The sequence below is a fragment of the Hibiscus syriacus genome, unplaced genomic scaffold (assembly GCF_006381635.1).
Source record: "Hibiscus syriacus cultivar Baekdansim isolate YM2019G1 unplaced genomic scaffold, ASM638163v2 tig00116975_pilon, whole genome shotgun sequence".
Taxonomy (NCBI): domain Eukaryota; kingdom Viridiplantae; phylum Streptophyta; class Magnoliopsida; order Malvales; family Malvaceae; genus Hibiscus; species Hibiscus syriacus.
In genome coordinates, this window is record NW_024063499.1 from 382,217 (window position 1) to 454,268 (window position 72,052).

The following is a 72,052-nucleotide window of genomic DNA, read 5'->3' on the forward strand; positions in this document are numbered from 1 at the left end:
TGCTGGGTTAATATTAGAGATGATGTTATTGTTGTTTAGCAATTTAGCTTCATTGATGTAGCTGTTTTTTTTTTATTATTATGATGTTGTGTTGAACTATTGGGAAAATTTATATGATAGTCATTAAGTTTTAGGTTTTATAGCGATTTCAACACTAAACTTTAAAACATTTTAATCTAAGCATCAAATATTATTTTTGGATTCAATTAAGACATGTGACTGTTAAATCATTAGTGATGTGATGATGTAATCAGTTCTTTTTATTTTTTTTAATAAAAAAATTATCAACTCTTATTTGTGTTGTTGTAGGTATGTCGTTGCAACAATATTGATACAAAATATTCGAATTTCACACTTATTTATTCTTCTCGAACAAATTGGTTTCTCAAGAAAGAAGTTTAAAATCAATGAAAATTTATCTAAATGTTTGATTTTTCAATGTTCTATTATCCTTCGATGATCGTTCGATGAAATTAATTTTGAAGTGTGTTTTTTATCTTTTAAAAAAATACTTCATATCGTTTGAATTTTTTAACAAACATCCCAAAATTGTCAAATTCGGGAAAGTTCTCAAACCTCAAAAATGATAGATTTTATGCGTAGTATTATGATTTGAGAAAATTTAAATCGATACACAATATGATGACTTTATCAATATCTAGGATGATTATAAAAGATATAAAAGATGACGCTTTTCTATGTGATTGAAAATTATAATAAAAACAACATTTAATTTTGACGAAGATGTCGTATAATACAAAATGTTTTTCAATTTCTACATCAACACTAAAACTATCATGTTATCGTCTCATTTTGAATTTAAACGTTTACATTCGAGTGTTTTAAAATTCAATGCTAAAATCATACAAAATTTAAAGTTTAGTTACTAACATTGTAAAAAGAAATGGGGAAGTAAATTAATTAGTTGACAAAACAAATTTCGTGTGAACAAATAAAACCACAACTTTGGTGACCGCCACATCCACATGTCATAAGTACCCTTTTTTCTATACGACAATCATTGCTTCCCCTTTATATTGTTTTAGGATGTTTCTAAACTTTTCCTGAAATTCTTTTTAGGAAAAATAAAATAAAATCTTTTATTTACAAAATAATACATCACTGATCACATAAAAATTAAAAACATTACTTACAAATTATTTACTAATTAAAAGAATTGATCATATTCGAATTCAATTATTATTCATGTTGTAAATTTAATTTAATTTAATTTTTAAACTAAATTAAAATTATAATAATTAATATTTATATAAATATATGAACAGACATATTGATAATTAAAATAAATAAAATATATACAATAAAGTTTAAGTCAAAATAAATATGAAATGATTTCAACTCAAACATTCAAAATTTCAAGATTTTACCGATACAACGATGATGGTTCACTGATATTTTTATTAATTAAAAATTTGTTTATTTATTTACATTGTATTAAAAAAAATGACATCACTTTCCCTTTATTTATTAATTTTGTGTTATAAGATAATGGAATGAATGCGTAGTGTGGATTTGATTTAAATTAATTAAGAAAAAGGGTGGTTAAGGCTTTTAGCAAAGCTTGCTTGCTTTCCTTTGGACTTGGAAGATTGGTCTGCAGTTGGTAATTTAATTTGGTAACAACAAAATAAATTAAGAGAAAATAACCTCAGTGACCAAAAATACCTTATAATATATGATTTTAACAAACTTTTTTTAGATTTGTCAAAATGACCAACTAAATCGCAATGCGATCGATAATTCGCAACGCGATTCTGACTATCGCATTGCGATTTTCCAAATTTGCGTTGCGATTTTCCGACTATCGCAATGCGAATATGTAAATCGCAATACGATTATGACTATCGCAACGCGATTCTGACTATCGCAACGCGATTCTGACTATCGCAATGTGATTTTCAAAGCGCCATTATTATCGCAATTTTTTTAAAATTCCAAACACGAATATTAATATATCGGAATACTGAACCGTCCACAGTATATCCCGTAATCACAACTCATAACCTAAAACCCTAAATCACAACTCAATCTCATCTCCATCTCTCACTCTCTAAGGCGACATCCGTCCCCATCTCCGACGAAATCAGTCTCCATCTCCGGCGAAATCCGTCTATCTCCATCTCTCAGAGACATCCTCACAATCATTCACGGTCAGAAATGGAAAATCAACCAAATAAACCACCGATGATTAATTTTTTTAATTATTTTTATTTTGAAATTTTTGCATTATTATTAGGTTTTTCATATTGAAATTGATGATAAGTTTACTGGTAATTTCAATAATAGATTAACCATTTCATTTAGGTTGCTTATTAAATTCATTCGATTGCTGTCAATACTGCTAAATTGTTTAGTCTTTAAACCCTGTGAATTTAATATTTGTATTTGTTTTGTCTTTTGGTTGAAGTAATGCAATTCATTCAAGTTTTAATTTTAGTATTTGAAATCGAGAATCGCAACGCGAAATGAAAATCGCAACGACAGAATCGCAATGCGATTTTAGTTTCGTGTTACGATAGTCAAATTCGCGTTGCGATAGTCATTTTCGTGTTGCGATTTTCATTTTTGTGTTGTGATTTTAAGTTTCAGAAACTATTCTTCTTCTGCAAATTGAAACTTGAATGAATTTCATTACTTCAACAAAAAAACAAAGACAAATACTAAATTCACAGTGTTGCAAATTTAAGTTTGAAGAATAAACTACTACTCTTTATGTTTATTGTTCTTGGTATATTTTCACAGTGTAGTTTTTGGTATATCTAACTTGGTATGTTTATTGTTTTTGTAGAACTTTTATTCGGCTCAATTGACCTTAAGAAATAAATTAAGTCTGGCCAAAACAATTGCGTCGAAGCTTTCACCTGCACAAAGAAAAATATTTGAGGATACTTGCTTCGGGCCATGGCTGAAAGTACAACATCCGGGTGGAGATGCTATGTTGACCCATCTGTTTCTTCAAACCATGACTAGCGATCTACCAGAGACTATACAACGTCGTGATGAAGAGATATGGTTTGATTTTCCACCGGCGTATACGTGTTTTGGGCAGGAGGAGTTTTGCTTAATCACTAATCTACGCTTCGGACACGATGATGTAGGTCGGTACACTATACATATTACCCGCCTATCATGGTTATCCCGGGTTTTTCCTGAGCTGTCAATGGAGAAGCCGAATTTACACGTGGAAGACTTGACGAGATTATTGAATAAGAAAGATGGTTTTACTCGGATTGATGACGTCGATGTTGTCCGAGTATGCCTTCTAATACTTTTGTATACCGACTTTTTAGGCAGAGAGGTCAGACAACCTATTCCTAATGATCTAATTAAATTGGTAGAGGACCTAAATGCATGGAACCTATTTCCGTGGGGTTCGTATCTATGGAAAGCTACATGGAATAAGTTGTCGTCTGCCTTTGATGATCGAAAAAGTTTGTGTGGCGATGGTTCCAAATACACTTTGTCAGGCTTTATTTGGGTCTTTAAGGTAATAATTTTTATATAATGTTTCCAAAATTATAATTAATTATTATTTAACAATTACTAATATTTGTTATTATATTGTTTGTAGATTTGGATATTTGAGGCCTTTCCCGCCATGCAGACATATGCATTAAAAACTTCTAATGATATTCCTAGGGATATTTCCTGGAAGAGGAAACAGACCTTGCAGCAATGGAAAGATTTACTACCGTATACGACAATAAATAATGTAAGTTAACACAAATACTACCATATGTTTATAAACAAGTTATTACTAGTATACGTTTAACTTTCTTTGAGCTTTTATATTGTTAGGAGTCCAACACTCCATTACAGAAGCTGACACCCACGGAAGCTGAGCTTGCCACTGATTTGTGGCAAGCTAGTAAGCGTTTTTTTGATGGCACGGATGATGAGAAGCCTCCACTTCGAGAGCCATCACCTATTTTGTCACATCATCGAGCCTCTTCTCCACCATCACCTCATGATAGGCGACCGCCAAAGATGCCACGACGTTTATCTCTCTGTTCTCCACCTCCACGGGATGAGTTAGGGGAGTTATGTGATGAGGTCAATGCCTTGCGTGAGGAGGTCGGTACTTTACGCGATGACAATGGTGCATGGCGTGTTGAGGTGTCTACTTTACGTGGTGAGGTAGCCGCTCTACGTAAGATGGTAGCATCATTGCAGAATGAGGTTCATACTCTACGCAACGAAGTAAGTTTAATATTTTTCATAATTAACTTGATGATAAATTTACTCGTAATTTCACTTAGATTAACATTTCACTTAGATTAACCATTTCACTTAGATTGCTTAGTAAATTCATTAGGTTGCTGCCAATACTGTTAAATTGATTATTCTTTAACCCTGTGAAGTTAGTATTTGTTTTGGTTGTTTTTTGGTTGAAGTAATGCAATCCATTCAAGTTTCAATTTGCAGAAGAAGAATAGTTTACTTTCGCAACGCGAAAATGACTATCGCAACGTGAAAATGACTATCGCAACGTGAAAATGACTATCGCAATGCGAATTTGACTATCACAACGAAAGAATCGCAATGCGAAATGAAAATCGCATTGTGATTCTCTCGTTGCGATAGTCATTTTCGCGTTGCGATTTTAAGTTTCAGATTCTATTCTTCTTCTGCAAATTGAAACTTGAATGAATTGTTTACTTTAACCAAAAGACAAAGACAAATAATAAATTCACAGTGTTGAAAATTTAAGTTTCAAGAATAAACTACTACTCTTTATGTTGTCATTGAACCTGCACTAAACCTATATGTTGTCCTTTTAAATGTTTATATAAGTGATTACTTCTGGAATGTTATCTGATGCATTTTGTGAACAATGATATAATAATGACTTGGGTGAATACCGTGCAAGTTTGAAATATATTTGTCTTTGTTTTCACTGTTTAATATCATGTCTGTTTATTTACTGATTTATGTATTAATTTATTTTTAGCGGCCCGCTAAGGTGGATGCTCTACGTTGGGTTTTTCTTGCAAGACGAAGTTCACGTGCACGTACAATTAAGTCTCCGTTCACCCCAATAGTGCGAATAATCCGTAAGAAAAAGCCCGACTCACCTGTCATCATTCAAGAGGCCTCCCCTATCGTTCAAGAGGCCCCTATCATCCCTCAAGAGTCCCCTCCCACCGTTCAAGAGGCCACTGTCATCGTTGAAGAGGTCCCTCCCAACATTCTAGAGCCCGATTCACACGGCGTAATATATCGAATTATTGAGAAACCCCCTCACGAACCGGACATGATGGATGACTGTTGGCTTTCGTATAAGTTACCGACCAGTACCATTCCAGTAGATGAAGTGGAGAGGAAACAACTACCGGAAACAATTCTGGATAATACCCTTTGGGCTAAGATCGCAGTTGATTTTTATCTACATGAGCGGAGCCAAGGGTGTTACGCTGACATATACAAACTCAATGATGATATGCATTTGTTGATTGAACGGTCTTGGTGGGGTGTGTTATTAGGGGTTGAAGACAATGGCTATTTCGATGGGGGGTAAGTCTTATATTTCTTCTTATATTTCATTTTGATTAATTTTTTTTAAATTTATGTAATTCACTAATATATGTCTTTTTTGTAAAACAGCATATTGATGCATGGGTGTCACGTCTTCTAATAGTAAGGAAATTGAAGAGAAAAAAATACGCGATATACAATTATGCCGACGTCTTTTCACGTAGTTCACTTGAATAATCAACGACAGGAATCATATGTGTTGGCTAATGGACAAGCTAAACTTTATCCTGCATGGTGGGAGGTCGATAAGATTAGTATTTATTTTTTTAAATATTTTAAAGGTGTTCATAAATAAGTGCGCAATTTGAATTATTACTTATGATTGCAGGTGTTTATCCCTGTTTTGGAACGTACTCATTGGCTTCTCGTCGAGCTTCAGCTCCCATCCTTGAAGACAATAGTATATGACAGCATGATAAATTACATATCATGTCTGATTGAGAGATATTAAGGGATGGAGCTGTCATTTGGCTAAATTCTTGGATGCGATTAATTATTGGACTTATTCTGGAAACAAGAAGCCAAAGAAGTTCAATGTTACAGTTATCAGAGACGAGACCGCGCCACAACAAACGCTGGAAGCCAGAGGGGATTGTGGTCCTCTTGTATGCATGTGCTTGGAGCGTTTGACAACAGGAAGTACACAGTTTCTACCTCCCACTGATAGAGATAGAGGTGCAGTAGGCTTGTGGTTTCAGTATTTTATGGCTAGAGCGATATATTCGAGACGCTTCCTACCTGCATCCGCGTTATGAAAGTGTCCATAAACAATTTGTAAGTCAAATGCAAGTGTTGTTAAGTACCTAGAATTCAATAATAATTTGTTGGTTGTTGGTTTTAGATGTGTAGAAAGTGTTATTTGAGCAAATGTTTGGTTTCTGCAGGTTAATCCTGAAGTGAGCTGCGTGAAATTGATGTATGGGTGCATAAACAACTGTCTGGGGTATACTTTTTTTGATTATTTAATTGATTCTTAAAAGTCTAATTTGTTTAATTGATGAGGAAAATGAGAATTATTACCATTTTTGCTTGTTTAATTGATTTATTATAAAAATTGATTTGTAAAAGTTGATTTGTTTAATATTGATGTGTAAATAATTCTTATTTGTTCTTGTTTAATTGATTGAAATGTAAAAGTTGATTTGTTTATTTCAATCTGCATCATATTGAAGGCAAAAGACCTGTTGGAGGTACACTTTCGCAACGCTAAACTCAAAATCGCAATGCGAAAGACAAAATCGCAACGCGAAAGTCAATTCGCGTTGCGATAGTCTAATACGCTTTGCGATTTTCTCGTTGCGATTGTCAAATACCCGTTGCAATAATCAAATTCGCGTTGCGATACTCAAATTCGCATTGCGATAGTCAAATTCGCGTTGCGATTTTCTCATTGCGATAGTCAAATAGCCGTTGAGATAATCAAATTCGTATTGCGATAGACAAATTCGCGTTGCGGTTTTTGCGTTGCGATAGTCAAATTCGCATTGCGATTTTTGAGTTGCGATAATCAAATTCGCGTTGCGATAGTCAAATTCACATTGCGATATTCAAATGCATGTGTAATAAGTGATATCAACTGAACATATCATAGCAATATTCAAACTCAAGTTACTAATACATGCCTAACTGAAAATGTTAAAAGTTTACACATAAAACACACATAATAGTCAAATTCGCGTTGCGATATTCAAATGAATGTATAATAAGTGATAACAACTGAACAGATCATAGCAATGTTCAAACTCAAGTTACTAATACATGCCTAACTGAAAATGTTAAAAGTTTACACATAATACAACGTTTGCATTTAAAAATCACCTAAGTTAATAGTCCCAAAAGGTGAAGCCGGTTGTGATTGGGATTTTGATTTTGATTGCGATTTTGATTGCCTTTTTCTTGACACCATATGAGCTTTGGATTTTGATGAGGATCCATATTTTGGTAGAGAAAAAGATGATTGTGATGGCACTGGTGATCCACATGTCAACCTTGTATGACCACTTTCCTTCCAACGACTACATGTCGATCTCTTCTTCTCTTCACCCTTAGACGGTATACGATCATGACTTTTTGGTCGGCCAGGTAGCCTTATGTCCATGGCTGGGGGCAAAACTGTTTGTAAGTCATCTAGTATGTCCCACTCAGAAGGATGTGGAATAGGGTAGATAATCTTGGCATAAGTCTGTTGATATACTTCTATAGTGTACCAATCTATATCGTATGCGCTTGAATCATCTTGGTTTAGATGAAGAGCAACTTTTATAACATGCCCACATGGATAACCAGATGTTTGCCATTTCATACAACTACACGTCTTTGCATTTAGATCGACAAGCCCATTTAAGTTATTATCCAGTACTTCAAACAAAGTGTTTAAACACGGTTCAACTCTCCATGACGTTGACTTCACAACACGTTTCGTTAAATTTTTTTCAGTCCATGGTGTAACACGATGTTCCAATGTTCCTGTAAATTTAAATAAATAATACTTAGTAAAATATATGATAAGTTACGAATTTAAAGAAATAATATCTGCATGGTTTCTTTTCTTGTAGTACCATTGTTGAATAGAGGCTCGAAAAAACTCCATTAACATAGTAATGGGTAATTTCCGGGAATGACGACTTAGAGCGTTGATTGATTCTGCACTATTAGACGTCATGAAACCATATCTTGCTCCAAGTTGATGTACTCTTGACCATCTTTCAAACCCGACATCTTCTAGTATTTGAGCACACTGAGGCAAAACATGTCTTAAACAATTTATATGCTTATTAAAATCCACTTCCCGATAAGCTTTTACAGCATTCCAGAATGTCCATTTGTGATTTTTTATACCAGCAGACCTTGATTTTATATTTCTATATAAATGAACACCACAAAGTCCATGAAAAGCATCTGAGAAACACCTTCTAACAGCGTTGTTAATTGAGTTTGCCCTATCGAATATGATTGTCAGATTGCTAATAGAACCTATGCAATCCCTAAGATGCCCTATAAACCATGTCCATGAATCAGAGGTTTCAGATTTGCCAACCCCGTAAGCTATTAGCAGTATCCCATTGTTAGCATTCATGGCTACTGCTAATAAGTTTACTCCAAGGTATCGACCTTTTAAATGTGCTCCGTCAACTATAATAACTGGGCGCATACAAGTAATAAATGAACGAATCTACAAAATCATATACACAAGAAATATAATCATTTAAATGTGAAATGCATGTAACTAACAAAAATGAGTCAACAAAATTATATTGATTTACTAACCACAACACCAATGGCGATAAACAGCAACTCAAAGCGTCCATCTCTATCTGTTTTGAAATGAGTTACCGACCCAGGATTTTTCAGCTTTAAATTGTGACAATAAGCCGGCAGTTGGGCAAACGATGCTTCTGGCGACCCCCTCAACAATTCCAAGGCATAACATTTGGCTCTCCAAGCTTGAGAATATGAGATACTAATCTTGAACCGAGCATTCATGTCAGTCATAATTTCATGTCCCCGATATACCCTGCCATTCAAAAACATTAACTCAGCCAGAAAACCACCCAACACCTTTTTGTTTGCCTGTCTATGGTGAGGAAAAACTTGGGTTCTTGAACATGTATGTTTATCAATAAAAGTCCTAACTTGAAACATTTCGTAATCTTTTATCCTCTTTGCAATCATACGCCACGTACATTTTTTGTCAATCATACACCTTGTTTCGAAACGATCTTTGCTTGATTTGTTAACTTTTAGTTGGTAGCCATCTTCCATACATTTCGTATACAAAGTTATCTTCAAGTCTTCCTTTGTATCAAAACTATCATCTTTCTTGATACGAATAATTTTTGTGTAACAATCAACTGTTATTTTTACCAACTCTTCTTCCGGCATCTGAAGTAATTCTGGCATATTCTAGTTATACTCCCGTGGTATTTTCTTCGGGGATTACTTCTTCTTCTTTTTCTTCTTCAGGGTTATATGAATTACAGAATGGATGTTCAACGTGTTCATTCACATTCGTAACTTCCTCCTCATTATCATCAACAACATCTTTCTCGGCAGCGGCCGTTTCATCATCAAAATTCGGGTATTGATCAATATCAAAATCATTACACGCAGGGTCTGCTTCTTCTTCTGAAACATCATCAAAATCCGAGTATTGACCAAGATCAAAGTCCGGGTATTGACCAAGATCAAATTTCGAATACCGACTAGTACTCACAATTTTTTCTGTTGGCTCATCATCGTTTAACTGGTTAATACGAAAATCAGAAGTTGGTGCTGAAAGTTGATTGGGATTTGGATTAGGGAAAGGTTGTGGGTTTTGAGATTGTGTTTGGTATTGGAAATGTGGTGAAACAAAATTTGCTTGATGATGAAATTGTGGTGGAACCATTAAATTTTGAGCACCATAAACTGGGGTTGAAAAACTTAGTTGATTACTACCCGCTACTGACCCAACTTCACTACTTCTAGGTTCAACAACATACAATGTAACATCATCTTGCGAAACACTAATGTAAGCAATGAATCGTTCACCATCTTCATTGTCGATTAACAAATAAACTTTACATTTTCTCTGATAAGATAACCTAAATCCACTTAAGGGCTCTAAATTCAATTTATTTGCAATACGTAACATTAGAGTTTCATAAATTAAATTTTTTAATGACATTTTTAGTTAAAGATTCATGGGTAAAGACATATATTATAAAACACAATGAACATTCTCCCATGACCTTCCAAAACACAAATCTATCCAAACATGATCAAAATTAGATGATTTCATTATTGTAAATTAATTTACTAAACAAACAAGCTAAAATCTGTTGCCGGATGGGGAAGGATGTCGTTGGATATAGGAACGGATGTCGCCGGAGAGAGTGATAGATGGAGATGAAATGAGTTGCGATTTAGGGATTTAGGTTATGAGTTGTTTCTGCTGCGTAGTTATATACCCAAAACATTTGTGTTGCGAAACTAAAACCGGTTGCGAATTTGAAATTCAGTGTTGCGACAGTCAGAATCGCGTTGCGATAGTCATAATCGCATTGCGATTTACATATTCGCATTGCGATAGTCGAAAAATCGTAACGCGAATTTAGAAAATCGCAACGCGAATTTGGAAAATCGCAACGCGAATTTGGAAAATCGCAATGCGATAGTCAGAATCGCGTTGCGAATCTAGAAACTTATTTGCGATACCGGAGATCGCGTTGCGAATTATCGATCGCATTGCGATTTAGTTGGTCATTTTGGCAAATCCAAAAAAAAATGGTTAAAATCGTATATTATAAAGAATTTTTGATCACTAATATTATTTTCTCATAAGTTAAATAAGAAGTGTGACGTGGCTGAATTAGGAATTTCTTTTTTTTTTTAAGTGAGCTTTATGCGTGATGTAATGTAACCACCCAAAGCATGTGACCCGGACTCCTCACTCAGTTCACCTGGACTCAAAAAGCGCCCTTTCGATTTGACTTTCCTGGCTGTGTCAGTGTGTTGTTTTCTTCCTTTTCACGAATAAATTCTTACCAAATACATAGGTTAATTTATTGTTGACTGAATTGGACCCAAGTGTTCGGTTGAATCACGAAATGTTATTATAATGCATGTTGTTATGAGTTCATTAAGTGATTTAAATGATAAAAAAAGTTAATTTATTTAAAATTTTAAATTTAAATAATAATATTTATTGAATATAAAGAAATTAAAAAAATTAAATAAATATTATCTTATAATTATTTTAAATTATTTAAAGAAATTTTCATTATCTTGATTCTATTATTATATATTTATTCATGTTGTAATATAAAGAGTTAACTATATATATCATCATTTAATTTTTTTCTGTCTTCTATTTTACTTACTAAATTTTAAAAATTTTAAATTTACTCACTAAACTTTCATATTACTTCTATTTTGGTCATCCCACCGTTTAAATTATAAACTCCATGATGGTATCAATTATTTTAATATTTTTAATTACGACATGGATTTTTTTAATATTTAATGTCAAACAAAATAAAATTAATCAAACCCTAATTCCAATCTTAAAGTTTAACCCAAAAACCACATCCCCAATTACAGTCGACCACCACCAAACCCCAAACTCTCATTAACCATACCCCCAATGTTTCTTCACCAGCAATTGTTTCTTCACCATAGTTATGCCTGCTATACATAGAACCAATTTGAATGTTACATGCAAAATTGCTCCAAATAAAGTGACGAAAAGGGATGAGAAAGGATGCAACTCTGGGCATGGTCGTCGATGGAGAATGGAAGCTAATGGGTGGGAGTGAAAGAATGAAGAAGAGACACAGTCATTATGAAAACAGAATAACATCAACAATTTCACCTGGATGATGATTTAACCACTCTGATGAAGGGTGTAAGCTCGCACATGACAGATCTTCTCTTCCATCGTCTCACGACTAACAACAAAAAATCAAAGGTTTCTCCGACTAGTTAAGAGCTGCACAACACTGCCATCTCACTACCCAGGCCCTTGCATGCGAACTATTGCCTTGAGCATTACAGCTGGAGAACCATTCTGCCAAAATATATCTTACCCAAAAACTAAAAATCGCGTGGCGTTTTGGCACAGACAAGCGTGATGATCGAAGTCTCGATCTATTCAAATTTATGAGAGAAAAGGGGATGAAAAGAAAATAAGAAAGGAGGAAAGAGGGGGGGGGGGGAATAGGCTTCACAGTGAGGAGATAAACGGGGGAGTTCAAACTGAGAGAGCGGGGTGGGGGGGGGAGGAAATGAAGAAACGGGGAATAAGCAGGAAATGAGAAAAATAAGAAAATAGATCTTTATCAGAAAACAAAAATGACGCCGTTTTGAGTTTAAATTAATTTTTGTCAGGAATTTAAAATGATATATTTTGGTGTAAATTATCATGTAATAACACTGTTAATTATTTAAAGGTAAAGTGACAAAAAATTTTAATCTTCAAAGTTCAGCTAAAAATTTAACTTCCTTGAGAAGTTTTTGGCCTCTTCACAAACTTCGCCAGAAAAATATTTTGTGAATTTAATTTAATTTTAGATAATAGATAAAATTCTATCAAATATCATATAATAATAATATTAATTTCAACATTCATTTTTTGGGTACATTGAGTAATATGATTACAACATAGCCTACAGTCTTAGAGTGGCTAATCCTCTAGCATCAGCTCGTAATAACTGAACAATTTCCTTCAGAGGGTTGGTAAGGACATGAGTTCCCTCTTCTCTTTCAAGAGCCATTTTAGCCAGACGATCGACTAATCTATTCCCTTCGCGCCAAGTATGACAGATCTTGATGACACGTCCTTCATTGCATATTTCCACGCAGTCTTTAACAAGAGCTTCTTCATGCAGGGCTTCGTTTCACCATTGATTAAAGCTTCCACGACCCATTTAACGTCAGCTTCAATTATCAATCTTTCCGCTCCCAAGGACTTTGCCAGGAATAGACCTTGCCTGGTTCCCAAAATTTCTGCAGCAGAGCAGCTAGTTTTCCCCATTTTTAGTAAGAAGTCACATTTCTAGTCTCCATTATTATCGCGGATTAAACCTCCTGCCGCTGCTAGAGGGGTGGTTGTGTTGCGTGATCCGTCCGAGTTGAGAATCCGTGCCCTTTCATGTGGTTTCATCCATCTCACCCAACGTGGTTCTCTGGTAACTTTGTTGTGAGTTGTGTCCATGGCTGTCATAATTTCTTCTGCTAGTTTTCGGCTGTGTTGAGTAATTTGGCTCGGAGTCCTGTTTCTGTTGTTGAAGGTTGCATCATTTATATTTTTCCATAAACCCCAATTAGTTATAGAGAATAGGGTACCTCAACTTATCCCATTTTCACAAACTTTGTTTGATCGACAGTTTCTTCTTAGCCAATCTTTGCAATCTCTAGTGTTAAATTGGTCGTCCTTATATCAAGCTTTCTCTCAAGATATGCTCAAGCGATTCAGTCGTGTTATGACATTCTTTGCAATTTGCGTCCTGCGTCATTTTCTTTTTGAATCTAATTTCATTGGTGTTCAATTTATTCAAGGAGCAAAGCCAGATGAAGAATCTGATCCGTTCAGTAGTCTCCAATTTCCAAATCCAATCGATTTTCTGTTACAGATGGTCCACCATTTCCCTCTTGAGAATGGCATGGAACGCTGATTTTACCATGAATTCACCATCCTTCGAGTGTCCCCAATACGCTTTGTCGATGATGTCCTGGCTGTTTCTTGTCGGAATTGGTTTACCATTTATTTGCTTCTCGGTTTCATCTGTTATTTGATCTTGGATTTCATGTAAGTCCCAAGTTTTCTCTTCCGTGATATAGTGAGCCACTTGCTCATTCCTATCACTAATACCAATTGCTGTATATTGATCCTTTAAAGGATAATCTCCCACCCACCAGTCATCAAAAACGAGTTTGCTCACCCGAACAAATTTGACGCTTTATGCTTTTTTTTAATGATGTTTCGTGTGTTCATGATACTCTTCCACGTACTCGAGCTGTTAACCTAAATTCTTGCCTCCATAAAATCTGCTTGTTTTAGGTACTTCTCTATAAACACTTTGCACCAGATCGAATCTTGTTTATTGTACATTCTCCAACTGTTATTTGCCATAAGCGCAAGGTTCGTCATTCTCACTTTTCATAGTCCTAAACCTCCTGTTGTTTTCGGATTGCACACTAAGTCCCAGCTCACCAAATGATTATGAGTATATTCGGTTCCTCCTCCCCATAGGAAATTTCGACTAAGACTATCCAATTTGTTGCAAGTTGCTGCCGGAATGAGTGTTGTTTGCATTTTATGAACCGAAATTGCTGCCGAAACTGCTTGGATTAAGGTTTTGCGACCAGCCATCAATAATACTCTCCTTTCCATCCCGACAGCCTCTTAATGATTTTATCAATAAGAGAGTAAGTATCAGAATTGACCCTTTTGTGTATGATCAGAACCCCAAGGTACACTCCTAGATATTCTGTTAGGGGAATACTGCTGAGATCACTAAGGTAGATTGCGGTGTCTCTGTTGATATTAGGGGATATGAACATTCTGGATTTTTGGAGATTGACTTCGAGGCCTGAAGCTTGATTAAACATGGTTAGGCATTCTCTCACACCAATCACCTGATCTGCATTTGCTTCGAAAAATAGGAGGAGGTCGTTTGCAAGAAATTAGTGACTGGTTTTTGATCCACCTATAGGCAGTTTTACCGCCTCCCATTGCCTGTTATCCTGTTTTTCCAAAATAACATGCGAGAGTTTTTCCATAACTAGAATGAATAGATAAGGTGAAAGAGGGTCTCCCTGTCTAAGTCCCTGGCTCGGTTGGAAGCTGTCGTTTGTCTCTTCGTTCCATAGAGGTTCAATGAAGCTATTTCTCACGCTTAACATGATAAGATTTATCGTCTCCTCCAGGAAATCAAAGTCCTGAAGAGTGTTATGAAGGAAGCGCCAATCCACTTTATCGTATGCTTTCTGCAAATCTATTTCCAAGATTATCGCTCCCTTCCTACCTTGACTGTTTGACAACGAATGAACGGCCTCCTGCACCAGAAGTATATTATTCGTAGTACTCCTACCAGCAAGAAAACTGTTTTGATACGGTCCCGCTATTCTTTGAAGTTCAGGTCTTAGACGCTGCACCAAAATTTGACATAATTTTGTATGATGTATTGAACAGGCTGATAGGTCTGAAAAGAGTTATCCTGTCGGCCGTATTAGTTTTAGGGATAAGAATTAGATAAACTTTGATAATTTCAATGTTGGTATTGCCATTGACGAACGCTAAACTCGCAAAACTTTGCAGGGTCTCTCTAACAATGTCCCAGTTTCTTTTGTAAAAGATTGGTTGGATACCGTCCGGCCCGGGGCTTTCAGGCCTTTCATGGAGAAGAGAGCCGATCGAACCTCCTCGATTGTCACTGGTTTCGTAAGCACTCTCTCTTTTCTTCTTCATTTATCATAGGTTTAAAGGTGTCGTAGGGACCATCAAGCTCGGTAATCTCCCTGCTTTCAAATAAGTTCCTATAATAATTTACTACATGATTGCATAGTCTGCTTGTTTGTACACCATTCATCATCAACCCAAAAGACCGATACTTCTGTTATTCTTGCGTCTAATGATCGTAGTGAGATGAAAAAACTGTGTTTCGCTCACCTTTCAAAACCCAATCAAGTATTGACTTTTGAAGATTAAATTTAATCTTATATTTAAATTAATTATTTAAACATCGTTTAAGTATTTAAACTCTAATTTAATTTATATTTGTTTATAATTAATTTAAATAGTTTATTTTTTTTTATTTTAACCGATTTATTTTTTTCAGATAAAACTTAAATCTAATTATAAATAAAACCTCTCTACTCTAACAATTTATTTATTAATATATTAATTATAACTATAATTTTTTTATCTAAAATTATAATAAAATACTCTATTACTTAACCCTCAAACAAATATTTTTTTAAAAATGTCACACAAAATTAATTATAATTAAAAGAGATCACAATTACAAAGCTTGGGCACAAAGGACCCAACATCAGGCTTGACATTAAACAAAAGCAGAAGGCTAAAATTTGACTAAATAAGCCTTTAACTATTTTACTGTATCTGTATCGTGTTCTTTAAACTGCTAAAACGAAACAATCAAAATCTCTCATTCTCTCTAAATTTTGTTTTTCGTAAAAGCAGGAGAAATAGAAAATGTCAAACTCGCAGTCGGATTCGAGCGTTTTCAGCGTTCGAATTGTGTCCATCGATCATTACATGGCACCGCCAATTCCCGACTTCGATATTTGCTACAGTAGCTTTCAAGGTACCGTTTCCTTTTCAATTTTTCTTTTTATTGCCGAATAATTCTAAAACTTTGTTCAGCTATTATTGTTTTTGAAAAGCTACAATTGCTGAATTTTTTGAAGGTGGAAAAGTTAATGAAGTTCCAGTTCTAAGAATTTATGGTTCGACACCGGCTGGTCAGAAGACTTGTTTGCATATTCATAGAGTAAGATTCTTGTTCTATTTTCTTTCTTGATTATTGGTTTGGGTTTGTAATTAATTAATAAAATTGCTGTCTTTTATGAATGGTCGTGGTGTTATTTGTTTTGTATTTGCATATATTATTAACTAAGCCTTTTAAGTACGAATGGGAACGAACCATTTGTAGTGCTTATTTGAGTTTGTTTAACTATAATTACTTCCTTTTTTTTTTTGAGGTCTTGATTGTTGCATTTTCCTTCTCCTAGGCTTTGCCTTATTTATATGTTCCATTGGCGGATTTGTTACCTCAGAGCACTCCTACACACCAGGAAGGTACTGAGCATGTTTGATACTCTTTTCATTTTGTCTATTGTATGGGTAATATTTGATTTAAATTGCACTCCTTATGTATTTTATAACAGATGATGCATGCACACATGCCTTAGCTATTGCCTTAGAAAAAGCCTTGAAGGTATGTTCAGTTAAATTCATGGAGTTGTGATTGTTGATTGTTGATTTTTACTTTTTTCCTTTTTTTCGATTGCTATGTTGCTGATTCAGTAGATATGGTGTGAATTTGTTTTGAATTGAATTTGCAGCTGAAAGGTGGTTCTGGTTCAAAACAGCAGCATGTCCATGGTTGCAGCCTTGTACGAGCAAAGAAATTTTATGGTTATCATTCATCCGAAGAGCTATTTGTGAAAATTCACCTGTATCCAAAGACTATATTATATTATTATCATTATTATTTTTGAAACAAAGAACATTTTGTATTCACAAGTTAGACTAGATATTGAGGACCTTGACATGATCAAAGCTACCATCCTCATGACGTCTCGTGCTGCCAATCTTCTTTTGGTAGGGAATTGTTAATGTTTTTCAGTGTGTTGTTAGCACAATCATTCATGGACTTCATATTTGCTTTGATTTAATGTTTTGGACTTTTTTTTCCGTTCTAAGACCTGGGCTGACCTGTAAGATTATTTTAGTCATAAGTGGTCTATCATGTTTAGCATACATCTTTTTGATCTAGGAATTTACTTAACAAACTCATAGGTCATTGGTTATGCTTTTTCAGGCAGGTGCTGTGTTGGATAAAATCTTACAGCCTCATGAATCACACATTCCATTTATTCTCCAGTTTCTTGTAAGTACTTTTATGTGGATGTTAGTACTGCAGTTAATCACTAATTACTTTTTCTCTATCATGTGCATGTGCGTCCATGCATGTACATATGTGTTGTGAACTTCCCTTTTGTTTGTCATACTCTACCATTCCACAAATCTGAGTCACAGATTGTGCTTTGTAATAGTTTGTTAAAATACCACTACAGGTAAATGTTTTTGTACCATTGCTTAACAAATTTAGGCATGCCATGTTATAGCAGAAGTTTGTGTTAAAAATGTTGTTATGGGGATGCTGGAAATCTATTTACCATACTTCATTACCTGCTTAGTTGAGGGCCTCTGTTGTATTTTCTATTGTCAAATTGGTTTATGCATTTTTTTAAATAGCCAGTAACTTAAATACAGTTTTCTAGTTCTCATTGATTGGGTACTCAGAAATGCAGTCATTGGGCTGAATGATTGTGAAAATTTTATGGTGGCATTTTTATCTTGAAAATAATCGCATTTTTTTCATTAAATGTTTCATACAAACCATTCTCCTTGGAATACTCAATCACACTACTTCCTCAATCCTGCATTTTTTAATGGTGTTTTCAAGATCTCATCTCAGCGCTTCCTTTCAGGTGGATTACAACTTATATGGAATGGGTTATCTTCATTTATTGAGAATGAAGTTCCGTAATCCCGTACCTGATCTTTTCCATCCAAGAAAATTTAATTGCCATGGTCAACATGGGCAGAAGAGGGAAGACTTCACATTGGATTCTAGTGGTTTTCAGGTTACTTCTGTGATCTGTCTTCCCACCCCATTTTGTTGTCTGATGCTTCATAAAGCCATGAATTTCGTTTCTTGCGTATAATCGTGTTCTCTTTTATGATATGTAATTGTAATTAGGTAGGTTCAAGTTATGATGTGTGCGTAAGTTCTCCTATTTGGATATCTTCCACAATTCCAGGTGAATGGATGTGGCACACTTCAAATGAACTTTATGCGCCGTCATACCAAGACATTGCATTGTTAAACGTCAGAGTATATGTGAACTTGAGGGAGATACTACTATAGATGGTTTGTATGACTTTCCTTTGCAGTGCTTGCAATATATACTCGTCATTTTGTATCTAAAATTGTTTGCTACCTTTACTTTTCAGACATTCTTAACCACCAATTCAAAATATATACATCTCTATCACAGACCTCATCCGATGTGAAAATGGTTCAGTCACTTATTCCAATTTGGGAGGTTTGAACTTTCCTATCTGTTAGCTGTTCTGTATTTGGATATTCTGTTCCTTTGTTAAACTTTACAATTGGAATTATAGGAGGAGTATAAAAGAACAGGGATGCATGAGACAGCTCTACTATCAGACCTTGACAAACCACTTCCTGAAGATGTTTTAAAAGCTCTCTCACTTGGTCTTGGATTTGACGACAAACTAATGGACCTGTGCTGCAAAGTTGAAGAACATTTGCCTCACAATGACTTGGGATTTGAGCACCCAGTCCTGCCTGCAGCCAATGAGCAAAATTTAGTCGGATATACACATATCAGTTCGAAGCAAGCTCTAAGTTGTTTGAAAGAACCCAACTTGCTAGGATCTCTGTCTCAACACTGTAAGCCACGGGAAAAGGAGATGGCTGCTGCATTATCTGAAGGCAAAGATGTCTGTCCTGTACTATTGTCTGTTGGTGGAGTACAATCATCAGAAACAGTGCTACCCTCTGACCCCAAGGTAGTTTTCATATATTGTGTTCTTCCTGAATGCTAGTGTCTCTTTACTCTTAATTGGCTTTCATTTCTTGACCATTTATATTTGTATGCTTTTGTAAGTATTGGCGATCTGTATTTGGGTCATCATCTGCTATATTTCTTTTGGGTAATAGAAGCAGCCAGTTGACTGCATTGATGGCTCTCCTACTTTCTCCCCATAGAGGCATTATGTTTTCGGTTTTTGGTGATGTAACTTTTACTATTTGAATGTGCAAATTTCAGTGGATGGAAAATTTTAGTTGCTGGTACAATGTTATAAATCAGGCTACATGCCTGATCTAAAGGAATTTGCTGGTAAAATTTTTGAAGTTATTGAAGCTGCTTACTTAGACTCCAGTTTCTTCTGCTTGTGCTATTAATTACAGGCTACAGATACAGAAGTTTTGGGACTTTTGAGGTGGCTTGCCGCTTCTCATGCTGCTGAAGATATAAACTCAGATGATGAGCTTGTTCGTGAGTCAATTCTGACTCCTCTGCTACCTGCAACAACCATTGATAAGGTGTTAGAGAAAGCCAGTATCGATTATGAGAGTGAATCACAGAAAGAATGTCAGGATATTCTTGATTCGGTTGAGGATTTAATCAGTTTTGAGGATCTGAAGGAAAGAACTTATCATTCTTTTGATCCTACCCAAGTCTCATCTGGCAAAAATATCCCCCAAACAGATGGGTCCAGCGATGATCTATCTCTATCTCCTTCTGCAGGATCAGTTTCAAATGCCTCAAAAAGAGACATAAAAGCTGAACATAAGAAGTCTTCCCAGGATGGTGGTAAAACATTTAGTAATAAGCAAAAAAGGAAAAATTCTTTATGGGGCTCTTTACCTCTTTCCGTGACAGAGAAGGAGCAGGGCAGCTTGGATAGTGTTGATCTCAACATTACTGAAACATGTGCAGATGAAATTAAAGAATATTTAGGCACAAGTTTCTCAGCTGAAAATAATTTTGGGAAAACTTCCAATCCTTTAAATATAAATTTACAGGCTAATGACTGCAATAAACAAGAAGCAAGCACGTTGGTTGAATGCTCTGTGCGGGACTTGATGAGGAAAAGAGAAGTCGCCGAACTGATCCCGCTGATTGTGGATCTGTTAGGAGCAAGAATGTTTATCCGACTAGGAAAAAGGAAGCACCTATTTTCATTTGCCCAAAACAATTAGATTTTCATGAGGTACATGATGACCTTGACAAGAAGGCCCCTAGTTCTCTCAACCATAGACCATCATTTACCAATAAACAAGAAGAACTTGCCCATTCTAATTCGACATATTGTATTCTACCCCAATTTTCTGACGTTTATAATCCATCAGAGGCTAGCACAGACCATCTTGAACATAAGGGAAAGATGTCAGCAGTGAAGCTTTACCTGAGAAGTGTGACTCGGCAATTTCTATTGGCCCTTGTGAAACCTATAATGATAAAAAGTTCGACTTTCAAGCAACTGCTGCAGAACCCATAATTTCTAATGCTTATGCTTCAGAATCCCATACAGAAATAGTTTCTCCTGATGAGAGAATGCAGCAAACAGGGGTTAGTGGATCTTGGTGTTTCTCTGCTTCATGTAAGTATGAAGTGCTAGGAATGGATAGTTACATTCTCAAAGATTACAACGCAAGTGGAACTTCCTTATCTGCTGACAAACTTGTGCTCGTGGATGCAGTGATTGACAAAAGCGATCTGCACAATGAAGATTGTGGTGGTGGACAACATGGTCGCAATACTGGCTTGGTTGTTGGCAGTGAGGAAAAAACTGTGGAGTTAATTGGCATGACCTTCTGCAAGAGACTCCTGCCAGCAGATTGGAATGAAGGAGCAACTGGAAATGTTCCACCTTTTAGAGAGGGAAATTATCATGTAACATCAGGTGCATTTTGTATTCTCTGAAATCTTGTACCTTAAAATTTCATAATGTTTTACCTTTGGTTAAAACCACTTCTCCTTAATATAAGCAATTATGCATCTTGTTTCTGTGCATCAAGAACCATTCCTGCCTCAAAAGGGGAAAAAAGAAACAGAAGAAGAAGGGACGGGGGAGTTTTTTTGTCTGTAAAGAAATCAGAAAAGCAGTTGTCTTGTATCATGTGGTTGTGGTTTATTGTTAAAACTTGTCAATAGGTCACTAGATGTGCAGCTTGTATTGGTCAGAATAGAGCTTATGATATTCTTGCCAATTTGCCGTCATCTGTGTATTTGTTTAAAAGAATTATATCTAAGGCCCTTAGGAAAAGCTATTGTTACAATGACTCCTTACGTTTATTGTTGACCAATTTGTGCGTGTATATTGTTGAAAAGGGAGAACTATGGATGAGATTCTCCCTTTTTTTTCACAGGACAGAGAAGAAGATAAGGAAAATCAGAACAATTTCGTTGGAAATAACAGCTGTAAATCTCAGGAAGCTGCCTTGGGTGTCCCTACTCACTATCAAAATGATGGGTCTTTATTGTACCAGTTAACGCCTGTATTCTCACCCCCTTCTGTGGATTCTGTGTATGGATGGATGTCATGTGTTGACAAAGGTATAGGCTAGATTTGTTCAAAGTGCTGCTTTATTTTCTACTTTTTTTCATTTTATTTTTCATGAATTTTGTTTCTGTATTTCTAGGAACTTCTAAACAGAGTAATGAACTATCAGCAGAGTCTCCAACTTTAACAGGTAGAGTTTATGACTTTTCTTCTGTAGAAAGATAAATTGGAGAAATGATATCAAGAGGTTATAACATTTGCAGGCAGTTCTAAGTGTCTGGTTGCCTCAGAAAACTCATCACCTGTTAACCATAAGGAGTCTTTGACTGAAACTACTTCTAAATATCACATGGAATCAGTGTCGGATCAAGGTCTTCCAGAGAAGAATTTGGTCCTTGGTTCAGATGTGAACTCTTGCTGCGATGAATCAAAATGTCAAAGTGAAGGGAAAATTACAAACATAAATACATGCACCGCTGGCTCACAAGATATGTCTCAGATTTCAGGTCCAGATGGAAAATCCATGCCTACTCCGCTAAGCCAAATTGGATTCCGAGATCCTGCAAGTGTCGGTGCTGGGCAGCAGCTTACATTGTTAAGCTTGGAGGTATCAGTCCCGACATCTTTTTTGTTGCAGTATTTCTTATTGATGCTTGAAAGTTGCATATCTTTACTTACTGAAATAAAATAATTGATTATGATTTCTTGGTTAGCAATTTTTTTGAGGTTGATCTCTGTAGGACTGCAATGCTTTCTGACAGGTTCACACAGAATCTAGAGGAGATCTCCGGCCTGATCCCGATTTGATGCTGTCAATGTCATAGCTCTTGCAATTCAGAATGACTATGATTATGTGACTGAAGTTTATGTGCTTTTGTATAGCAACGCTGGATTATGTCAGAGGTTTGCTAGTTTGTGATTTAATTGCACGTTGATTGGTTAATTCTGTATCCTTTGATGTTATATAGTTTGTTTCTGCATGTCATTTTTCTGACTGCCAGAGGTCTTCCACGGAATCTGCTCTCAACCTGGCGTTGGGGTCAGCCTACTACCCTACCTCCCCCTTACCCCAATGCATATGGGAATAGGGTTTTGTTGTTGTTGTTGTTGTTTCTGCATGTCATTTTCTTTTTTGATAAGAATGCACGTCATTTTCTTGTTTTATTGAAAAGGTTTATTGAGCTACTAACGATGCCAACATATGTTTCGCCAAAAACTTTTTGTTCTATTTTATTCACATAACAGTTTTCTGTCCTTTTAACTTTTCACTCATCTTGATTTTATTGCAGTCGTGATGGGATATCTGGGTTTAAAGTGTTTATTTTCGATGAGGAGAAACACTTATTTGGTCAGTTTATGGACATTTTATGTTCTCTTGATCCTGATATTTTAATGGGTTGGGATATACAAGGTTGTTCTCTTGGTTTTCTAGCTGAAAGAGCTTCATATCTAGGCATAAGATTGCTGAATAAAATATCAAGGACACCATCTGAAACCAAGATAAAAGCTGAAGAAATTAACACTTCTGAAAAGGGTTTAGAAGATGAATTGCTTCTTCACCCATTGGTTGCTGATATTGTTGTGACTGAAGATGCAATAATAGAGGATGAATGGGGCCGAACTCATGCAAGTGGTGTCCATGTTGGTGGTAGAATTGTCCTTAATGTCTGGCGGTTAATGCGTAGTGAAGTTACTCTTAATATGTATACAGCTGAAGCTGTAGCTGAATCTGTTTTGAGGCGAAAAATTCCAGCAATCCCTTGTAAAGTATTGAAAAATGGTATTCAAGTGGTCGTGCACAAGCAAGGTACAGATGTGTCCAATATGTGGTTGAAAGGGCAAAGTTGAATTTGGAGATAATGAATCAACTTGATATGGTATGATAATGCACACTTCTCTTGAATTCTTCATGCGGAATGGTAGTTGGGACAATGTATTGTCTCCAATAACTATTAGCATTTTCTTTGTCAAGAAATGATTATTATTCTTTTGATTGTTCTTATTTATCCATATCAGCGTTGTCTTTGATCTATTGTGCCTGTTATCTATGGTGAATCTATGGAGATAAGTCAAATCTCCTTCCATGGTTTTCCAGTTCATCCTGGTTACATTGTGATCGTATTGACTTTTACAGATAAATCGAACATCAGAACTTGCTCGTGTTTTTGGTATCGATTTCTTTTCTGTTCTTTCTAGAGGTTCACAGTTTCGTGTTGAATCCATGTTTCTGAGGTTGGCACATACGCAGAATTATCTTGCTATTTCTCCTGGAAACCAACAGGTTAGTGCTTCTCATTTTTCCCTTCTCTTGCGTGAATTTTAGACCACAATATAACATTGCCCGTGCTTCTTCATATTTCTCTTTGTAACCACTTATACTCCCATTTTGTAACATTAAATGTTGAGATTGATTATTGTTATGGTCCCTAGTTGTGGATCGAGTCACCAGATGATTGATTGGTAAATGGCTCGACTTGAAGGGGTTTCCCCCCCTTGATTCTTGTTTCTTCCTCGTGTACCTATGATGAAAAAGGAGATGAAACTTGTCAAATGGAGTTTTGAACCTTAGACTCGTTTAGAGACATAAACCTCTTTAAGAATTTAATAATCTGACTTGAATTTTATTGATGCATATCATCCCCTTTAAATAGAGGTTACATACCATGTTGAAATAAAAGTCTACCAAACAAGCAATCCAACTAAGGAAAATCTCCTAAGAATATAAGATATTAATAAATAAAATCTCCTAAACTTACAAATAATAAGTTTCACAATAAAGTGATAATAATAAAATATAATATTCTCTTTTTCCTAAAACATTTGTTCCCTAATAATAAAATACCCTTCCCTACTAAGCAACATAACAAATATTGATTTAGTTTTTCTCTTATACAGGTTGCTCATCAACCAGCAATGGAGTGTTTGCCTCTTGTGATGGAACCTGAATCCGGCTTCTATGCTGATCCAGTTGTTGTGTTGGACTTTCAGTCTCTTTATCCATCCATGATAATTGCTTACAACCTTTGCTTTTGCACATGCCTTGGAAAAATTGCAAATTCTGAAGTAAATACTCTTGGGGTTAATTCATATGCACCAGATCCAAATGTTTTGCGGGATTTGAAAGACCAATTGCTGCTTACTCCAAATGGTGTTATGTATGTCCCTTCAAAGGTAATTATCATTTCTTCTATATGAAATTTATTATATTTTGGATTTTTTCCTCATCTTTTGTTTAGGAAAATAAAGGGGGGAATAAAGAGATAAAAGAGAAAAGGATTCTGCAATCCTGTAATTCCCACTTTTGTTTTTCTGTAGGTACGCAAAGGAGTTCTGCCTCGCTTATTGGAGGAAATATTATCAACCAGAATAATGGTGAAACAAGCAATGAAGAATTTGACTCCTACACAGCAAGTTCTTCAGAGGGTATCTTTGTTACTGATAATATGTCTTCATATTTTACTCTTAAAGTAGGATCAGAATAATTACATTACTCATATTCTTGGGATTCAAGCTGCCAATTATCTGATTCATTGTCTTTCTTAGCCCATTAATAAATGTGATAGGTTACTGTCTTTTATGTATTTTCAGATATTCAATGCGAGACAGCTTGCTTTGAAGCTGATAGCAAATGTGACATACGGTTATACTGCTGCTGGTTTTAGTGGTCGCATGCCTTGTGCTGAGCTTGCAGACAGTATTGTTCAATGTGGTCGTAGCACGCTTGAAAAAGCTATTTCCTATGTAAATGCACATGAAAAGTGGAAGGCTAATGTTATATATGGTGATACTGACAGGTATGTAGTCAGACCTGTTACTGCAGTAGGATTGAAATGTAAGTCAAAAAGGTTTGTGATGCATGTCGTGTTACAATGGTTTATGAAGAATAATTCCAGAGCCGGTTCATAATCTTTGATTTCTTTTATCGTGCATAGGGAAGATGATACTAGATGTTGTAATACCTCATGCATTTAGGGAAAGGTGAGATTAAGGGACTTAAATTTTTTGCAGCATGTTTGTCCTCCTTGAGGGACGCAACGTTGAGGAATCATTCAAAATAGGGCGTGAGATTGCAACTGCAATAACAGCAATGAACCCATATCCAGTTACACTGAAAATGGAGAAAGTCTATCACCCATGTTTTCTTCTTACTAAGAAGCGTTATGTTGGCTATAGTTATGTGAGCTCTGACCAAGCAAAACCTATTTTTGATGCTAAAGGCACTGAGACAGTTCGCAGAGATTCTTGTGGTGCTGTTGCCAAGACACTGGAACAGTCATTGAGACTGTTTTTCGAACATCAAGATATATCAAAGGTATTTAAATTTTCTTATTTTTATCTTTACTTGTCTAAGATGACAATCCACTTGGAAACGCTTGGCCTTAAATAAATTATTTGATAAGTAGCTTTAGTGAGGAACTATCAAGCAAGCAACTAGGCTTTAAGTGCCAGTCTGTTTATTGTGGAGCCAGAACCTCTATATGCACCCCACAATATCAAAATTGCTATGAAGCTATGCCTCGTCACTGTGAATGCCATGATAGGTTTTCTTAAGACGTTGGCAATTCTTTTATCATAGATGATGAAATTTACGTTTGTTGTTTTGTATAGGTTAGAGCATACTTGCATCGTCAATGGACAAGGATTTTGTCCGGTAGGGTTTCTCTTCAAGATTTTGTTTTTGCAAAAGAAGTTCGCTTAGGAACCTACAGTACAAAAGTAGGTTCTGTACCACCAGCAGCAATTGTGGCAACTAAAGCAATGAGAACAGATCCCAGGGCAGAACCACGCTATGCAGAGCGAGTACCCTATGTTGTTATCCATGGGGAGCCTGGGGCTCGCCTGGTTGACATGGTGGTGGATCCATTGGAACTTCTAGCAATTAACTCCCCTTACAGATTAAATGATTTGTATTACATCAACAAACAGATAATCCCAGCATTGCAGAGAGTTTTGGGCTCGTTGGTGCTGACTTGAATAGGTGGTTTTTAGAAATGCCACGCCCAGCTAGGGAAGCTTTCGGTAAATGTGGTGTACATGCTCTAAACCCCCAGCGTATGAGAATTGATCACTATTATCTTTCAAAACACTGTATGCTGTGTGGTGAGTTGGTCCAATTATCAGCCCATCTGTGCAGTAAATGTTCACAAAACGAAACAGCAGCTGCAGCTGCTATAACTGGGAGGACATCAAAACTAGAGGGAGAAATGCAACACCTTGCTGCGGTAAGTAATGTGTCCTCTTTTTAGTCTCATATCATTTGCCTAATTTCCGATATTGAATTAGTCACAATGTCGATGCTTGCATTGCTTTATTGATCTTGTGGCAGATATGTCGACACTGTGGAGGAGGGGACTGGGTTGTGGAGAGTGGGTGAAGTGCAATTCACTCGTGTGCTCGGTTTTCTACGAGAGGCGTAAAGTTCAGAAGGAACTTCAAGGTCTGTCTGCCGTTGCCGCTGATAAAGGTTTCTATCCCAAGTGTATTGTCGAGTGGTTTTAAACGTGGTTCTTCATACTTGAACTCAACAAGGTCAGGCTTCTCTAACATGTTTTAAGGTCTCAAATAGTCGACTCTTTTGCATGTACACAGTAATTGTGTTTTTAAGTTAACGTTATATTTGTAATTATTGTATTTTTTAATCCTCCAATAAAAGTACATCTTTTTTCTTTTTCTGATAATGATACAAGTTCTAGGGTTATCTTATGTTACATTTTAAATTTCATAAACAACTTTGGTAAGTTGTTATGGTACAACACGAATGATATGGTTTGGTTTGTTTGTTTTATTGAAAATGTACTTCGGAAAATAAATTACATACATAAATTATATGTTTTAAAAATAATTTTCAAAATTAATTTACAGGGTTTAGGAGATATATGTAATATGTCTAAACTTGATCATCATTCTCTTCGCTATCTTATCTTAATTATTTTCCTTTTTATTTGGTGTTTTTCTTTGACGCATCTGAAATTATTCAAATCTATCATAAAGATGTTTAAAATAACTCAAACTTTCGTATCCCTATCACATAGTGAGTGATGTCTGAAATACCACAATGTATATATTTCTTTTGAAGATTTTGTTGTTGGAGGTCAACCTTGTAGCTTATATGGCCCTGTAAAAGCTTCAATTTTGGTTCTCTGTGTCAGTGCATTGAAAAACTAATAATCGCACTAATACAACACCTTCAAATTCTTCAAAAACAATTCTTTGCTTTTTGCTGTCATAATATCAACTACGCTTATAATCAGTAAGATTAGTCACCGTAATATAGATTTTTAAATTTCAATATTAAAAAGAGAAACTTATTCAAACCTTAGTACCCTTTATTTTTCTTCCTCTTTCCAGCAGTGCTTTATTCATTTGAACCCTTCAAATATGGTTATCTATTTCGCGTTAATTAACGATTCAGCTTTGATTTTTCCCTGTTTTATGTTGTTAGTAATTATCTTTAGCTGATCAAGACTAATACATCTTAGTTAAACACAATGATTCTTTATTCTCATTTTTTAGGCTTCGTGAGGTGCGAGTTTTGTGTATTGATGTTTAAAATTTGCTGGGAATCGTTATTTGATAGACAAAAGCTTGGGGCAATATTTTCCTTTAGACTATAACAAGGCATAAAAAAAAATGACTCTCTCTTGTTCTAATAGGATAAGGAAAAATAAGATAATAGGTTGCCCCCAACACTAGGTTAAGAGCAACTTTCGTAGGAGACCTCTAAATTATGAAATGCCTTCCATGGGACTCGAGATCCCATGACCTCAAAGTTAAGAACCTTGTACTCTATCAACTGAGCTGAATGGTCACTTATAACCAGGCATAAAACATGCACCTAAATCCCCTTTGAGCATAAACATCAAACTACGTGTTAACTCCATAACAAATTATTGTCAAGTATGTTTCTCAAGAGTTAGTTTTCACCATGGAATGAAGCACAATCTGTATTCGAGCTTCCTATAACTGTACTATAAGCCCGGGCATCAGCCAGCGAGAAGGACCGCCAATTAGAGGGATTCCGGCCATTCAAAGACGATGGTGGTGACGATGGGGTATTGTTTTTATTGAAAGATGTTTGGGTTTGTGGGTGCAAGGGAGGAAGTCGAGGGCTCGATGCTGAAGTGGAGTCGTCACTTGTACCGGAGATGCTTTCGGAGCTACTTATTGCAACGGCTAGAGCCAATGTGCTTGTGCTCGATCTGATCGGTTTTATTGTTCCTGCTTTTGTCCCATAAGTGGTTGATTGCTAAAAGATTTCTCCTCCTCCTTGTATAAGCGTTTTCAGGCTTTGCCATTTCTTTAATGGACGTTGCTGAGGAAGCATCGGCTAAACTTGTGAATGACTTGGATTTGCCACTGTAGAAACTCGAGATGCCTCTTCTGTAATACCCAGATTGACCATTACAATTAATATCTATTATGTGAACCTTGTTCTCAGTCTATTTTTTTCTATTTAAAAACGTAAGGATTCCAATTTTCAATCTTAATTAAAGGATTGAACTCATCATCCTTTTTATGAACCGATAGTTAATAATTTTTCATTGTTTTATAATTAAGAACTGTAATTTATAACTTCAAAGTATTTAAAAGGTTTAAATTAAAATTTTCATTCGAAACTCTAATCCATCTTACTTATAATCTCACTCATTTTCTTTTTCGTGAAATTCAATAATTATGACAAATTATTACTATCCGATCCAGTTCCAATTTTTTTCACTAATTGATATGACACAGATCTACACCATTACTCAAAAAAAAACAATTGCTTTTTTTGATTAAAAAATGGAGAGGAGATGCGAACGAACCTCATCGGCAAAACCTGTTGGAGCGAATCCATCATGTTCAAACTACATTTGTAATGGCTTTGAACCTCATTTTCGTCGCAATCTCCACCGTCCGATGATCTTCCGGACACCTCATCACTGTTCCTCCCGATCGAAGACGAGGTCGTCGTAGACGAAGAACTCCTCCAATCATCTTCCGCCTCCTCTTTCCTTTCTTTCAGCGGCGTGGATTCATCATATCTGAAAGTAACACTGGCGCACTCCATCACCGTTGCCGAATGCAACCGGCATAAAATCCCTTCTTGTGCAGAGTACCTTTGGCTACTCAAAAAATCAGTGAAAACAAAGAGAAAACGAATGATCCCAGAAATATTTCTTCCTTAAAACACAACAAAACTACCGAAGCCACCGAAAAAGAAACAAAATATAATAAATGAAAGAGAGAATGGAAACAAGAGCAGATATGAAGGCTTTATATGTCATTTTCTTTGGATATTTCTTTGTTATTTATTATTTAAATAAAAATATATTTGATTATTGAATTGTCTTTATAAAACAGTCACAAAAATAAATTTGTAAGATATATTTATAAATTATTACAATTTTATGTATTTATAAATAATTAAATTGAGTTGCTCTATTTAATAATAATTTATGAATTAAAATATAAAAAATACTTAACAAAACTTTATTTTTAAAGAAAAAAAAAGTACAATTGGATAAGGTATTTGGTGAGGAAAGTAATTAAGAGAAGAAACCCCAGGCCCACCAAAATAATAATAAGAAATGGGTGGATTATTGGTGAAGTGAAAGGCCACGTGGAGGAGGATGACGACACCTTGAAGAGGTGTCCCCGTACTATGGTCGGAGAAGGATGTCTATCGAAGACCTGCTTCTTCCCATGTGTACCACGCTCTCTGTCTCACCCTTATCCACAATTCCTGGGTGGGACCTATTACTTTTTTACTAATATAGATTTAATTATACGATAATTGTGAAATTTTGAAGGATAATAATTACCTTAATCATCGACGTTACTTGATTTGTTTCACTTATTGTAGACACACTTTTTTGACCGGAACATACATATATACATATTATATATATTATATATGTAATATTATTATTTATTACTGAATATATATATTTTGACATTTACAGGCTCAATACATCAACATCCCAGCAGTCCGTTTGGCAGACCCAAATTCACGTGGGCGGCCCAGCAACAGCTTCCAAGCTTAACCCGTGCAGACTCAGGGTTGCCAGAAACCCTAACCCCACCTCGTCCAAGCCAGCGCCGCAAGCTTCCTTCGCCTAAGATAACGCCTCCCTCATTTCACGGAGCCAACATCAACAACACCAATGAACGTGTTTTAGTAGGATTCCATCACCAACAAACAAAAGGAGTAGAGTTTGATTAGGACACAAAGATGTCATTTTTTTGTGTATAAATATCAGACGATGTAGGCATTACAGGGAGAGGGAAAAAAAGCAAAAAAGGAATCACACGAAAATCTCAGAGAAAATAGCAAGAAACATTTGTATTTTTTGAGAAGGATTTTTTTTTTCCAGAAGATAATACCAGAGAGCCTTAGACAAAAAAAACTCAAAAATCCACGAAGCAAACCAGAGTTCTTGTAATCGTTCGAAAGGAAATAAAAAGGTAGCAGTGTTTTTACCTTTGTCCATCCGTTTTTGTTGCCTTTGCATGTTGATTTCTAGACCTTGTACTGTGTTTTGATTCGAAAGACGACCAAGAAAAAAGAAAAACGTTTTCAGCCGATGAACGAGGAGAGAGTTTCAAAACTTTGAAGCTAGATCTACTCCCTGAGGCTCGTCATTTGTTGGATTTTTTTTTATTTTTGAGAAGTGTGGATAAGGGGCTTTCGAACTGTAAAAAATAAGTTTTTTTGCCGCCGATGAACGGCGGCCGTCGCCGTCCAACGGCGGCGGCGAGGCGGCGCTCGGAGGCCAAAGGCCGGATTCTGGAAAACTTGGCCCATGTTCTTCATGGCTGAAGAACAATGGCGATATAGAAAGGAGAGAAGGAGACAAGGGTTTTTTTTTTTTTGATTTCTGAAGGAAGGAATGAAACTGAAATTGGTTTTTTTTTTGAGTCATATATTAAGCCCATTCGACCCACGTGGACCATGACCGGATCCACGTGCTTTCACGCAAAATGGGAGCAATCTCAGTTTTAGTCCTTTTATTTTAAATCCTTCCATTTTCATCCCCAAACTGAATTTAAACCATCCGCGTGTTTCTATCTAAAATAGGGTAAACTACCCTTTTGATCCCTGTTACCTCGAAAAGAGCCGTTTTCCCCCCCTCAAATCGAAATTAACCCTTCATATTGCTTTGGAATTTTGACCTCTAGCCTGCAGTTCTTTCATTTTAATCCTTTCTCTGGATTTTAATTTTAATTATCTTTCTATATTACATTATAATATTTGTATATATTTTATATCCTTATTAGTTTTTTTTTATACACTCGTATATATGTATTATTAGAATAGTATTATTTCACTTATATGTTATATTATATATATATGTATATATGTACACATTTTGTATTTTACCCTATTTGTTTACTTCTTTATTATTATATTTATTTACATTAGTTTTAATTATCTTTTTATATTACATTATAATATTTATATATATTTTATACTATTATTAGTTTTTTATACATTCGTATACATTTATTATTAGTATAGTATTATTTCATTTATGTGTTATATTATATATATATATATATATATGTATATATGTACACATTTTGTATTTTACCCTATTTTTTTACTTCTTTATTATTATATTATTTACATTATTTATTTTTTTCTATTATTATTATATTTTTTCCTCCCTCTTATATTTAGCTATTATATAAATGGTATTAATGTTATTATATGTTTGTATTAACTTTATGTGTTTTACTTTATACGCTATTATGTTACAATTTTTTTTTCTATTATTGTTATATATATATATTTTCTTATTTTATTTTCATTATTTTTTTATTATTATTTTACATGTACATATTTGATTATGGTGATTTATTTTAGTTTGTAGTTTTATTTATTTATTACTATTATATATATCTTTTTATTTTTCCCATTGTTTATATCTTTATCATTATTACCACCATATACATTATTTTTATACTCTGTATTTTCCTCATCTTATTTGTTTTCCATTTTACCTTAGGTGTTTTTATTTGCATTCTTTATCTAATATGTGTCTTGATTTTCTAAGGGTACAATTTAAGCAATCTAAGGTAAGTAATTTGGATCGTCATTTTACATTTTAATTTAAATTTAAAACTTTCTTAATTAAAGACAACTGGAAATTATATAGTACCGAAAGGGCAGTTCAAGGGTGCTAATCCTTCCTTAGCTGTAACCGACTCCCGAATCCGACATATCTTTGGTAAGACGCAGATCAGGTAAGGTATAAGGTATCCGATTAACCTATTTATTTTAAATAAATAATCGGTGGCGACTCCAATCCATATTTTTTAAGTCGAAGCCCAATTCCGGGGCCCAACCGAAAGACGGTTACGACAGCTTGGCGACTCCGCTGGGGACACAGGTAAGTGGGTCAGGCTAAGGTAATTTCCAGTTGTCTTTTTAACGAAAAGGGTAAGTTTAAATTTTAAGGTAAAATTTCGATCCTTATTGCTTACTTTTGATTATATTTTTCGAGTAAATAGTTGTACTAATCGTTTTCTCATGATTTCAGCTTTCTAAACATTTTTCATCTAAGGCTCTAAACCCGAGCTCCGAACCCGTTTTAAGTGGGGGTGAAAGCGACGCCTTCGTGTGAATTTATTCACCGTATGGGCCTAGCAAGTAGCCTTCGGGATTCATATACCTTATGCCTTCGTGTGAATTTATTCTCCGTATGGGCATAAGGGAATGTGTCCTCTCGAGTTTAACTTAGTCCACACAAGCCTGTGATGAGTTTCGGACTAAGGGTCTGGTCGGTCCAAGGGGGCGCCAGCAAGGAGAACTCGAGTACCGTTTTTTAGAACCCAAACAGGGAGGCTTTGAATAAATAGAGCCTACCCCAAAACCCCATTCCAAAACCTAGGACATTTCTTTCCTAACCTTTTTTTTTATGTTTTTTTTCATTTACCATTTATTTTTATTTATTTTTATCTATTTCTATTTTACTAACGTTTTTGCCTTTGTGTTTGTTTTCTAGCATTTGCATCGTTACAAGAGGCTATTGATCCCTAAAAAACGTTTGTTATACACAAAATAATTCGAGTTAATGGACAAAGGTGTTGTAATACAAGAGATTGAAAACGCTGAGGCACGACTATGGTCCGAGAAGGCTCAGAAAGAGAAGGGAGACAGTCTTCAGGGAAACTATGTGTCAGAACTGGTTAGTTATGCCGCTGTCAGCCTGAAACAGAATAATGTCCAGGAGCTGCGAAACATTTGGGACAGTTGGAAGAATGACAGAAAGCAGAAGTTCAGCCAACGATATGGTGATATCGCCCTCTTGCTCCATGTCAAGACTGATGAGCCCTTACTCCGAGCATTAATTCAATTCTGGAACCCGGGATATAGTTGCTTCACTTTTAACCAAGAGGACATGGTGCCTACCATCGAAGAATACACCACACTGCTGCATTGTGAAAGCATCAAGCTTGAGCGAGCCTACATTAAACACATCAAAAGCCAGCCCTTCAAGAATGCACTGGCCAAAGTTGCAGGAGTAGATGAGAAATGGGTAATCGATCGGACTCAGCGTAGAGGCAGTGGAGAAGGAATTGAATGGATCCACATAAAACAACTAATGAAAAACCACCCTGATGAGTGGAAGACCATAGACCTTTTTGCACTGGGTCTGTACGGTTTGATTATCTTTCCGAAAGCTTTGGGGTGCATTGACGTTGCCGTGGTGGAACTATTTGAGCAACTTTCTAAACGAGTTAACCCAGCACCGGCCATCTTGGCCGAGACCTTTCGATCGCTCAACCATTGCCGAAGAACTGGCGGAGGAAGATTTACCGGGTGTATTCAGCTCCTTCAGGTCTGGATTCACAGCCACTTCTGGAAGACTAACGGAGTTGCCTACCGCCGTTTCAGCACCACCTATTCACCTCTAGGTGAATTTATTACCTTAAAATGGCATGAAGGCACCTCGAAAGAAAAATGGATGAAGGTCTTTACGCATCTTCAAGACCGAGATATTGTTTGGAGAGCCCCTTGGTTATTCCTCAGTGATGTTCTTTTTCGGTGTGGTGACTCCGACACTGTGACCTTACTTGGACTTTGGGGAGCAGTCGGGTATGCTCCGCTATTAGCACTTAGACAGTATGGAGCACGTCAGTTTGTCCCAGTAACATGCGGGTTAGCTAGGTCAGAGTTTGAGTATCACGGCGACAGCTATAAGAAGATGATCAAAGAAGCAGCCGATTCGTGGAGGAAAGTATTCCGGATGGATGTTGTAGCTGCCAGAAGCATGCTCACTCCGGATTATGTGGAGTGGCGAAGGTCAAGAAAGAATGACAACATCCCTGTGCCAGACCGTGATGACACCCGGACCATGGAAGAACACCTCATGCATGTCCCTTCTGAACTCGAGATAGCCAAGACCGAGTTTGAAGCCGTGAATAATGAGCTGAAACAAAGAATAAAGGAACTTGAAGCTGAACGTTATCAGTGGAAGCTTGATGCTGACTCTCAGAAAGATCGGGCAGAAAAATTGGAAAAAGAACAAAAAAGAGTCCGTTTTGAGCTTGAAGACTTGAGAAAAGGGTATCAGGATAAGGTCAAGGATAATTCCAAGTTGAAGGTAACCTCTGAATACTGGAAAGACGAAGCTCATAGCCTGAAAAGGAAGTTTGAGGGGCCTGATGAGAAAGCTTGGAAGGAACAGATGAAGACTGCCCAAAGACGCTTGGCAGATAGTCAATATCAGAACCAGCGCTTGAGAGTTCGGGTAGCTGACTTAGAAAAACAACATGAGAAAGATGGCAAGACAATAGCTGAGTTCGAAGCTATTATAGATGGGTTCAAGAGGCAAGCAAACGAGCTTCAGATAGTGCCTTTCGACGGAGGATTACAATGGCGTTTTCGTTGGGAACAAGCACAGCGAAGGGTGAGGGCCCGAGACGCAACCATCCGAGATTTCCTAGATCAAGTGCAAAAAGCAGCCCGTCATCTTCACGGCCTAGCAAGGGAAGCAGGTGTGGTTCGACAAGGCATTCAACCGGTGACAGATGAAGGCAGAAGACTTGTCAACCTACTGGAAACTGTTCGGGGTCTAGAGGATTTAGTCCAAATGTACCTTTAATCTGTTTTTATGTCTCTTAAAAGATAAGACATTTTTGTCTGAACAAGGGTTATTTATAATAATGAACACTTTTCTGGATCAATGCCTCCAATTGCATACATCATGCATTGCATTTCTTGCATTTTATATTTCATGTTTGTTTATTTTATGTTTTTTCCATGTTTTTACATTCGTATTAACTAACAGAACATGTCTCAGACACCGAGCTTACCACCACAAGCGTCAGATACACATCACCCGCACACACTCGAGCAAAAAGAGACAAATGGAAGCCAGGATGGAAAAGATCGAAGAGCACATGGCAAGACTTCAAAAGGAACTAGAAGATAAGATGGCTCAGAACAGTGAAAGTACTCTTGAATCCATCAAGAAAAATCAGGAGTCCTTGGTCGACCAAATCGTAGCCAAGTTATCGGGTCTACAGCAAGCTAGTGCATCAGGGGGCATCTCTTCCGAGGGGGTAGCCATACCACCAACCCCGCAAGTGGTTCTCTCACCCGGAATATTACCCGGGGACGCATCTGCTACTAAAGGGAAAGCAGCACTACCCGGGGACTCATTCGCTACCAAAGCGAAAGTTGCACCTGCTGTGAAGATACCAACTTCTACAATCATCCCTGATGATCATCCGGATAATTATAATGTCCCAGACTTTGACGAGGAAGATAAAGCCAAAAAGATGGAAGAAAAGATAAAAATATTAGAAGATCAAATAAAGATGGTCCAGGGAAACCATGATTATTATGGAGTGGACGCAATGGAGCTAAGCCTAGTTCCAGACTTGGTGCTTCCACCAAAGTTTAAAATTCCTGAGTTTGAGAAGTTCGACGGGAACAGTTGCCCTTCAGCCCATATCACTATGTTCTGTCGAAAGATGACAGGATATGGCGGGAATGACCAACTCCTGATCCATTGTTTTCAGGAGAGCCTGTCCGGTTCAGCTATTCGGTGGTACAACCAGCTTAGCCGAACTCATATCAAGACGTGGAAAGACTTAGCCAAGTCTTTCTTGGAGCAGTATAAGCATATCAACGATATGAGACCAGACCGGGTCATGTTACAAAGCCTAGAGAAGAAACACAACGAGAGTTTCCGACAGTACGCACAGAGATGGAGGGATTTATCTGTGCAAGTTCATCCACCTTTGGATGAAAAGGAAACTAGAAAGTTGTTTGTACAGACCCTGAAGGCACCTTACTTCGGGCATTTGGTAGCAATCACGTCGGGGAGTTTTTCAGATTTAGTCATGGCCGGTGAAATGATCGAGTTGGCCATTAAACAAGGAAAGATTGAGGGAGGAGACTCCAGTAAAAAGCCTTCCACGAAAAACAAGGAGCGAGAGATCAACAATGTGAACACCTACAACGTCAACAAGGGGGTTACGATCTCAAGCTCAAATTCCACAGCAGCTGTACCATCCGGTACTTCTAGACAGAACCAGAGAGAACCAAGAAGAGAAAGGGAAAGGGAACAGTTTGACCCCATTCCCATGACGTATAAAGAATTATACCAACAGCTCTTCGACACTCATGCAGTGTCGCCTTATCCTATGAATCCAATAAATCCCCCTTACCGAATGGTATGACGAGAGCGCTCACTGCGAATACCATGGCGGTGTGCAGGGGCATTCGATTGAAAGTTGTCTTGCATTCAAGAGACTTGTGCAAAGAATGAGAAACAAGAATTGGATCACTTTCAACTCCGGAGCACCAAACGTCGCTCAGAATCCCTTGCCCAATCATCAGGAGACAGGAATCAATGCCATTACTACTGAAAGGGGAAGGAGAATTAAATCAAGTATTTCAGAGATCAAGTCTCCTTTGGCTTGGGTATGGAGCCAAATGGTGAAGGCAGAGCTTCTTGCACAATACCCAGATACGACAGAAAATGAAGATGGTAACCATTGTTGTTACCACAACAAAGAAGGGCATAAAGTGCAAGATTGCCCAGAGTTCAAATTGTTAGTCCAGCACATGATGGATCGAAAGGAGTTGGAATTTTACGAAGAAATTCAAGATTCTTGGGAAGCAGATGTTTGTGCCACCGGAGAATCATCAGATAGAAAATTTGGTAGGGGTAGTCCTTTGATAATTACCCCTAAGGCAAGCATGACAGTGACAACACCAGCCAAGGTGGTAATCTCCGCACCGCGGCCTTTTCAATATAAGGACAATCGGCAAGTGCCATGGAAGTACGAGTGTCAGGTGAGCACTTCCGGAGGAGGTAATAGTAAAGTGGGGCAAAGACCACTGGAGCCATTCAAAGAAGATGTGCTAGTCGTCAATGAACCTATAAAGGAGGAAGAAGCTAAAGAGTTCCTCAAGATCTTGAAGCACAGCGAGTACAACATTGTAGAACAGCTCCACAACTTACCTACACGTACTTCAATGCTAGCACTATTTTTAAGCTCGGAAGCACACCGAGAAGCGTTGTTGAATGTCCTTAATCAAACGTTCGTGCCACAAGACATACCAGTCAGCAAGATGGATCGACTGGTGAACAATATTCAAGCTGATAATCTCATCTCGTTTTCAGATGATGAGATTCCATCCGGAGGAAGAGGCCGAACGAAGGCGTTACATATTACTACCTACTGTAAGGGGCACGCTTTACCAAGTGTCTTAATCGATAATGGTTCAGCCCTGAACGTGATGCCTTCGATTACATTGAAGAGGCTACCAGTAGATACCTCTCATATGAGGACTTGTCAGAATGTGGTCCGAGCATTTGATGGGACCAAAAGAGAGGTAATTGGAAAGATTGAGGTACCATTGACCATCGGACCAGCCACCTATGATGTTGAGTTCCTTGTGATGGATATCATGCCGTCCTATAGCTGTCTTTTGGGAAGGCCGTGGATTCATCAAGCAGGTGCAGTACCCTCCACGTTGCACCAGAAAGTTAAATTTGTCATTGATGGGGCCTTAGTAATTGTCAACGCTGAGGAAGATATCGTAGCAAGCGTGACCACAGAGGCTCCATACATCGAAGTAGGCGAGGAAGCGGTAGAATGTTCGTTCCGTTCCCTGGAATTTGTGAATGCCACATTCGTGGCAGAAGGAAAAAGAATCCCAAGACCTCGACTCTCCAAATGCACAAGGATGGAGATCAAGCAAACCCTAGGCCGAGGCGCAAGAACCGGGAGAGGTTTTGGAAAATATTTGCAAGGAATGATCAACCCTGTACGTCCTATCCCAAAATTAGACCAATTTGGGCTCGGTTTTCAGCCCTGTTATCATGAAAAGAGAAAGGAGATCCAGAAGAACCGGGAGAGAAGGTTAGCTAGATTGACTGGAAACGAACTCCAATGGAAGCCTATGACATTCCCGCCGCTTTTCAGAACATTCAAGTCAGGTGGTTATGTGTTTAAGACCACCACATCCGAGTTAGAAACGGCTCTGGAAGATCTGAACGTTAATGCCGTGACCACAGAAGATGTTGACAACGGAGATAGATCTGGGATATGCCTTCTGCCACATGGGTTCGTGCCTAGCAGTTGGTCGGTGGAAGAACTACCTGTGGTTTACAAGAATCTTTCAGAGTAATATTCGAACTATCCCTATTTGCCTATACCCGGGGCAATAGGTGATCTTTTGTAAGGGTGAATAAATATTTTGTTTAAGTTTAATAAAGGATGCATTTTTTTTCTTTTCCATGGCAAACAAATTTTTCTTTTATTTATTATCTATCTCCCTCATTCCAGTACTTCATTTCCAGTTACTCTCAAAGTTAGTTCTTGACCATTCCGTGTGGGATATTATCCTCTCACACATACACATCTTCTTCCTTTCAGGTTCCCAGATAACGATAATGTGGGCACTAATGACCCTGATCCGGAGGTGGATTTTGAATCAACCATTTGTCTTGGGGAATTTGAAGAATGCGATAATGAAGAAGAGTACAACTTGCCTACCGAATTGTTAAGAATGATAGAAAAAGAAGAAAAGCAAATACTGCCACATGAGGAGGCGATCGAAATCTTAAATTTGGGCACTGAGGAAGATCGAAAGGAGGTTAAAATCGGTACAACTCTTTCGACTGAAGCAAGAAAAAACCTGATAGCCTTACTTCAGGAGTACGAAGATGTGTTTGCTTGGTCGTATCAAGACATGCCGGGACTAGACACAGATATGGTAGTTCATAAACTGCCAATCAAACCAGAATTCAAACCAGTGCAGCAAAAACTGAGAAGAATGCAACCAGAAATGCTCCTTAAGATCAAGGAAGAAGTCAAGAAGCAATTTGATGCCGGTTTTCTCCAAGTAGCCAAATACCCTGAATGGGTGGCCAACATAGTGCCTGTGCCGAAGAAGGACGGGAAAGTACGCATGTGTGTCGATTACCGGGACCTTAATAAGGCCAGTCCCAAGGACAACTTTCCTCTGCCACACATAGACACTCTGGTGGACAATACGGCCGGGAACGCCTACTTTTCATTCATGGATGGATTTTCGGGGTACAATCAGATCAAGATGCATCCCGAAGACATGGAAAAGACCACTTTCGTCACAATGTGGGGAACTTTCTGTTACAAAGTGATGCCTTTCGGATTAAAGAATGCTGGGGCAACATATCAGAGAGCTATGGTGACCCTGTTCCACGACATGATGCACAAAGAAATCGAGGTTTATGTCGACGACATGATTGTCAAGGCACAGACCGAGAGTGAACATGTCAAGAATCTGAGGAAGCTCTTCCAGAGATTGAGAAAGTTCCAACTGAGACTAAACCCTAGCAAGTGTACCTTCGGGGTAACATCTGGAAACTACTAGGCTTTATAGTCAGCAGGAGAGGCATACAGGTCGATCCAGATAAGGTTAAGGCTATCCAGAATCTACCTCCACCACGAACCCAAAAAGAAGTCCGAGGTTTTCTGGGCAGACTAAACTACATAGCTCGGTTCATCTCTCAGTTAACCGACAAATGTGACCCCATCTTTCGTCTCCTCCGAAAGAATAGCCCTGGGGCATGGGATAAAAACTGTCAGATTGCATTTGAGAAGGTAAAAGAGTACTTGTCTCACACTCCTGTCCTGATGTCCCCTATCCCAGGAAAACCTCTGTTTTTGTATCTCTCCATATTCGAGAACTCCCTGGGTGTGTTCTGGGTCAACACGACGAGTCTGGGAAGAAGGAAAGAGCCATCTACTACTTAAGCAAGAAGTTCACCGATTGCGAGGTCCGATATCCTCCTATTGAGAAGGTCTGTTGTGCCCTGGTATGGGCTACAAAAAGGCTTCGACAATACATGTTGTATCACACCACTTGGCTGATTTCCAAGTTAGACCCTCTAAAATACATGATGGGTGTACCTGCTCTATCCGGAAGGCTAGCCCGATGGCAGATGCTTTTGTCTGAATTTGACATCGAATACGTAAGCCAAAAAGCGGTAAAAGGCAGCGCCATATCCGATTTTTTGGCAAGCAGAACTGATGAGAGCTATGAGCCGCTGGACTTTGATTTCCCAGACGAGGACTTAATGGCCATATCTTTAGAGGAAGCAAGCATTTCAACGGACGGTTCCTGGAGAATGCACTTCGATGGGGCATCAAATGCACTAGGACATGGCATCGGGGCAATTCTAGTCTCCCCAGAAGGGAGTCACTACCCATTTACCAGCAGACTGAACTTTGATTGTACCAATAACATGGCAGAATATGAAGCCTGTGTCTTGGGAATTCGGGCTGCACTGGGGCAAAATATAAAGACTTTGCGGGTGTATGGAGACTCAGCTTTAGTAGTCTATCAGCTCCGAGGAGAGTGGGAAACCAAGGATATAAAGCTGTTGGAGTACCGAAAACTAGTGTTGGATCTGCTCGAAGAGTTCGACGAAGTCACCTTCCACTACGTGCCTAGAGAAGAAAATCAAATGGCTGACGCTCTAGCTACCTTGGCAGCCACATTCAAGGCTGGCGGGGAGTCTGAAATGATGCCAATTAACATGCAGTCGTATGAGTACCCAGCTCATTGTTACCAAATTGAAGAAGTGAAAGACACTAAGCCTTGGTACTACGACATTCTGCAGTATATCAAGCATCGGAGTTATCCAGAAAAACCACTGAAATCGAGAAGAGAACCCTTAGAAGGTTGGCAGCTGGATATGTCCTTGACAGAGAGGTTTTATATAAGAAAAGCCATAACCAAGTTCTGTTAAGGTGCGTCGATGCTGAAGAGGCAAAACGATAGTGGAAGAAGTACATGATGGGGTTTGTGGAGCACATGCAAATGGGCATATGATGTCAAGACAAATAATGAGATGCGGATATTTTTGGTCCACACTGGAAAGTGATTGCATCAACTATGCTAGGAGATGTCATAAATGTCAGATTTATGGAGACAAGATAAATGTTCCACCCCATCCGCTTCATGTAATGACGTCACCATGGCCTTTCTCTGTGTGGGGCATGGACGTTATCGGGCAAATCCATCCGAAGGCTTCGAATGGTCACCGTTTCATTCTCGTAGCAATTGACTATTTCACGAAATGGGTAGAGGCTGCGTCATACGCCAGTGTCACTCAATCCACTATTTGCAAGTTTCTGAAGAAAGAAATTATATGTCGGTATGGTCTACCTGAAAGGATTATCACCGATAACGCAACAAACTTGAACAACAAGATGATGAGTGCTGCTTGCGAACAGTTCAACATAAAACATCACAATTCCACTGCTTACAGACCAAAGATGAACGGAGCAGTAGAAGTAGCAAATAAAATATTAAGAAGATAGTGGAGAAAACAACTGAAACTTACAAAGACTGGCATGAGAAGTTGCCTTTTGCTTTGTTCGCTTATCGAACCTCGGTACGAACTTCGACTGGGGCAACTCCATTTTCACTAGCCTATGGAATGGAAGCAGTGCTACCCATTGAAGTCGAGATTCCGTCTCTCAGGGTCTTGTCAGAAGTCAAACTGGATGATGCAGAATGGGCACAATCCAGATATGATCAGCTTAATCTGATAGATGAAAAGAGACTGAAAGCCATTCATCATGGTCAAATCTATCAGAAACGAATGATCCGAGCACATGACAAAAGGTGCGCCCGAGAATGTTCCGCGAAGGGGATTTAGTGCTAAAAAGAATTTGGCCAGTCCATAAAGATGTCCGAGGAAAATGGACGCCAAATTGGGAAGGACCTTATGTCGTGAAAAGGCTTTCTCCGGAGGAGCCCTCGTCCTGGCTGAAATGGACGGACCTGAACTACCACATCCCATCAACTCGGACGCAGTCAAGAAATACTTCGCTTAGGATGAAAACCCGAGAGGGCGTCCTAAGTTGAAAAAAAAAAAAAAAAAAAAAACGTTTAGGGTGAAAACCCGAAAGGGCGCCCTAAATTGAAAACAGAAAAAAGGAAAAGAAGAGAAAATAAGGTGGGTTCAAGATGAAAACCCGCAAAGGGTGTCTTGCAACTAAGGATGGGTCCAAGTTGAAAACCCGGAAAGGGCAATTTGGATATCAACGGTGGAAACATCCCGGCACATGAATCTTCTACGAACCCAACAAATCGGAGAAATGTCGCACCCTCCCAAACGTTGTCGCATTTTCAAAGATCCTTTGGCAAAGGCTGCACTCAAAGTCACCAAACGGCTTTTCAACTCAGAAGTGCCCACGTTATCGAGATCTAAGACATTCATTTACACATCATTGTGTATTCGTTTTCTAGAATGTTTGCCATGTATTATTTGTTCTTCTCCTCCCTTATGAATAAAGACCATCTTTCCTCCAATACCTTTTGAGCATCTTGAATTAGATTTAAACCTAATGGTTTATTTATTTTTATGAAAGATAATCGCATATTGCTGTGCAAAGATTCATTGAAAAGTACAGGTACCCAGAAGCCGATCAAGGCTCATGCACATGCTTGAGATGGTTGAGGAGCATCTTCAAAAGAAAAAAAGAAAAAAAAAATCATCAAACATTTGAAGAATTCAAGATCAGAGATCGGAACTTCAAGCTCAAGAATCAACAACGACAGGCCACCGGAGATCGAGATTACTCTCCAAAGCTCAGAATAACATATGTTGCATATGCATTTTAGGCATACCTAAGAGCATGACATCCATACCATCACATATATGCATATCTTTGCAGGTTTTACCAAGAGCCAATTTCAACTTCACAACGAAGGATATTGGACTCCAGACAACGTAAGTTCAACTCCACGACGAAGGGACCGCTGGTTGTCAACAAACATTTCTCAATCTCAAGAGCCAATTTCAACTTCACAACGAAGGATATTGGACTCCAGACAACGTAAGTTCAACTTCACGACGAAGGGACCGCTGGTTGTCAACAAACATTTCTCAATCTCAAGAGCCAATTTCAACTTCACAACGAAGGATATTGGACTCCAGACAACGTAAGTTCAACTTCACGACGAAGGGACCGCTGGTTGTCAACAAACATTTCTCAATTTCAGAGCCAATTTCAACTTCACAACGGAGGATATTGGACTCCAGACAACGTAAGTTCAACTTCACGACGAAGGGACCGCTGGTTGTCAACAAACAATTTCCCAGTTCCAGAACCAATTTCAACTTCACGGCGGAGGATATTGGACTCGGAACAATACTACTCACTTGGATTTCAACTTCACGACGAAGGATATCCAGTTCCCAGGCTCAACCTCACGACGAAGGGGCCATATACAATTTCAACTTCACAACGAAGGATATTGGACTCCAGACAACGTAAGTTCAACTTCACGACGAAGGGACCGCTGGTTGTCAACAAACATCTTCTCAATTTCAGAGCCAATTTCAACTTCACAGCGAAGGATATTGGACTCCAGACAACGCAAGTTCAACTTCACGACGAAGGGACCGCTGGTTGTCAACAAACAATTTCCCAGTTCCAGAACCAATTTCAACTTCACGACGGAGGATATTGGACTCGGAACAATACTACTCACTTGGATTTCAACTTCACGACGAAGGATATCCAGTTCCCAGGCTCAACCTCACGACGAAGGGGCCATATACAATTCCAACTTCACAAACAGATTGACCCAACTTCACGACGAAGGAGTCATCTGTAACACCCCGACACCAAAGTCTTCAGGTCAAGTTTTACCTTCGCGATGAAGTATCTTGAGCCAGAAGACGGTTCAGAGGCCACTTACCAAAAGCTTTGAGCTCATTTTCAACTTCACGACGAGGGATTTCGTGCTTGAAATATTCGAGTTTTGACTCAACCTCATGACGAGAGAGTCATTTCGTGATTGACAAACCATTTTCAGCATCGGGTTTCAACTCTACGACTGAGGATAGTCGAGGTGGACGAAATATGTGTCTTTTAATCTTTGCTCTATTTTCGTTACACGATAATGCAAAGAGGGGCAGCTGTAGACACACTTTTTTGACCGGAACATACATATATACATATTATATATATTATATATGTAATATTATTATTTATTACTGAATATATATATTTTGACATTTACAGGCTCAATACATCAACATCCCAGCAGTCCGTTTGGCAGACCCAAATTCACGTGGGCGGCCCAGCAACAGCTTCCAAGCTTAACCCGTGCAGACTCAGGGTTGCCAGAAACCCTAACCCCACGTCCAAGCCAGCGCCGCAAGCTTCCTTCGCCTAAGATAACGCCTCCCTCATTTCACGGAGCCAACATCACAACACCAATGAACGTGTTTTAGTAGGATTCCATCACCAACAAACAAAAGGAGTAGAGTTTGATTAGGACACAAAGATGTCATTTTTTTGTGTATAAATATCAGACGATGTAGGCATTACAGGGAGAGGGAAAAAAAGCAAAAAAGGAATCACACGAAAATCTCAGAGAAAATAGCAAGAAACATTTGTATTTTTTGAGAAGGATTTTTTTTTTCCAGAAGATAATACCAGAGAGCCTTAGACAAAAAAAACTCAAAAATCCACGAAGCAAACCAGAGTTCTTGTAATCGTTCGAAAGGAAATAAAAAGGTAGCAGTGTTTTTACCTTTGTCCATCCGTTTTTGTTGCCTTTGCATGTTGATTTCTAGACCTTGTACTGTGTTTTGATTCGAAAGACGACCAAGAAAAAAGAAAAACGTTTTCAGCCGATGAACGAGGAGAGAGTTTCAAAACTTTGAAGCTAGATCTACTCCCTGAGGCTCGTCATTTGTTGGATTTTTTTTTATTTTGAGAAGTGTGGATAAGGGGCTTCGAACTGTAAAAAATAAGTTTTTTTTGCCGCCGATGAACGGCGGCCGTCGCCGTCCAACGGCGGCGGCGAGGCGGCGCTCGGAGGCCAAAGGCCGGATTCTGGAAAACTTGGCCCATGTTCTTCATGGCTGAAGAACAATGGCGATATAGAAAGGAGAGAAGGAGACAAGGGTTTTTTTTTTTTTGATTTCTGAAGGAAGGAATGAAACTGAAATTGGTTTTTTTTTTGAGTCATATTAAGCCCATTCGACCCACGTGGACCATGACCGGATCCACGTGCTTTCACGCAAAATGGGAGCAATCTCATTTTTAGTCCTTTTATTTTAAATCCTTCCATTTTCATCCCCAAACTGAATTTAAACCATCCGCGTGTTTCTATCTAAAATAGGGTAAACTACCCTTTTGATCCCTGTTACTCGAAAAGAGCCGTTTCCCCCCCCCAAATCGAAATTAACCCTTCATATTGCTTTGGAATTTTGACCTCTAGCCTGCAGTTCTTTCATTTTAATCCTTTCTCTGGATTTTAATTTTAATTATCTTTCTATATTACATTATAATATTTGTATATATTTTATATCCTTATTAGTTTTTTTTTATACACTCGTATATATGTATTATTAGAATAGTATTATTTCACTTATATGTTATATTATATATATATATATATATGTATATATGTACACATTTTGTATTTTACCCTATTTGTTTACTTCTTTATTATTATATTTATTTACATTAGTTTTAATTATCTTTTTATATTACATTATAATATTATATATTTTATACTATTATTAGTTTTTTATACATCGTATACATTTATTATTAGTATAGTATTATTTCATTTATGTGTTATATTATATATATATATATATGTATATGTACACATTTTGTATTTTACCCTATTTTTTTACTTCTTTATTATTTATTTATTTACATTATTTATTTTTTTTCTATTATTATATTTTTTCCTCCCTCTTATATTTAGCTATTATATAAATGGTATTAATGTTATTATATGTTTGTATTAACTTTATGTGTTTTACTTTATACGCTATTATGTTACAATTTTTTTTTTTTCTATTATTGTTATATATATATATATTTTCTTATTTTATTTTCATTATTTTTTTTATTATTATTTTACATGTACATATTTGATTATGGTGATTTATTTAGTTTGTAGTTTTATTTATTTATTACTATTATATATCTTTTTATTTTCCCATTGTTTATATCTTTATCATTATTACCACCATATACATTATTTTTATACTCTGTATTTTCCTCATCTTATTTGTTTTCCATTTTACCTTAGGTGTTTTTATTTGCATTCTTTATCTAATATGTGTCTTGATTTTCTAAGGGTACAATTTAAGCAATCTAAGGTAAGTAATTTGGATCGTCATTTTACATTTTAATTTAAATTTAAAACTTTCTTAATTAAAGACAACTGGAAATTATATAGTACCGAAAGGGCAGTTCAAGGGTGCTAATCCTTCCTTAGCTGTAACCGACTCCCGAATCCGACATATCTTTGGTAAGACGCAGATCAGGTAAGGTATAAGGTATCCGATTAACCTATTTATTTTAAATAAATAATCGGTGGCGACTCCAATCCATATTTTTTAAGTCGAAGCCCAATTCCGGGGCCCAACCGAAAGACGGTTACGACACTTATGAAATTAAATCATTTGACTAAAATATCAAATTAATTTAATAAAATATAAAAAATAATTGAGATATCATAAAATTTTATGGAACTTTATAAAATTTTAACTAGAAAATATCAAATTAGTTATAAAATTAGAAAAAACATACTTATTATTTAGGAATGATACGAATTTAATTTATCGATTTAATTTGATTCTCATCTTTCAATTAAAAACTTACATCATATTACGTAAAATCCATACAAAAAAAGTTAAAAATGGAATAAAACCAAAACTTATCCAATTAGAGTTTTTTACTAAAATTGAAAAGGAAAGCGATGTTTAAATAGGCGTACAAATTTTTGTTAGACATTAAATGATTTTATGGATCCATTGGCATTTGACCAATTTATTGTATACTGCAATTTCCTTTTAAAATAATTTCCTTTTCTAAGTGACAAAATATAATGTATAATTTTTATACAATTATCAATTAATTTAGATTAAGTATTAATTAATTATATAAAACAATCTTTGATAAAAAATCAATCCCCTAAATCCTACAATTTAAAGCTAAGTTTATATTCTTAAGCCTACAAATTAAAGCTAAGCTTATCTTCTTAAGCCTACAATTTAAAGCTAAGCTTATCTTCTTAAACCTACAATTTAAGGCTAAGTTTATCTTCTTAATAAAAAATATTATTGCCAGTGAACGGTAACCATATCCAAAACAACTTTGAGATTCATTTTATTTATAAAAAAAACTGTGATTTATGTCATCTAATCAACTCATTAACAACTTAATAATACCCTTAAATTACTCGTTAAATTCAATTAATTATTTTTTACAACGATTCTTTATTGTAAATATAACAAATGGTGCAACTTAATTAAAATATATTTAAACTAAAAAATTATATTTACGTATAAAAACTTAAATCTAAAATTTCCCAAAATTAAAACTTTATCATTAAATATTTCAACTGTTTTTGTTAAATAAATTCAATGGATAATTAAACAAAAGGAGAAGAAATATCAAAATGTTATTCGGTGGTTGATAGGTACATTGTAGGTATTGTTAAAAAAAAAAAATAATAACTTTGTGCTTATCCAGAATACCTTAATTTAAATGAAATTTTAAGTATTAAATGCATATTTATTGATTCAAATATGATAATTAATAGTTATAATTAATGGGGAAGTGAAGGTAGGGGACACCTACATATTTAAAGAATATACATATTTTGAAAAAAATATAACTTAAGTAGTTATTAAAAAATTTAAGATGTGAAATTTAAGATTTAAGGAGATATAAAATTAGATCATTGACAAAAATATATAAATTATATAAATTTTAAAGATTTTTTACCTTTAATACAATCAATTTCTCTACTATCTAAATGAATTTAAATAAGCTTGAAACATAGATTAATTTATCTGAGATAAGTATTTATTTGGATATGAATAAAAATAAAAGTAAATCAAATAGTCAAAAATAACTAAAAATAAGATATATTTTTTACCAATCTAAATAGGCTTGAATTGACCCATTTACAAATATAAACAAATTTAAATAAAAATTTGGATTAATCTCGTACACAACTAAACATAAAACAAATAATAGGAGACTCTCAGAGCTTCATGTGACATAATTTAAAATTTTATGTCACGAAGTGATTAAAAATGAAAAAAAAAATTACTAAGATCAAGGATTAATGAGAAGAAAAAGGAACAAATTAAAATGTGGTCAAACTTAGTGATTAAAATTTGTTTTATCCCAAAATACTATTACTTATTATGAGGGCGAGTAAGCTTGGCCAGGGCCCCGACTGCTAGAGAGTTAACGTAAGTGCATGGCTCAGTGTAGACGGATGTCCAACGTAAATCACTGAACTTATCTTGCATGTCCGGTCCACCAAGGATGGCGCCGGTTAACTCATTAGGATTGGGTGCATTTTTATTGAACCACCTAGTGAAGCTCATGCCGCAGTCAACGTCCATTTTAGCTTCCGATAATGGCACCGAGGCACCCCGATGGTGCGCTTGTGTTGGTGGATTCTTACCGAACCCGACCATGTATGATCTTCCTTGTGGGTTTTGCCCTAAGATGTAGTCCATCTGCAAAATTTTGGAATAATTTACAATTTAAGTAATTTCAAGTTTAAATTGTTTTAAACTCAGATTACTCTGGATTCATAATTTTAGGTTGTTTGTTTCAAGCTTTTTGTTTTGTTAGATGCTCAACTACATGTAACTTTAGGTTACTTATTCAAGTAATTTCGAGGCTGAGTCATGGGTTTGATCATTTCTGGTTTTGTTCATTTTAGGACCGAGTTAAAAATATTCAGATTGTTGACTTTTTTATGAAATCAGTTCGAGTCAAATTCTAATTTGAGTTGGCCAAATCGGTTTTTTAAGTTGAGATTATAATAACAAATTTAAAGCAATTTGGGAATTCATTCACCTGCTGCTTAGCGAAAGCCAACACGTGCGTGGATTCAAAAGGTTTGCCTCCACAATCGATCTTTTGGTTGAATTTCTTAAGCAAATCGCCATAGATACTGAACAAGAAAGAAGCTCCAGTAACATACTGAAGGTTGGCTCCATCTCTCAAATGAATCAAACCACCTGATATTCCATCAAATCAAATCAGTTCTCCAATATATATATATCATCTTCATTAGCACAAAACATATATAATAGGGGTAGCCATTAGAGACCTGGAGTCATGGGAATTCTACGATAAGGACTTTCGGGAAGTGCTGCACAAATATAACTATCAGCATGTTCCTTGAACGTATGGAACTCATGGGTACCTTCAAAGAAAGACTGCATAATTGCAGAATATATATATAGGTGAGATATTCAAGTTTAAATGGAAGATTTGTAAATAATGTTTAGGGTTTAAGAGACCTTAGAAAGGAGGACTTGGACTCCAGCAAATTTGAGGTCCCAGTTGAACTCGTCCACAACTGCAGGAACTGTTTCTTCTGTGATATACTTTAAATACGTGTCACTATGGGTTGCTGTGTAAAGCCATGCTGCCGCCCAAGACAGCTCATCCTGCATGTTGAAGTTATGGTTATGGAGGTATATATATATATATACATATATACATGGAATTGAGTACCGATCGGGAGATTTACATGGAAGCCAGAGAAGGAGCAATAGAAGGGGCATTCTCCGTCGAAAGTTTTCTTGTGTTCGTCAGCGAATTTGAAAAGCTGCCGAGAAGGAAAATGATATTAATTCCATAGAATTTGCAGTTTAACAGGAAATGTGAAATGGTAATGAACGAAAATGCATATACATAGGTACCAGTTTGGCTTTGTTAAGGAGACGACGTGCATAGGGAACATCAGTGCGTCGAAACACCATCGAAGAAGCAGCCATTGCGGCTGAAGTTTCACCTGCAATCTCTGTTCCAGGGTTGTCGCTATTGATTTGCAGAACAGGCCTTGGACCCTTCATATTCTCAGGTCTTACCCAACATTGATGATCTTTTTCAGGGTCACCAACCTTTTTTCCCCAACAACATGGAAACAAATCATCAAACATTGTTGAAACAATGCAGTAGTACCTCGAGGATTCAATTAGAACGTTTTGAATATTTGAGGATCAGTTTAGACTTAAGCAATCAAACATAAATAAAATCGGCATATTCTATAATAATTTACCTGCACGTACAATCTGTCATGTTTAGCAGCGGCTTTCAGGAAATAATCAGTGCCCCAACGAATGGCAGCATGAACATTTTCCAACTCACCAGCAGATTTTAGCTCGGATTTGAAAGCAATGGCGGACCATGCCAAGGTGGTGACGGTGAATGCCATTGGCAACCCATACTTCACATTGTCTCCTGCATCTAATATCCTCCCACAAGGTCCTCCTGTATTCATTCAAACATAAAATCAAACACCTAATAATCAAAACCAATACGCATGCAGAGAAGAAATAGGGGGGGGGGAAGGTACATTTGCTTCTTTGCCATCATCGAGACCAGAGTCTCCTCTCCAGGTTAGTCTATTATTGGGAGGTAGTTTCCCTGATCTTTGTGCTTCCAAGAAAATGAGTGACTTTGAGAGAGCTTCCCTGTAGTTAAAATCATGGCCTTCAACAGCGACTATATACACTAGAAGAAGAGGCAACCATGCTACAACAGATCCCATGAAGACAATCGTTCCCAAAACAATTCAATATCTAAAACCAATTCTAAGCATAGGGTATTGACGATGGAATGAGCCAAAATGTGATTTTAAAGGTCGAGTCTAAGTGCGGGGAAGAAGGCATACCCGTATTTAGGCACACTAAACATGGATTACATAAGAATGTGATTTGTGTTTAGAGTAATGAGGGGTTCCCCCTTGCTCATAGCTCCACCCCTCATCTTTTTACCTGCAAAATTTCAGCTTAAAACAATACATTACATTCTTCCCATGGTGTATATATATATATATATTGCTTGTTATGGTTCGAGGGAAATTTGACCAACTACACATTGACTATGCAATTGAATCCATGGAGATGGAAATTCAAATTCATTGAAGAATGCAAGTTAAGTAGATGAAATCCCTTCATAATATATCTTAGCTTTTAAGTTCACTTTTCAAATAAATCTTTTTTAAAATCAAATTGAATCATATTTTTTTAGAAGATCAAATAGTACATTTTTACTCTTATATTGATTTATAATTCCATAAAAAATAGTACTAAAGACTAATTTTCTCATTTTCTTGCATATTGAATAAAAATATTAAAAAAAAATTTATTTATTCAAATTTAGTAGATATGATATAAGTGAATAAGTATGAAATATAACAATTAAATTACAATAAACTATATCATATATCATTTAACTTTAGGTGATATATCATTCATATTATTCAACATTCAATTGCTTCAATGGAAACATTGAACTTTTATTTTCATTTTAATTATATCGCTAGACCGTGAACTCAATGACAGATTATGTGGATGACCGTTAACTCAATAATTACAGATTACGTGGATGACGATTGTCAATTTGAATGTCATACTAAAACGACTAATAATATTATAAATATTATATCATTAAATAAATTAAATTAATCTTAACTGTAATTTAACATATATATATATATATATATATATATATATATTATTTTGATTAACATTATAATAAGATTTGAAGTTAATGAAGTAGTTAAGTGTTTGGGCTTTTCTATTTAGAGATCTCTTATTCAAATCTTCTCAACACATTTACTAATTTTTCTTCAACGTCGAAAGTTGAATGATATTTGATATAGTTTACTTTTAAATTTTTAAACAATAATCGTAAAAAATTACAAAAATATTTTTACATAAGTGGAACATTCCCACAAATATATATAATATATTGTTTCAACAATATATAGTGCAAGGGGGCATCTATTTCAACTGACGATTATCCCAAATCTACAAAGAACATGTGTTTAGAACTATCCTAACAAGAACCATTGCAATGTTTTGCATTGACTTTTCCTGATTCTTCCCTTTTTTTTTGTTCATCAGCCAACCCCTCTCTTAAAGTACATAGTATAACATCCCTGAAATACTCAATTTCCTTGTGCCCGTAGCTATTTTGCTCATTTAAAAGCTGAGAAAATGGTGATGGAAAACAAGCCACTTCAACATCTCCTAATGATGCTCGCAACGTTTCGGCCAATATCCTCTTTTGTTTGCTCGGACACTGGGAAATCTCCGATGTACATGTCAAGAAAGCCCCTGGCATACAACGAAATATTAGAGTCAACACACTTGAAGGTGTAAAGGAATGCCGGCCGCCAGGACAAAGGGCTTTTACTTACTGCATAAATCCTTGCTGTGGACAGCTCCAATCTGGTTACCTCTGACTGCAAAAATAATTCTTTCACTATAAGACCGGTATACTACGTACAATATATTTTTGGAAACAAAATACCGATTTTCTAAATAGTTGGGTCATTTGTCTAACTCATTTAACATGCCACAAACAACCTAAGATGATTGTCTTGCTAAAGTTGTTGTCATTGTCGAAAAAGGGATAAGCAGAACAAGAAATAAAACTTACTTTTGGTTACTAGTTGTCCATCAGCTGTCCTTTGAAAGTCGATTATTGTTCCCTGCAATATCTGACAGAGTTAAGTTGATTTTGCTTCTACATTAGATCAAATAGAAAAAAGACAGATGAAGGATGAAGCAGATATACCACAGGTAATGGAATATCTTGAGTGAAGTAGGAAGCGAATGTACTGAGGCAACGATAATCCGTGTTGGGATTTGTCTGGTATAAGTTGATAAATTTGTTAGAAGTCTAGCAGATCTAGAAAGTAAAATAAAACGAGAAAGATGGGGTAAGGAAATAAATCATCTGATTTTAATCGCTTACCTTTACTAAACGAGCACGAAGAGATTTTTCAAAAGCACTGCAACATACACGATTGAAGTCATTTAAAGGGGCATGGAAAGGGACAACCAAGTTTGCAAAATCTTAAAGTGTGCAGGAAATGGGGAAAAAGAACTTACTCTCTAACTGTATCGACTTTCATCCCATTGCAGTTTACCACTAGCCTAACGGTCATACCAATATCCTCCCTGCATATAAGAAAAGATTCATAATATAATAGAAAAAGAAAATACATAGTCTGCAAAAACAAAGGGAACAAGAATATAGGACCGAGCCTAAAATCTGTCCCAACTCATGACTTTGAAGTCGAACACACAACTTATGAATGTTCAAAGTCCTTATAAAAATATATATTTTACCATCAGTTCAGAATGAAAATCTTAAATACCTAAGAAGATCCTGATAAAAATCATTGTTTTTGTTTAGTTTACCCACTGGAATAGAAGCATACTTTGCACCCAATTTCTGGCAAACAGAGTACGGATGAATATCTATGGAGGGAAACAAAAAATCTAGCATAAGTTGTTGAAGCACATGGAAAAGCACATCATTAATAACACAAGGAAGGAGCGATGCAGCAAAATCCACAAGTACGTACAAAAGCCAAATGCATACACTTTCAAAGACTTAATTTTGATTATCTTCATGGTTCTGGAGCCAGTACCTACAAGCACCTATAAGCATAGAGACATTACTCAAGTTATTGCATAGAAAATAGATAAAAAGCATATTGCAGAGGATTGATACAGCAATGTCCCCAATGTTTTACCTCGGGAGCTAAACTGGAATTATTCCATGTATCAAATATGTTATCCAATATTGTTGGGAACTCAATCCCAGTCCTGGGTTCAACAGCATGTCGTCTCCGATTCAAATCTAGAAATGATAGACTGCCACATCCTTGACCAACTTCACAAGGCCTTCGGTCCATGCATTCTGGCATTTGAACTTCTGTGTTATCAAGGGGAACAGCTAGTACCTTCGAAGATCTGATCACATTAAATAAATAGCTTAATCAGTGAGAAACAAAGTTAACAGACAAAGACAACGCAGAAAGGTAAAAGACAATGTAATTTGTGGGATAAAAAACCTTACAAGTTATCTAATGGCGGTATCACAGCAGCAGCTAATGACAATAAAGGAATGTGCTGGAAAGCTTCTGCTTCTCCAAAGAAGTTTCTCATTGCATAGCTCGAAATTTCACTGATAACAAGTGGGGCGACAGAAATGCCTCTTGAATCAGAAGCAAAGCAAAATCCAGCAATGTTATTCTTACAAGAAGCAATGTGCTTAACCAAAGATGAAGACTTGCAACTCCCAGATTTCAAACTACGTTGATTACCAGATGATATGTCCCTACTCAACTTCGAAGTTGACACGGTAGAGAACCAAAACAGAACGCCCCCTGTAAACTTCGACATGCAATTAAAAGCTTCTCGAAATGCAAGACTACCAGGCCCATACAATTGTTTAGAATGGTACAAAGAGCTGTCAACAAATGAACTAAACTGCGAAAACAAATGAGCTCCCAAACCACTCGAAACAAAAGTATCCATTGGAAAAGCATACGGAGACCCTCCATCTAAATCCACGAAGAAGAACCATTTATTTGACATACTTTTGACTTCAGCTAAATGCCCAACTCAGCAACCTTAACCCTGAACTGAGCAATTTGGGTGGTCAAATTTACCACCCAATTCGAAATAATGCACCTACAAAGAAAAAGAAAATGATGACCCATTTAAGAAAATCATCAATAAATACAAGCACCTTTTGATGAAAAGAATCAAAACCTACAAATCTTAAGTTCAAATAATTGGAAGCCAAGGAAATCAACAACATATCCGTGAATACAAATTAAAAAAATGCAAACAAAAAGTACCTGAAATTAAGAGGAAAAAACCATGCGCGTAGTGATCAAGATATTCAAATTACAGAGAAGGGACGTTAGGGTTCTTTTCAAATTTTCTCTTTCCTTAAATTTTTTTGGATGTGAAAAAGAAATGAGATTTTGATTTGATCGAGATAGGAAAGGAATATGCTGGACGAGCCTGTTAAGCGAGGAAAATGGAAGTCACATTGATATAAAACTATTTGTATTTTGGAAGGGCAAAACTGGGAAAACGGAGATTCCTTATTATTTCTTTATTGTGAACTTTCTGGTGACGCTGACGGCTTTGGCCCCTCCGAATCGTAACCAAAAGGTCAAACTGAATTAATTAGCCAGTTTTCGCAGGTTTTTAGTTATTTTAGCTTTATTTTCGACTGAAAATCGTTTATTTATAAAAAGATAATCAAGTATTTATTTATATGATAAAAGAAATATATACTTTTATCAAAGGTTGTTAACATTCGAGTATTATGTTTGTTGATGGTTAACATCGAGAAGAATACTGGTTGTGATTGAATGAAGAATTGTGAATATCGTGCATGAGACTTTTTGTGATATCTGAGAGTCCAAGTAAATAATGTAAAAGAATATTCTCTTTTTTTTTTTTGAAGAAGATGGCTAAAATCGAGAAAAATAATATTTAGAGAAAATAACCTCAGTGACCAAAAATGCCTTATAATATACGATTTTAATCAACTTTTTTTGGATTTGTCAAAATGACCAACTAAATCGCAATGCGATCGATAATTCGCAACGCGATCTCCGGTATCGCAAATCAGTTTCCAGATTCGCAACGCGATTCTGACTATCGCATTGCGATTTCCCAAATTTTGCGTTGCGATTTTCCTAATTCGCAATGCGAATACGTAAATCGCAATGCGATTACGTAAATCACATTGCGATCTTCCTAATTCGCACTTCGATTTACGTAATCGCATTGCGATTTAGTAAATCGCAACGAGATTCTGACTATCGCAATACTGAATTTCAAATTCGCAACTCGATTTCTGAATTCGCAACAGGTTTTAATTTCGCAACACAAATGTTTTGGGTATATAAATACGCAGCAGCAACAACTCATAACCTAAATCCCTAAATCGCAACTCATTTCATCTCCATCTATCACTCTCTCCGGCGACATTCGTTCCTATATCCAACGACATCCTTCCCCATCCGGCAACAGGTTTTAGTTTCGCAGCTCGTTTGTTTAGTAAATTAATTTACAATAATGAAATCATCTAATGTTGATCATGTTTGGATAGATTTGTGTTTTGGAGGGTCATGGGAGAATGTTCATGGTGTTTTACAATATATGCCTTTACCCATGAATCTTCAACTAAAACTGTCTTTAAAAAAGTTAACTTATGAAACTCTAATGTTACGTGTTGCAAATAAATTGAATTTAGAGCCCCTAAGTGGATTTAGGTTATCTTATCAGAAAAATGGTAAAGTTTATTTGTTAACCGACAATGAAGATGTTGAACGATTCATTGCTTACATTAGTGTTTCAAGTGATGATGTTACATTGTATGTTGTTGAACCTAGAAGTAGTGAAGTTGGGTCAGTAGCGGGTAGTAATCAACTAAGTTTTTCAACCCCAGTTTATGGTGCTCAAAATTTAATGGTTCCACCACAATTTCATCACCAAGCAAATATTGTTTCACCACATTTCCAATACAAACACAATCTCAAAACCCACAACCTTTCCCTAATTCAAATCCCAATCAACTTTCAGCACCAAATTCCGGTTTTCGTATTGACCAGTTAGACGATGATGAGCCAACAAAAAAAATTGTGAGTACTAGTCAGTATTCGAAATTTGATCTTGGTCAATACCCGGACTTTGATCTTGGTCAATACTCGGATTTTGATGATTTTTCAGAAGAAGAAACATACCCTGCGTGTAATGATTTTGATATTGGTCAATACCCGAATTTTGATGATGAAACAGCCGTTGCCGAGGAAGATGTTGTTGATGATAATGAGGAAGAAGTTACGACTGTAAATGAACATGTTGAACATCCATTCTGTAATTCATATAACACTGAAGAAGAAGAAGAAGAAGAAGAAATCCCCAAAGAAAAGTCCCCGAAGAAAATGCCACGGGAGTATAACTGGAATATGCCAGAATTACTTCAGATACCGGAAGAAGAGTTGGTAAAGATAGCAGTTGATTGTCACACAAAAATTATTCGTATCAAGAAAGATGATTGTTTTGATACAAAGGAAGACTTGAAGATAGCTTTGTATATGAAATGTGTGGAAGATGGCTATCAACTAAAAGTTAACAAATCAAGCAAAGATCGTTTCGAAACAAGGTGTATGATTGACAAAAACTGTATGTGGCGTATGATTGTAAAGAGGATAAAAGATTGAGAAATGTTTCAAGTTATGACTTTTATTGATAAACATACATGTTCAAGAACCCAAGTTTTTTCTCACCATAGACAGGCAAACAAAAAGGTGTTGGTTGGTTTTCTGGCTGAGTTAATGTTTTTGAATGGTAGGGTATATCGGGGACATGAAATTATGACTGACATGAATGCTCGGTTCAAGATTAGTATCTCATATTCTCAAGCTTGGAGAGCCAAATGTTATGCCTTAGAATTGTTGAGGGGGTCACCAGAAGAATCGTTTGCCCAACTGTCGGCTTATTGTCACAATTTAAAGCTGAAAAATCCTGGGTCGGTAACTCATATCAAAACAGATAGAGATGGACGCTTTGAGTTGCTGTTTATCGCCATTGGTGCTGCGGTTAGTAAATCAATATAATTTTGTTGACTCATTTTTGTTAGTTACATGTATTTCACATTTAAATGATTATATTTCTTATGTATATGATTTTGTAGATTCGTTCGTTTATTAATTGCATGCGCCCAGTTATTATAGTTGACGGAGCACATTTAAAAGGTCGATACCTTGGAGTAAACTTATTAGCAGTAGCTATGGATGCTAACAATGGGATACTGCCAATAGCTTACGGGGTTGGAAAATCTGAAACCTCTGATTCATGGACATGGTTTATGGGGCATCTTAGGGATTGCATAGGTCCTATTAGCAATCTGACAATCATATCTGATAGGGCAAACTCAATTGACAACGCTGTTAGAAGGTGTTTCCCAGATGCTTTTCATGGACTTTGTGGTGTTCATTTGTATAGAAATCTAAAATCAAGGTCTGCTGGTATAAAAAATCACAAATGGACATACTGGAAGACTGTAAAAGCTTATCGGGAAGTGGATTTTAATAAGCATATAAACTGTTTAAGACGTGTTTTGCCTCAGTGTGCTCAAACACTAGAAGATGTCGGGTTTGAAAGATGGTCAAGAGTACATCAACTTGGAGCAAGATATGATTTCATGACGTCTAATAGTGCAGAATCAATCAACACTCTAAGTCTTCATTCCCGGAAATTACCCATTACTATGTTAATGGAGTTTTTTCGAGCCTCTATTCAACAGTGGTACTACAAGAAAAGAAACCATGCATGTATTATTTCTTTAAATTCGTAACTTATCATATATTTTACTAAGTATTATTTATTTAAATTTACAGGAACATTGGAACATCGTGTTACACCATGGACAGAAAAAAAGATAACGAAACGTGTTGTGAAGTCAACGTCATGGAGAGTTGAACCATGTTCAAACACTTTGTTTGAAGTACTGGATAATAACTTAAATGGGCTTGTCGATCTAAATGCAAAGACGTGTAGTTGTATGAAATGGTAAACATCTGGTTATCCGTGTGGCCATGTTATAAAAGTTTCTTTTCATCTAAACCAAGATGATTCAAGCGCATACGCTATGGATTGCTACACTACAGAAGTATATCGACAGACTTATGGCGAGATTGTCTACCCTATTCTACATCCTTCTGAGTGGGACATACCAGATGACTTACAAACAATTTTGCCACCAGCCATGGACAGAAGGCTACTTGGCCGACCAACAAGTCATGATCGTATACCGTCTAAGGGTGAAGAGAAGAAGAGATCGACATGTAGTCGGTGCAAAGAAAGTGGTCATACAAGGTTGACATGTGGATCACCAGTGCCATCACAATCATCTTTTCCTCTACCAAAATATGGATCCTCATCAAAATCCAAAGCTCATATGGTGTCAAGCAAAAGGCAATCAAAATCGCAATCATCTTTAAAATCCCAATCACAACCGGCTTCACCTTTTGGGACTGTTAACTTAGGTAATTTTTAAATGCAAACGTTGTATTATGTGGATTTTATGTGTGAACTTTTAACATTTTCAGTTAGGCATGTATTAGTAACTTTAGTTTGAAAATTGCTATGATCTGTTCAGTTGTTATCACTTATTAGGCATTCATTTGACTATCGCAACACGGAAATGACGTTCGTAATCATCTTAATGTCTATCGCAACACGGAAATGACTATCGCAATGCAAAATGAAAATCGTAACGAGAGAATCGCAATGCGAAATGAAAATCGCAACGAAAGAATCGCAATGCGAAATGAAAATCGCAACGAGGGAATCGCAAAGCGAAATGAAAATCGCAACGCGAATTTAGTTTCACGTTGCGATTTTCATTTCGTGTTGCGATTCTCTCATTGCGATTTTCATTTCGCATTGCGATAGTCATTTTTGCCTTTAACATAATACAGATTGAAATCAACAAAATCAACCATTACATTTCAATCAATTAAACAAGCACAAATAAGAATTATGTTTACATCAATTAAACAAATCAACTTTTACAAATCATCTTTTACAAATCAATTAAACAATCAAAAAATAAGCAATAATTCTTATTTCCTCATCTACTATTGAATCAACTTTTACAGCCATACATCATTTTCACGCAGCTCACTTCTGAGATTAACCTGCAGAAACCAAACATTTGCTCAAACAACACTTTCTACACATCTAAAACCTACAAACAGCAAATTATTGAATTCTAGGTACTTAACCAAACATTTTCAAACCACAAGCCTATAAACTTACCAATTGTTTATGGACATTTTTATAACGTGGATGCAGGTAGGCAGCGTCTCGTATATATCGATCTAGCCATATAATGCCGAAACCACAAGCCTACTGCAGCTCTATCTCTATCGGTGGGAGGTAGATACTTTATACTTCCTGTGATCAAACGCTCCAACGCCAAGCATACGAGAGGACCACAATCCCCTCTGGGTCCTTTCGTTTGTTGTGGTGCGGTCTCGTCTCTGCTAACTGTAATATTGAGCTTCTTTGGCTTCTTATTTCCAGAACGAGTCCAATAATTTATCGTATCCAAGAATTTAGCCAAATGAGAGCTCCATCCCTTAATAATATCTCTTAAATCAGCCAATGATATGTAATTTATCATGCTGTCATATACTATTGCCTTAAGGGATGGGAGCTGAAGCTCGACGAGAAGCCAATGTTTACGTTCCAAAACAGGGATAAACACCTGCAATCATAAGTAATAATTCATTCATTTGCGCACTTATTTATGAATACCTTTAAACTCAATCTAAAATAAATACTAACCTTATCGACCTCCCACCATGCAGGATAAAGTTTAGCTTGTCCATTGCCCAACGCAAATGATTCATCTCGTTGATTCTTCAAGTGAACGGCGTTAAAAGACGTCGGCATAATTGTATATCATGTATTTCTTTTATTTTCCTTAAGTTTCCTAATTATTAGAAGACGTGACACCCACGCATCCATATGTTGTTTTACAAAAAAAGACATATATTAGTAACTTACATAAATTTAAAAAAAATCAAATTAAAATATAAGAAAAATATAAGACTTACCCCTCCATCGAAATAGCCATTGTCTTTGAACCCTAATAATACGCACCACCAAGACCGATCAAGCAACAAATAGATATCATCGTTGAGCTTGCATATGTCAGTGAAACACCCCTGGCTCCGCTCATGTAGATAAAAATTAACTGCGGTCTTAGCCCAAAGGGTGTTATCCAGAATTGTGTCCGGTAGTTGTCTCATCTCCACTTCAGATACTGGTATGGTACTGGCCGGTAACTCATATGAGAGCCAACTTGAATCCATCATGTCCGGCACGTCAGAGGGTTTCTCAAGAATCCTACATATGACGCCATGTGAATCGGGCTCTTGAATGGTGGGAGGGACCTCTTCAACGATGACACTGGCCTCTTGAACGGTGGGAGGGGACTCTTGAGGAATGATAGGGGCCTCTTCAACGATAGGAGTGGACTATTGAGGGATGACAGGCGATTCGGGCTTCTTTTTGCGGTGTCTTCGCACTATTGGGGTGTACGGAGACTTAATAGCACGTGCACGTCGTCTGATGCGTGAACTCTATCGTGCAAGAAAAACCCGACGTAAAGCATCCACTGTAACAACCCGACTATTTACAAAATAATATTAATTGAAATTGGAGGTAAATTGTGAAAATGGGTGAAATTAAGTGACTAAAGTATAATTTATGAAAACTTGTATGCCATTTTTGAAGTAAAGGAAATTTAGGGACCAAGCCCTGAATTTCCCCTAAAAGTGTCGGTAGGTTTGGTTATAACTTAACGTGTTTTCTGATTTCAATCAGAAAACACAAAAGCTCTTCTTAAACTTTCACTCCTCCCGCACCTTGACTTTCAAGTCCGATTCCGACACCGTTCGACATCCGATCGTCAAATTGAAACCACCATAGTGTTCGTTATCGAGTCAGGAACAATCCCCTTAAATTAATTGAAGCGAAACGCTGCTAAACGTCGGGAATTTCAAGTCAAAGCATCGATCTTTTTTTTAGCTCTATCACCGAGAAAATCTCAAATTCACCGCCGATCGTTGCTCAGTTTACGACACCTCCTGCACCATCATGTTCCTTGTGTCGTTTCGAGTTCACCGGTGTCAACCTTGTCCGCCGTCGACGGCGGCACGTGAGGAAGTGGTGCAGTCAAAGATTCGGCCGATTTGAAATCGAGCTCTCCGCCGTTCAAAAATTTGAACCGATCGTTGTAAGTATCTCGAAATCGCTCAAAATAATTTTTAGAAATTTTTTCGGGATTTTTAGAGACCCGGAGAACGCCTCACGCTCCACACGCGCCGCCGCAGGGAGAGTTGCTGCTAGAAACCGGTTTGACCCGACCGACCGACCGACCCGACCGTTGACCCGACCCGACCGTTGACCCGACCCGACCCGACCGTTGACCGTTGACTTTCTTTGACCAAAACTTAAAATGGCTTTGACCGAGCATTAAACGACCGTTAATCTTTTTCGAGTATACCTATCCTGATAGTTTTCGACGTGCCGAATCCGTTTCCGCAATCCGTTTGACCAAATTCATACTCGAAATACCCCAAATTGATAGTCAAACCCGGAAAATGCTTATATACTTAAGAAGTCTAGTTTTGAACAATTAAATAGGATTTGGGACTGATAGATTATTATTGTTTGAAGGTACAAGAGACTCTCCGGATCGTTCGACAGCTCGACCCAGCTCTTCTAGATCAGTTAAACCACGTATGCCATTATTCACGCGTTCGAAAACTGTAGCAGAGCGTGGTGAAACCAGCAATCAGTAGATTTGCTATTTGAACCTATTGTCGAGGTGTGTTCCCTACTTATTATTGAACTGTTTTATTGGTTTTAATATGTGGTACACCGAATTCATTGGTTATTGTTTTATGGATGCACCAATTTAATGTGACAATTTATGGAATATGGCTACTATCTATTTTTTGTTTTGAAATGGTATATGATTACCATGTTTTTGGATTTATGGAATTTATGTCACGGTGCAATTGAATTTTGGAATTGAATTACGATGGAATAGCTCTGATCAAGCTAACTGGGCCTAATGTGACTCTTGAGGGCCCCAAGATGTTTCATTAGGTCGGCTTTCCTTTGCTGTGTGCTTAGGGTAAGCTATATGGACTTATTGACTTGGGCTTAAGGATACAAGCTTCAGAGCCTATCCTTAAGTCGGCTTTCTTTTTGCTATGTGCATAAAGTAAGCTATATGGAAAATAATTTTGGGAACTACTGATGGTGTACCAGAAAAGGGTTTAAACTATGATTTTCAAAAGTTAAACTCTTTTACGAATTTGTGAGATTACTGGACTATGATTTGTACCTATTGTGATTTTATGGAAATGTTGGGACACACTGAGCCTAGCTCACCTTTTGAAAATGTTTTCCCCCTTTCAGATACTGTTGGTTAGATACCTCGGTTCGAGCACTTGGAGGATCAACATATCTCTTGAAGTAAAATCAGATAGTAATGTTTTTATCTTGTAAGTTGACTTTATTTTGGTGACATGGACCTTATTTTAAAATATCGGATTTTATAATGATGACTCTTTTGCTATTACTGCTCGGTTTATTGTGATTTTGAATTTGAAGACATGTTTTAAATTAAATTATTATTTATTGGTACTATATTTACGAGTTGGATTTTGATATTATAATTTGTTTATAATTTCATGTTATTTATAATGTGATTTTATATTGATGGAATAACTGTTTCGGAAAATGTCTTTAATAATCATAATGTGATCCACTAGACTTAGTCGAAACGCATAGGCCGGGTCTAGGGGGTTACATCCACCTTATCGGGCCACTAAATAATTAAATACAAATATCAGTAAATAAACAGACATGATATTTAAACAGTGAAAACAAAGACAAATATGTTTAAAACTTGCATTGAATTCACCCAAGTCATTATTCTATCATAGTTCACAAAATGCATCAGATAACAAAGGCAAATATATTTCAAACTTGCAACACTGTCAACTTAGTATTTGTCTTTGTCTATTGATTGAAGTAATGCAATTCATTCAAGTTTCAATTTGCAGAAGAAGAATAGTTACTGGAACTTAAAATCGCAACGTGAAAAATGACTATCGCAACGCGAAATGAAAATCGTAACGAGAGAATCGCAACGCAAAATGAAAATTGCAACGACAAAATCGCAACGCGAAACCAAAAATCGCAACGCGATTATAGTTTCGCGTTGCGATTTTGTCATTGCGATTTTCATTTCGCGTTGCGATTTTCGTTTCGCGTTGCGATTTTCATTCTCTTGTTGCGATTTTCATTTCAACCAAAAGACAAAACAGTGTTACAAAATTAGTTTCAAGAATAAACTATTTCTTCTTCTTCTGCAAATTGAAACTTGAATGGATTGCATTACTTCAACCAAAAGACAAAACAAAGACAAATACTAACTTCAGAGTATTAAAGAATACACAGTTTAGCAGAATTGGCAGCAAACGAACAAATTTACTTTCAACCAAAAGACAAAACAAAGACAAATACTAACTTCACATTGTTAAAGAATACTCAGTTTAGCAAAATTGGCAGCAACCGAATATACTTCAATCAAAAGACAAAACAAAAGACAAATACTAACTTCACAGTGTTAATAAACAGTTTAGCAGTATTGGCAGCAACCGAATAAATTTACTAAGCAATCTAAGTGAAATGGTTAATCTAAGTAAAATTACGAGTAAATTTATCATCAAGTTAAATATGGAAAATCTTAAACTTACCTTGTTGCGTAGAGTATGAACCTCATTCTGTAACGATACTACCATCTCACGTAGAGCGTCAACCTCACCACGTAAAGTAGACACATCCACACGCCATGCACTATCGTTATCGCGTAGAGTACCGATCTCCTCACGCAAGGCATTGACCTCATCACGTAACTCCCTTGACTCATCCCGTGGAGGTGGAGGTGGAGAACAGGGAGATAGAAGTCGTGGCATCTTTGCGGTCGCCTATCATGAGGTGATGGTGGAGAAGAGGCTCGATGATGTGACGGGATAGGTGATGGCTCTCGTTGTAGAGGTGTATAGTCGGGTCGATCAGGTGATGGCTCTGGGTGAGGTGATGGCTCTCGAAGTGGAGGAAGTGGAGGCTGCTCATCATTCGTGCCATCAAGAAAACGCTGACTAGCTTACCACCAATCAGTGGCAAGCTCAGCCTCCGTGGGTGTCAGTCTCATTATGGAGTGTTGGCCTCCTAAAAATATAAAAACTCAAACAAAGTTAAACGTCTACTATTAATAACTTGTTATATATGATAGTATTTGTGTTAACTTACATTATTTATTGTCGCATATGGTATTAAGTCTTCCCAATCCAACAGACGTTTCCTCTTTCAGGAAATAGCCCTAGGAATATCATTTGAGGTTTTTAATGCATATGTCCGCATGCTGGGGAAAGCCTCGAATATCCAAATCTACAAACAATATAATAACAAACATTAGTAATTGTTAAATAATTAATTATAATTTTGAAAATATTATATAGAAATTCTTACCTTAAAGGCCCAAACAAAGTCTGACAAAGTGTGTTTCGACCCATCGCCCCGCAAAGTTTTGCGGTCATCAAAGGCAGACGACAACTTAGTCCAGGTAGCTTTCCATATATACGAACCCCACGGAAATAGATTCCATGCATTTAGGTCCTCTACCAATAATATTAGCTCCTGAGGAATAGGTTGTCTGGCCTCTCTGCCTAAAAAGTTGGCATACAAAAGTAGTAGAAGGCATACTCGGACAACATCGACGTCATTCATCCGAGTAAAACCATCTTTCTTATTAAACAATTTCTTCAGGTCGTCGACGTGTAAGTTCGGCTTCTCTATTGACTCATCAGGAAAAACCCTGGATAACCATGATGGGCGGGTGATATGAAGAGTGTACTGGCCTACATCATCGTGTCCGAATCGTAGACCAGTGATTAAGCAGAACTCCTTCCGCCCAAAACAAGTATACGCCGGTGGAAAATGAAACCATATCTCTTCCTCACCACGTTGTATACTGTCGGGTAGATCGCTAGTCATGGTCTGAAGCCACAAATGGGTCAAATTAGCATCTCCACCCGGATGATGTACTCTCAGCCATGGCCCAAAGCAGGTTTCCTCAAACAATTTTCTTTGTGCAGGTGAAAGCTTCGAAGCAATTGTAGTGGCTAGGCTAACTTTATTCCTTAATGTCAATGAAGCCGAAAAAAATTTCTACAAAAACAATAAACATACCAAGTTAGATATACCAAAAACTGCACTGTGAAGATATACCAAAAACAATAAATATAAATAGTAGTTTATTCTTGAAACTAAAATTTGCAATTGGTTGAAATGAAAATCGCAACGAGAGAATGAAAATCGCAACGCGGAAATGACTATCGCAACGAGAGAATCGCAACACGAAATGAAAATCGCAACGAGAGAATCGCAATACGATTTTGGTTTCGCGTTGCGATTATCTCGTTGCGATTTTCATTTCGCGTTGCGATTCTCTCGTTGCGATAGTCATTTCCGCGTTGCGATTTTCATTCTCGAAACTAATTTTCTTCTGTATTACTTCAACCAAAAGACAAAACAAAGACAAATACTAACTTCACAGGGTTAAATACTAAACAGTTTAGCAGTATTGGCAGCAATCGAATGAATTTAATAAGAAATCTAAGTGGAATGGTTAATCTATTATTGAAATTACCAGTAAACTTATCATCAATTTCAATATGAAAAACCTAAAATAATGCAAAAATTTCAAAATAAAAATAATTAAAAAAACTAACCCTCGGAGGTTGATTTTCCATTTCTGAATGATTGTGAGGGATTTCTGACCGTGAATGGTTGTGAGGGATTTCGCCGGCGATGGGGACGGAAATCTTCGGAGATGGGGACGGATTTCGCCGTAGAGAGTGAGAGATGGAGATGAGACTGAGTGTTGTGATTTTAGGTTTGAGGTTATGAGTTGCGATTACTGTGGACGGTTCAATTTCCGATATATTAAGAAAAAATTCGTGTTTGGAATTTGAAAAAAAAATACGCGTTAATACGAATGGCGCTATGTAAATCGCATTGCGATAGTCAGATTCGCATTGCGATTTACGTATTCGCATTGCGATTTTCCTAATTCGCATTGCGATTTACTTAATCACGTTGCGATTTACGTATTCGCATTGCGAATTAGGAAAATCGCAATGCGATAGTCAGAATCGCGTTGCGAATCTGGAAACTGATTTGCGATACCGGAGATCGCGTTGCGAATTATCGATCGCATTGCGATTTAGTTGGTCATTTTGGCAAATCCAAAAAAAGTTGGTTAAAATCGTATATTATAAGGCATTTTTGGTCACTGAGGTTATTTTCTCTAATATTTATGATGATCTTTGATAATTTATCTCTTTTAATTTAAATGAAAAATCGTAAATATGATGTATAAAACTTTAAGTACGATAGATATTTGAATGTATAGATGAATATTTCTAGGATAAAAAACATTTAACGAGAAATAATTTTTGAAAAATAGGAAAAACTCTCCTTACATTGGAGAATATGGTGAACATTGTGAGGAATAGTATTTGTGATTGCTTTTGATAGTTTACTGTTTTTTATTTAAATGAAAAGTCGTAAATATAATGCATGAATATTTGAAAGCTTAAATGAGCATTTAATTTGGTAATTAAAAAACATTTGGTGAGAATCAGTCTATGAAAAATAATAAAAAAGACTCTTTATATTGAAAAAAAAAGGGACGGAAATTTACTTATTCACTCCTAAAATTACAACCTCATACATAGAGTAGTTGTTGATGAGAGTCATGAGACATAAATCGACTGTTAATAAAAAAACTTTGATGGATTCCACTAACATATTATTAGATTATAAAAAATATTAAACAAATCAAACAAAAAATGGATTTTTTTAATTTTTTATTGATATTTATGGATTCATTGGGTTTTTATTACGAGAAAATCGCCTTAGTGACCAAAAATGCCTTATAATATACGATTTTAACCAATTTTTTTGGATTTGTCAAAATGACCAACAAAATCGCAATGCGATCTGTAATTCGCAACGCGATCTCCAGTATCGCAAATTCGCGCTGCATTTCGCGTTGCGATAGTCTACAATGTCGTTGCGATTTTCCATTTCGCGTTGCAATAGTCTGCAGTGTCGTTGCGATTTCCATTTCGCGTTGCGATAGTGTACAGTGTCGTTGCGATAGTCTACAGTAAATTAAAAAAAGATTTTGTTTCTTAAGAATTTTCTCTAAAAAGATAGTATCCGCGCGAACGTGTCGAAGACACGTATTACCACGACCACGACCACGACCACGACACGACCCGAGACGAGACGGCGGCGGCAGCGGCGGCGCGCGAGAGTCCCCCTTGTTCTCTTTCACTCAACAAGGAAATGAGAAATCTAAGCCTTAAATACACTTCCCAATAGTGTTTCCAATACTATGTGGGATTTGAGCATTACTCAACACTTCAAAGAAAATATAGCAAATTTTGTAGTATGTTTCCCACTTAATCCATATCTAAAACATTTTATCATTTTATCAAGAGAATTAAAAGAGTTGTAGATATCTACATTTCAATTCAAACTTATACATATAGTTTTAATATGATAAAATGTTTTAATATTTTTAGATATGGATTAAGTGGGAAACATGCTACAAAAATAGCTATATTTTCTTTGAAGTGTTGAGTAATGCTCAATCCCACATAGTATTGGAAACACTATATGGAAGTGTATTTAAGGCTTGGATTTCCCATTTCCTTGTTGAGTGAAAGAGAACAAGGGGGACTCTCGCGCGCCGCCGCCGCCGTCTCGGGTCGGGTCGGGTCGTGGTCGTGGTCGTGGTCGTGGTCGTGGTCGTGGTCGTGGGAAACAAAATCTTTTTTTAATTTACTGTAAACTATCGCAACGACATTGTAGACTATCGCAACGCGAAATGGAAACGACACTGTAGACTATCGCAATGCGAAAAGGAAAATCGCGTTGCGATTTTCAACTATCGCAACGCGAAATGGAAAATCGCGTTGCGATTTTCAACTATCGCAACGCGAAATGGAAAATCGCAACGACATTGTAGACTATCGCAACGAGATTTTCAACTATCGCAACGCGAAATGCAGCGCGAATTTGCGATACTGGAGATCGCGTTGCGAATTACAGATCGCATTGCGATTTTGTTGGTCATTTTGGCAAATCCAAAAAAAGTTGGTAATCGTATATTATAAGGCATTTTTGGTCACTGAGGGGATTTTCTCTTTTATTATTGTGGCCAATGGTATTCAAACCTAGGTAACGTACGTGATAACTTTAACCATTTGTGCCAATTCAAATTGGTTAATGCTGTAAAATTCAACATAATGCTTTAGACATACACACCAAACACCAGTTCAATGCTTGAACTCGAACATAAATAAAGACAAAAGACACTTGGTTTAATGCCAACAATAAGTGGACCTAATCATTAATTTTTAATTTATTTTTTTAATTAAACACGGGCTTCATTGAAGAGAAAGGTCAAATTAGAAAAATATTATCTATGGATAACAAGATAGAGATATTAAAGCTTATCGAATAAATCAATCTGTGACATGAACGATCCTCGTTCTTTTTATTACCGAACATTAATACGTTATATGTTTTCTCAATCTTTTCCCATTCACTGAACTTGACCTATAGAAGAAGAATGTCAACAACCTTAGAAAATCCTTAGATCGAACTAGGGCAATATTACAGTTTGATATCTACTTGCTGTAATGGTGTGATATTATACGACATATACAGGATATCTGTTATCTCATATTTGCCATCAACTCAACCACCCTAATAAATAGTAATAATGAAAGGTAGCTATATATAGGTAGGGATGGTATGGGTTGGGCTGGTGCGGACGTTGAATCCTAGGACAATTGTGGACTTCGAAACTTCCTATGCATACCATAATGATCGAGTTTTTCGCGATCGATGCCAATTCTACCGGGTTTTGTGGAGTTACCCACAGTGCGTTAATGCTGCCAAATACTGCAAGCCTGTGGTCCAAATCGACGGGACTTTCTTTTATGGAAAATACAAGCAAGTTTTATTATTTGCAGTTGTCCAAGATGGCAATCGCAACATTCTTCCAGTTGCTTTTGCTCTTGTCGAAGGAGAAGATACAGATTCTTGGGCTTTTTTCCTCCGAAATTTACGTGCACATGTTATCACGAGGGAAAAAATATGTTTCATTTCAGATTGCGGAGCTAGGATCAAAGCAGCAATGGAGTCTTTGGGTCCAATGTGGCAACCACCCTTTGTCCAACATAGGTATTGTCTCTGACACATTGTTGCGAACTATCATGGAAGGTACAAGAAGAATGATGAGCGTCAATTAATTGTGCGCATGGGTAAGTGAAAGCAAGTTAGTAAGTTATACATTTTTTAATCATTTTAATTTTGCAAATAAAGCAAGTTAGTAAGTTATACATTTTTTGATCAGATTACGAACTACTTCCTCGAACGTTTGAATCAATGCTTCAAGATTTGCGAGCGAAGAACGAGGAAGGATACGATTACATCAGCCTCATCGATAAAGAAATGTGGACGAACGCATATGATGGTGGATATCGATATGGACACATGACGACCAACATGGCTGAGGCAATCAATTCAACCTTAGAGGGTGCACGTCACTTACCTGTAGCGACTTTGGTAAAAACTACATATTTTCGTTTGGGGGCGCTTTTGCGAAGCTCGGGGGACAAGCTCAAACCTGGATGCAAGACGGTTATGTCTATCACCCTAGATTAGTTGCAGATCTACAGAAAAAAAATTACTGCATCAAATGGAATGTCTGTAACAAGCTTCTCAAGAAGGCATGAAATGTTTTGTGCCACAGAGTTGCCGCGACCTCTTCAAGGGATTGAAGCTGTGTCGTTAAGAGTAAATCTAAGGGACAGAACGTGCGACTGCGAGTTTTTTCAAGCTCTAAAGTATTCATGCTCTCATGTGATAGCAGCTTGCTCGCATACACGTCAAGACTATAACCATTTTGTGGATCCCGTATACCTACTATCTGAAGTTTTTAAGGTATACGAATTTGAGTTTCCCCCCATAAGTAATGAAAAAAACCCTAATGAGGTTTAAGATTGGCTTCCGATTGTACCAAATCCGAGTTTATTGAGGGAGCGTGGTCGTCCAAAATCCAATCGAATTCATT

The 72,052-nt window shown here is 36.8% G+C and overlaps 2 protein-coding genes and 2 pseudogenes across 2 annotated transcripts; 1 reads left to right on the forward strand and 3 right to left on the reverse strand.

Moving 5' to 3' along the window:
- Positions 1 to 16,183: 16,183 nt before the first annotated feature.
- Positions 16,184 to 27,554, forward strand: LOC120192423 (DNA polymerase zeta catalytic subunit-like). The gene is given in 31 exon segments (XM_039195212.1): positions 16,184 to 16,364; positions 16,468 to 16,550; positions 16,792 to 16,858; positions 16,948 to 16,997; positions 17,125 to 17,237; positions 17,343 to 17,363; positions 17,582 to 17,672; positions 18,277 to 18,432; positions 18,549 to 18,660; positions 18,663 to 18,719; positions 18,803 to 18,894; positions 18,974 to 19,384; positions 19,788 to 20,469; positions 20,472 to 20,783; positions 20,786 to 21,286; positions 21,715 to 21,939; positions 22,026 to 22,076; positions 22,150 to 22,493; positions 22,648 to 22,684; positions 22,687 to 22,789; positions 23,176 to 23,657; positions 23,660 to 23,763; positions 24,021 to 24,167; positions 24,782 to 25,057; positions 25,202 to 25,309; positions 25,475 to 25,680; positions 25,895 to 26,198; positions 26,495 to 26,831; positions 26,834 to 27,108; positions 27,213 to 27,255; positions 27,258 to 27,554. Coding segments are annotated over 31 exon segments (6,030 nt in total). The 5' UTR covers positions 16,184 to 16,252; the 3' UTR covers positions 27,386 to 27,554.
- A 1,177-nt stretch (positions 27,555 to 28,731) lies between these two features.
- On the reverse strand, positions 28,732 to 30,071 carry LOC120192422 (annotated as a pseudogene).
- Positions 30,072 to 49,552: 19,481 nt separating this feature from the next.
- On the reverse strand, positions 49,553 to 51,964 carry LOC120192394 (annotated as a pseudogene).
- A 1,206-nt stretch (positions 51,965 to 53,170) lies between these two features.
- Positions 53,171 to 55,908, reverse strand: LOC120192392 (fatty-acid-binding protein 2-like). Its single transcript, XM_039195180.1, has 10 exons — positions 55,292 to 55,908; positions 54,966 to 55,185; positions 54,795 to 54,870; positions 54,585 to 54,687; positions 54,316 to 54,384; positions 54,179 to 54,215; positions 53,999 to 54,073; positions 53,861 to 53,912; positions 53,619 to 53,663; positions 53,171 to 53,535 (listed from the first exon to the last, which is right to left on the reverse strand). Exons 1-10 carry the CDS (start codon positions 55,810 to 55,812, stop codon positions 53,255 to 53,257), a joined length of 1,479 nt encoding a protein of 492 aa, XP_039051111.1. The 5' UTR covers positions 55,813 to 55,908; the 3' UTR covers positions 53,171 to 53,254.
- Between the last annotated feature and the right edge of the window lie 16,144 nt (positions 55,909 to 72,052).

Bases quoted from the DNA above. Each gene is read 5' to 3' on its own strand.
- LOC120192392 (XM_039195180.1), bottom strand. From the start codon at position 55,812: ATGTCAAATAAATGGTTCTTCTTCGTGGATTTAGATGGAGGGTCTCCG. The intron at 54,871-54,965 runs GTAAAACATTGG...CTATGCTTATAG, and splicing joins ATTCCAGTTTAGCTCCCGAG to GTGCTTGTAGGTACTGGCTC. The intron at 54,688-54,794 runs GTACGTACTTGT...TTCCCTCCATAG, and splicing joins AGTGTATGCATTTGGCTTTT to ATATTCATCCGTACTCTGTT.